Consider the following 60896-nt stretch of genomic DNA (forward strand, 5'->3'; position numbering starts at 1 on the left):
GAAGTGACTGCAAATCCTCGAAACAGCAGTATTTGATTCGCTGGATTGGATCCAGTGTACTCCTTTTTCACACGACGCTACTGTCATGCGGTGCAGGCAACCTAGCTTGCGAGTCTTTTTGGTGGCCGTAATCTGGATGACATTTTGCATTTTTCAAGTGTGCGTCAATAATACTTTTTTGTGTGTTAATAAAAATGTTGTGTTTACTATAATTGGAAACACATGCAGTTTTTTTTCTTGCACAATATTTGAGGGATTAAAGCAAGTCAGGCACATTTCTGCACATTTTGCCCCATTGGTTAAGAGTCCTTTGCAGAAAACAGTATATAAAGAAAAAATTCATTGAATATTAATCAGTGATAAAAAGGCAAGAGAGGCCTGCCCATGTGCCCTACAATATTATTTATCCTTGGCACTTTCCAGCATGCACAGCAAGTGCCACTAACGGCTGAGTGATGTTGGTACACAAAACGAAAATTTTCAGCCTTGCCAGTGTGGGCCTGGTATCTCTCAATCCATGTAAACTGCTACTTTGCAGAACTACATGCAGCCTGAACGCTGCTTCCTCTTCTGGTGATGGCGACACTGTGGAGGACATCCTCATGACCATGCAGAGCAGTAGATCGTTATCACCGATGACAGAGTTCCTTGGATGCCACATTGCATGCAGGCGCATCGACACCATTACTGCCAACATCACCTTTGCAACCACGAGCGTTCATCACAGCGGCACCAAGACATCTCGCTGAAGGAGACAAACCTGAAGCCAAGAAACAAAAAACAAAAGAAAAAAATCTGATGCATTTGAGGAAGACCTGCTGGGACAGCTGAAAAAAAAGATGACTGAGAATGAGGCGTTTGGCCTATCTGTCAGCCTCTGTTTAGACAGGATGACAAGAAAGATGGCCTCCAGGCGGAAAGCAAAGATTATGCAGCTTATTTCGGAATATGAAGAAGAGATAGATTGATTTTATTTTGATTCGATATTGGGCAGTTTTCAATCTTCCTTTTAATTGAATGCATGATCTGGAAGGAATGGAGCAGTAGGGAAATACATGGACTAAGGAAAGAAAACACACACACAAGTGCCAACCAGAGGTAAAATCTTGGAGCGCGAGCAAAAATCCAAGGCCATGTGCTTGACATTTAGCACTGGCAGCCAAGGAAACGAGCACAGATGGATCTAAACATTCAAGAGAAAAAGGGCCCGATGTACCAGTAACGTGGTTGAGCAGTACATCGAGCTCTTTCTCTTCAATGTTTAGATCCGTGTGTCCTCATTTCCTTGGCTGCCAATGTCAAGCATGTGCCCTTGGATGTTGCTTACGCTCCAAGATTTTACCTCCGGTTGGTGCTTGTGCGTGTTTTCTTTCTTTAGTCCATGTCTTTCCTGTCTAACCCATTGTTTTTGTCTTTGGATGTGGTATGTATTGTGATTTTTGATCTCATTTTATAACTGATTTTTTCTTTCCATGGTATGTATTGTGATTTTTGATCTCATTTTATAACTGATTTTTTCTTTCCATGTGATATGTATTGCTATATTTGATCTCATTTTTATACTAAGGTATGAGCTCAATTTGTAATCCTGTACACAGAATTTTGAGAGTCAGTACATGAAGTGAAATATTTAATTTTGTGCCATTCTTTAGAGCATCACTGTGATGAAAAACTGGGCATTGTTCAGTGCAATGCTATTGTTTCACTTATTCGCACACTGTTATACAGCACAATATTCTTAAGTTCAATTGTGATTGAGGTGCTTATTCTCAGTTTCTTTTTTTAACACGTACTAGAGTTGTGAACAATTTTTACCAACATTGCAAAAGAGTCCTCCATTGCAATAAAAGCTTTGTCATCTCAGAGAAAGCTACAGATTTACTAATGGGTGACTGACTGCAGGTACTGTTCTCGACTTTTGTATTATTTGTATTATGAAAGTATGTAGAGATGCCAAAGCAAGCAAACTGACCTCCATTGAGACTAGATATTGGAATAATTTTAATCAAAGGCAGACAAATTATATTACCTGTATCAAAAGGAAAAACACGATACAGCACAAGATACGCAACTTGCAATTAGAGTGTTAAGCAACCATGTTACTGAACAACCTGTACTGTGCAGTTTATATGAAAATGACGGTGAAACTTCAAAAAATAATTGTATTAATTTCTCCCCATTGAAACTTGCACTGCAGCATACTTTTGGCTCACATGTCTAAGAACGGTCGCAGTTGTTTCCTTGTGTAAAAGGAGTTTGACATAAGGTACCACTCTCTTGTAGAGGAATACATTTGGCGTGGTGAAAAAAGTGTCTCAGTGAAGGCTTAAGAGATCAAAATGGATGCAAGGTCATGAAAGAACTTAAAGCTTGGCAAATAAATGAAAGAAGGCAAATGCATGGTTGATTTTTTTAAATGCAGTCAGTTTAGCATCCTGACCAAACAAAACATTCAGAGAAGCTCAGGCTACTACGAAGACCATACAGCCTAATGAGGTCACGAAGAAAAGTTTGGCTCGTTTATTTATTCATTCAAACAACTAACCAACTACACATGGAGTATTAAGTAAACAGAACGTGCATGAAATCATCGAACATATGAGCAAAAAATGTTTTACAATAGAAAATGTTATACAGTGGATATTAAGAATTAACAAGCAAGATATGCTTGAATTCAAAGAAACTTTAAAATGTTGAAAATGTGGCTACATAGTAATGGTTCAAAAACCTGCATATTATTCAATGAAAACACAATTTCATACATTTCATGTACTACTGGGGACGGAAGTTTCCGGGACACAAATATTTGGGAAAAGGTTATTGTAGCTCCACCTTGCTACCAAGGCGTCTGATATTATATGAAGAGAGAGAGAAACAACTTTATTGCCATAGATTGGCGGGATTTAGGGCTGGTGGGCTTGGTGTGGCCCCCAGGTGGGGGCGACTTCCTGGGCCCACGAAATGAGTGCCAGTTGGATGCTCTTGTCTGGCCTTTTGAGGAGTTCGCTCCATCCATCTTCGGAGGGAGCTGGCAGTAAGGTTCGAGGGGGCGGATTTCCCGCGCAACCCCAGAGGATGTGAGCCTGGGTGGCGATTTCTCCCTGGTAACAATTTTGGCAGACGGGGTCGTATTCCCCGTCTGTGATGAGTGAAAGTCTAGAATGGCTAAGGATAGAGTGTGTCTGCAACCTGCGGAGCAAGGTGGCTTGCGCTCGGTTCAAGTCGGGGTGTGGAGGCGGGAACTGGCGTCTCATCTCTCTGTAGAGGTTGGTAATTTCGGCAAAGGTCTGGGGAGCCTCGGCAAGAGCGTCTGGGTCCGTGGGGCCGGCCGCCCGGTTGGTTAGTCCTCGGGCTAGTCGGTCGACCCCTTCGTTTCCAGAGTTTCCCGCGTGGGCGGGTACCCAGACCAGGTTGATCTTATGGTCGGGAGTGCAGCCGCGAAGGATGCGTGCAGCGGGGTGGCAGATAAAACCTGCCGAGTAATTTTGTATTGCTCTTTTGGAGTCGCTGAGGAAGGCACTAAAGGCCTAAATGCTCCTTGCTCTCTTAACAACATCAGGCGACTGGGTAGTGGGATGGAGCTGCAGTAAATGTTTTCCCTAGAACTCGCGTCCCGGAAATTTTTGTCCCCAGTAGTACATCTAAGATAGCAATGGAGACCTGGAAAGGATGAAAAAGAAATTTAATAATACACAAAGAAGAAACCGTGAGTGTTCTCCCTTAATTCGTTTTCAAATTTTTCTGTGTTGCAGTTTAGTGCTTTATTTTGTTTTCGACATGTGGTATTTACAGAACTGAACATGACCTTAACCTTATCGCTCATGGCTCCCTACTCAAAACATTGGTTATTGAATGCACGCAGTAAGTTCCTTACAGTCAGGCAATGAAATACAGCACGATTAAGACAGAAAAGCAATTTCATGTATGCATTAAAGCGGTACTAGCTCCGCTTGACAACACTCATCTGCCATGGTAATGAGCGTTCAGGAGACATGAAGTAGTCTGCAATTTCATCTCTCATTGCCATAGCAGCTGAGCTAGGTCGGTGGCTTGATGGTGATGCAGTGGCACCAATTTGGGCAACCGTGCGCCTCCATTCCCCATCCTGCACAGTTTCCTCACTTGGCCAGTCCCCGTAATTGTCAGGGCAGTATGCATTGTCAGTCATGAGGAAATTATGAAGGACCACGGCTGCTTCTATCATAGAGCTGAGGAGTTCTGGCTTGGCCTCCACGGTACCCAAAAACACTCGCCATCTAGAAACTAAAATGCCAAAAGCATTTTCAACACACCTGCAGGCTCTTGAGAGGCGATAGTTAAATACCTTTTTTCTTCCTTCTAGTTTCCTGCCTGGGTAGGGGCGCATCATATAGGTTTGCAGAGGGAATGCTGCATCCCCAACCGAACAAACTGGCCAGCTAGAAACTCCTGAAGGGAGTCGCAGGGTTCCCTCTTCGATGGTTTTCTTGAGATCGCTATCTCTGAAAAACGCACCATCTGAAAGCCGGGCTTGAGCTCCAATGTCAACCATAATAAAGCGGTAATTGGCATCTGCAACAGCAAGCATTAGCAGTTTGTGGTACCCCTTATAGTTGAAAAAGTCTGACTCACTGTTGTCTGGGCATTTGATAACGAAGTGTTTGCAAATCAATACTTCCTATCGCATTTGGGAAATTCCACTTATCTGCATATTGCTCTCTTATATTTTCCCACTCTCTCTCACTTGGACACCTGAGTACAACAGGCTTCAGGCAATCATAGATTGCTGGAAGTGTCTCCTTTATGATATTTGCCACTGTGGATGCATGAATCGTGTAGCTCATTGCGATGTCTTGTATCGATCCGCCAGTGGCCAGGAATCTACAAAAGTATGTTGACAGAAAAAGCGCTTCATATTAGTGTTAAAATACTTATCGCAATGAACTTCTGTTATAGGGTGAAAAATGCATGCAGCATATTTCACAATCAGGACTAAAAACAACAGTCACAGTGCCATAGGGAATAGCAAGGAACTAGAGTATTGATGGAGAACAACATATCAATAAATGAAATGAAATGAAATAAAATTCATCTCTTTAGGCAGCAAAAATTTTCGTGAAAATAAGCGAACCGTCCAGAACATGCACGTCAATATAAAAGTTTCATTTACTCTGATATAAAGAGAGGGGGAGTTTGCGGCTCAAGAAAACGAAAGAAACGTTGCGATCGTGACGTGCCACATATTGTTCAGACCTCCTATAGATAAGGGCCAAGAAACTAGGAGACTGCATTACGCAATGTGGAAAGGACATTGGCTGAAGCGCGGCACTTCGCGCGCAAGACAATGCATGTGGCATAACCACTTTTCCTCCCGGTGGCGGCCTCCCACACCGTCGTTGCTTCGTGTATCATCCGTCCCGCGCCCATCCGCAACTTCCGTTTCCTATCACCTGCAGCTCTCCCAACCTTTCCTTTTATGGCCCGTGCGCTTTCCCGCGACGGCCCATGATTGGCGAAAGACTGGCTTCTCACAGCTCATGAGCATTGCGGTTGATGTGGACACGTTTAAGACCAGAAGAAAAGGAAGAACACAAACGCGCACGCTACGTTGCTTCTGAAAATCACGCGAGTTACGTTTTGAGGATGTGATGAAAACACTGTTGTATTCGCGCAAACACGGTACGCATGCACGCAGGCTCACTTCCTGATTTCAGGACAAATGCGTGCAATACTTTACCTCAGTGTGACTGCAAGCCTTTCTCCTGGAGAGATGGGCCTCCTATGCGTTGATGGTGCAGGAATCTCTCGTAGATGAGGCCCAATAGCTTGTCGAATGAAGCCTTCGTCTTCCTGCACTCAATAAATGAACGGAAACTCTGCATGACAACACACTTTGGATACTCACAAAAAGCTGCTTACAAAACAACCGAGAAGGAGCACGCGTTATATGTATCTGCGTTTTATTTACCTGAAATACTTAAAATGGTATTCCGGATCACTGTGTCGTAGCTCCTGCACGAGGTGATGGTACTCCCCATACCACGGACGTTGGTCGAATATTTTTCTCATGTAGAGTGATCGCCTCCTCTTGCGGCGGAGGCGATGCAACAGCAACGCGACAACAATATTTCTTGGCGCTGGGTATGTCCACGCCATCTTCAAGAAGGGAGCCAGCAACTACCACGGCCGAGCTCTAGTAGCGGATGGATGGATGGATGGATGGATGGATACGGCTGAACCCTTTAAATCAGGCGGTGGCTCAAGCCACCTAGCCATGTCTTGTGAAATTTTACTCCTGTCTTGCTTTTAGCCACCAATCGTATAACCTTCGCTTGGCTACTTCTAACCTCTTAAAATCCACTTTCCCTTCACTATCCCTAAACCCCAATGCCATGGTTAAGGCAGCCCCGCTGCTTTCCACTGTAGGGTGAAGCCCTTTACAGAAAAGTACCAAGTGTTCAGCCGTTTCCTCCTCCTCTCCGCACGCAATGCACAAAGTGTCTATCTCATGGTACCTGACTCTATACGTCTTAGTCCGCAAAACTCCAGTCCTGGCCTCAGACAACAAAGAGCTTCCCATACTATTATCATAGATATTTTCTTTGACAATTTCCTGTTTAAAGGTCCGGTATGTTCCCAGTGTAGATTTCGTCAGCATCCCTGTTTTCCACAGAGCTCTCTCTGTTTCTTTAACCTTTTTCTTAACCGATAATTGCTGATTTGCCCCCTTACTGCTGTCCAGATATTTGCTTGTGAATTTTCTAGTTCGCTTTCTCCATTTCGTGTCAACGTTCTTTATATACAGGTATCTGAAAACTTTCCTAGCCCACTGCTTTTCCTCCATTTTTCTCAATCGTTCCTGAAAAGCTATCTTACTGCTAGCCTCTCTGCTCTCAAAAGACGCCCATCCCATATCACCCTGTACCCCCTGATTTGGTGTATTGCCATGTGCTCCCAAAGCTAACCTCCCTACTCCCCGTTGTTTAATTTCTAGCCTAGCTTGAACATCTGGCCTCATACAAAGGACAGTATTACCGAAGGTCAGGCTAGGGACCATCACACCTTTCCAGATCCCTCTTACCACTTCATACCTATTGTAAGTCCACAGTGCCCTATTTTTCATGACAGCTGCATTCCTACTAGCTTTATTCATTACATATCTTTCATGCTGTGTCATACTCAGCACTGTTATTTATCCAAACCCCAAGATACTTGTATTCATTCACTACTTTTAGCACGAACTCCTGTATTCTATGCTCGCCGCCCTCTTCATTAAATATCATGACTGCAGATTTTTCCTTACTATACTTGAAGCCTAATCTATCTCCCTCTGTAATGCATATGTTTTTTTTTTTGCATTTATTTCAGTCATGTACAATGGCTTAGGAGAAAGGAAAAAAAGCCGCGCACGCGGCTTGACAAAGCTCCCATCTCCCGTAGCGGCTTGGCACGGCGATGACAGGCAGCAGTAAAACAATAACAAGAGAATGCATGAAATAATAAATATGTACAATATCTTCATAACAGATCACCAGAATAGTCTCGGTACTGTTACACACACGCAAATGATAGTTTAATCACAGCACATGGATACTTAGTTTATTTTACAGTTGGATATGATTCATTGATTTGTAAGAACATATTTCTGACAGCGTTATATGAAACGGAAAGAATGGATTGATTAGTGAAAGCATTTCTATTAAGGAAAGATGGCAACACATACCTGAGTGTTTGAAAACCGTAATTTGTGCTTGGACAAGGTACATACCAATATTCGTAGTGTCTTGTGTTGTGAACAGCGGTATTTTCCCGTAGATTCGCAAGGTCAGAAAAAAATGTGGTGTCACTATGTACCTGAGATTTGTACTGCTGAATTACACGGTACTGATGAATAACCCTTGCATCCATAATGCGGTATTTTGCAAATAGAGCACTCGTATGTGCTAAGTATGTGGCACCCGCAATTGCTCTGACTGCATTTTTTTGTAATATCAAAACCTTTTGAATATTAGTTTGCGTCGTTGTACCCCAAAACCAAATGACAATATTTAACATGAGAGTCAAAGAGGGCATGGTAAATAACAAGTTTTGTCCTAGTAGGTATCATGCACTTTAACCTTCTGAGTATGCCGACAACGCGAGCTAGCTTACTCTCCATTTGCTCGATGTGGTAGTCCCATAACATAAATTCATTGAAGTGAACGCCAAGTGTTTTTACAACATTAGTTATTTCTATTATATTACCACCCAATACTAAATCTGTATGTACAACCCATTTGACATTTTTAGCTCTAAAAAATATCGCCTTCGTTTTCCGTGTGTTTATTAGTAGGGAATTTTTTTCAGACCATGAGTTAAGTTTTCCCAACACGCTATTAGCCTTTTCTACTATATCATTCGCGTTGGTGCCGGTCAGAAATAAAGTAGTGTCGTCAGCGTAAATTACGTATTCTGTTTCGGAGTCAATCTGCACTAAATCATTAATATAAACATTAAATAATAAGGGACCAAGGATACTACCTTGAGGTACACCATGCTTTATTTTATTGTAAGTATAGCGATGATTATCTATAGAAACGTACTGATATCGGTCAGTTAAATAGCTGGTGATAAAAGATAGTGCTTTGTTCCGGACACCGTATGCAGAAAGTTTAAGAAGAAGAGTTTCGTGATGAATCCTATCGAAGGCTTTGGAGAAATCAAGCACAAACAAAGAAACGCCTCCACCTCTTCTGCTTGTTCTGTTTAGGAAGTAAGACTGATAGTTGAGCAGCTCAGGACAATCAACTTTGTCTTTGACCCATGTCTCAGTAAGCATTACCACAGAGAACATGAATTTAAACTGTTCAAGGAATGCATGTAAAATGTCATGTTTATCGCGAACAGACTGAATATTCAAACATAGCACTGAAAAATGGTTAGACTGACCCTGAACCTCATTATTAATATCATTCGGAGAGAGGTAAGTATCACCCATCTAGAAGGAACTAATTACAATCAAGAGCAGTGACTCACTGCAACAGCCCCCTCAAATCGTCATCGCATCGAATCACGTGTGCCAGTTCCCCGTTCGCCTTTCGTACAAGCACTAACAACTTCTAACAACTTGTCTAACAACTTCTGCAGGTCTTCCTTGTTGTCAGCCATTATCACTATATCTTCCGCGTATATTAGTCCCGGTAATGTCTGTTTAATCCATTCCCCTTGCTTGAAAAAAAGAGAGGTTGATAGCGGCGGCGGCGGCGCGCTCCCTGGGGACCGGCCGTGGCACTACTGGGATTGTTTCGCGAGTTTCGCGGCAGGCGGCTTGTTGGATGCTCTGCGCATGCTCTGTGCAAGCCACGCGCCCGCACCCGTCCGAGTGTAGGAGGACCGGTTTTGCGCATGGCGCAGCGTCGCCGACTTGTATCCGACCTCAGCCAGCGCTCGCTCAGACCTCAGCCAGACATCAGCCAGCGTCGGAGTATAAGTCCACCTTAGGCGCGGTTATGCTCCGACGTAACGCGCGCGTGCGTGCGCGCGCGGCACGGCGACGTCACGTCGGCAAAACACGACCGTCTACACCCAAGTGGCGCCTGACCGCCGCCGTGTTCGGCGGCTTCCAGCGCGGTCCGACGCCTCCCGACGCCGAATGCAGCAGGCTGCATTTCGCTCGGGCCGCGCCGGCCGCCGCCGGCCGACCGGACCTGTTCCTCCTTTCGTCGGGGCACAGCCGGTCTCGAGGATGGGCAGCGGTGTTTGCGAATCCACGCCAGAGGGCGGGTAGGACGTTCTTCGCATGCACATCTCCAGAAGCAGGGCCTGCGTCGCTTCGGAGCAGTCGGACTGTTGTAGGCGGGCTAATTTGCGCCTGACGTGGCGTTGCCGAATTAACGTGGCCGACCGCCACCGGCGCTCGCCCGCGCGCCGAGGACATCGGAGTATATTGGCGCCTTAATGGTAACAATAATCAGAAGACCCGAAACTGCGACAATACGTCGAGTATTTCGAGCAAGTTAGGGTAATAGCGAGACGCAGTTGAGCTCCTGAATCAAGAAAAGTTCGCATCACGCGGGCTATTTGCGGCGGTAAAGCGCTCACAGCTGTCTCAGCCGAAGAAGATCTAGCGCCGCTCCGCGTGATCTGCCGTATCAAGGCAGTGGACTGCGCATTTCGAAAATGCCCGATCGCTGCAGGGAGCACCTCCATTAGTCAATATCATTAGCGCGACATTGACGGCGGCGGAATGCAAGGCAAGCTGAGCAATCAGAGTGTCGCGCCGCTTGGTGACGTGCACATGCGCCTGACAATTTTCAACTTTTGGCCGGCTCGGCTAGGCGGCACTGACACGCAGCTTTTTCTTGTGCGCCGCACTTCATTTACTTCTGTCCGCGCCCGTACCTATTAGGAGTGATCGACTGTATTAAAAGATTGTTCATACTGTTTCAGTGCTAGTAATCATGCTCAAGAACAGAGCTCAGTCAATTAACAATTTCTACTGGGCATGATTGCTTTAGGTTACTGAAATTAAACGTTTTAAGGCTGAATGAAGTCAACGAGCGCAGCCTCAGTGTGCTTTACATTTACAACGTCCTAAAATTGAAGCGTTTGTTAGGAATCTTAACTGAGTGCAAGAAGATGGACACTTGGAAGGGGGGGGGGGGTGCCTTCTCTGAAGAAATGCTGGGGGGCAACCGCCCCCCTCAGCTGTACAGTTCTTATATATATCTTCCAATAATTTGGCATAAGGCATGCTATGTCCCGTCGCGGCACCTCGGTGTTTGAAGCATTCTGCTATTGATCTGGAGCAGGTTAACTTTCAGCCATGGCGGTCACATTGCGATGGACAAACAGTGCGCGTGTGCTGCGCAATGTGTAGACACGTTCAAGAACCCCGTGGTGTATATCAATACGAAGCCCACTACAAAAGTGTCCCTACAAGCACGTGTCTCACATCGGGTCGTTAACGCACACAATTAAGTGAATGTGCTAAGGAGGAAAATTAATGAACATATGATATGGCCATATGATATAGAAGTGGCCTTATAGCTAATGGTTTGTTCTTAAATAGTGTTCTAGATGGGCACTTTGTGTCTATTTGGTGACTGATATGTTTAGGTAGTGAAAGGGTTTTTAAAACGAACCAGCATGTGAGCATGGTTCTTCGCTCTGTAAGTGATGGTTCGCAAGCCTAAATTGTGTACTGGGTCTAGCCGTTTAAGGTACGATTGCCTCGCTGATCCATAAACTATGCGTCCGTAATCTAATGTAGAACGTACTACAGAGCGGTGAATCTGTAAAAGACAAGTCCTATTGGAACCCCAATGTTTTCGTGAAAGTACTTTTAGTATATGCAGAGATTTAGAAGCTTTCTTTTTGAGTATGTTTATGTGTGGTAGGAATGTGAGCTTTTTGTCATACATCATTCCTAGAAATTTGTGCTCATCTTTACTTGGTAGTGCGACTTCATTTAAATACAGGGAGGGATCAGTGTGAACAGCTACTGACTTTTGCGTAGAAAACTTGAGACCGCTTTTTTCTGCCCATGTTGTTAGTTTATTTACTCTCATCTGTATTTGCCTCTCACATGATGTAACGCTGAAGATCGTCGACGTAGACAGAATACATGATAGACTTTGGGATTATTTTTGCTAGGGAATTCATTTTTACTATAAAAAGCGTGGTGCTTAAAATGCACCCCTGAGGCACGCCGTTCTCTTGAATGAAATTCTTAGGAAGAGTGGCACCCAGGCGTACTTGAAATGAACGGTTGGTCAAAAAGTCACTCAAGCATTTTAGCATTCTACCACGGATTCCGAGGTCTCCAAGGTCCCACAGTGTGCGAAACCTCCATGTGGTGCCATATAGCTTTCTCTAAATCGAAAAAGACCCCAAGGCAGTGTTGCTTGTGTATAAATGCTTCTCGGACTGTGTTCTCTAGGCGGACTAGATGGTCAGTTGTAGAGCATGCCTTTTGAAACTCACACTGATGGATGTTAAGAAGATCACAGGATTGTAATATAAACATTGCTCTGTTAAGGACGCTTTCGAAGGATTTGGCAAGTACACTTGTTAGGGCTATAGGTCTGTAATTGCCAGGAGAGGTAAGTACTTTTCCCGGCTTCAACAACGGTACAATAATGGCGTTTTTCCATGCCTCTGGAATCTCCTGGTAACCATATTTTGAATAAAAAATTTCAGAAGCCAGTCTACAGCATGTTCGGACAAGTGGGCAAGCATTTCGTAATGGACCCCATCTGGTCCTGGTGTAGTCTGTTTACCCGAAGAAAGTACACTGTTAATTTCTTGTAGTGTAAATGGGCTATTATATGCTTCGTGAGCACTGCCCTTTATCGGCAGTCGTTCTTTTTCGGCTGTGTTTTTATATTTTAAAAATGATTCTGTATAGTTATAGGAACTAGTTACAGTGGAAAAATGTTCGCCTAATATGTCTGCTTGTTCTTTTATATTTGTCTGTACACCAAGGGCGGTCAGAAGAGGAACTGTGAATGGAGAGTAGCGACCATCCATTTTGTGTACTGCCTCCCACATTTTTTTCGAAGAGGCTTGGCTGTTTATTGAGGAAATGAAATGTTGCCAGGATGATTTTTCGGCATTTCGACGTATGCACCGCGCTTTTGCTCTTGCTTTTTTAAAGTTTATAAGGTTCTCCTGTGTGGAGTATCGGCGAAATATACCCCAGGCTTTATTTTGTTGCTTTTTTGCTTCTTTGCAATCTCGTGTCCACCACATTTTATGGTTGCCTTGTACTATTACTGAAGATATGGGGGATAGCCAAGTGTGCGGCAGAAAGAATGCAATTTGTGAACTTTTCATTCATTTCATTTCCATTAAGATTTTCTAACGTGGCTGCTGTTCTAAAAAGCTGCCAGTCTGCTAAATTGATCTTCCAACACCGTGGTTTTGTCTGGGTAACTGATGATAGGGATGACAGGCAGATTTCAACAGGGCTTCCTATGGGTTGTCTAAGACATCCCATTTAAAATCGTTAAAAACTGATGGAGAGCTAAAAGACAAATCTAAAACACTCATTTTTCCTGAACTAGGGACGAAAGAAGAAATGCATGACTTTCCTGCACCTCCCAGAATAAAAAATTTACAAAGACTTCCAGCACTTTGCAGAAGGGAAAAAATAAATGCATAACGTCTGCACCTGCCAGGGAATTAAAAAAATATTCTGCACCTTGCAGAAGGAAAACAAATGCATAATATCTGCACCTGGCAGGGAATTAAAAATATTCTGCACCTTGCAGAAGGAAAAGAAATAAATGCATAATGTCTGCATCTGGCGGGAAATTAAAAAAATATTCTGCGCCACGCAGAAGAAAAAAAGGCAAAAAAAGGGGAAAATGAAAGAAAAAGACCCACCAGACAAGTTACTGCGGTGGTAGTACCTGGATCTGCAGGATAAGCATAATCAAAGCCACCGCAAGCACCACTTGTTCGGTGAGGCGCACCCAATCGGGCCCTTACTGCTCTGCTGCCCGCGCCATCGCTGCTCCAGTTTCTCTCTCGGCACCAGTGAGGTCCCTCACTGCCGCCGTGAGGCTGCGGACTTCTCCTACTGTCTCGCTGTGGTGCTGCACATAAAAGGAGGTTCATTTGCACACTTAACGGACATGGAGGGCTCGTTTTACAATAAAGATGACCTACCAAAATATGTACTAAGTCCCTCAACACGCTGTCATATAGAAAGAAGTCAGGCAGAGGTTTCGAACTGCGAATGTAGATTCATGCAGCTGCTTCTCCTTCACTAAATGTGGTGGGTCCTGTCTGCACATACCTCCAGGAGACGTGTGTGAAACACAACGTCCTCAACATTTCGAGCTTGCAGACGGTCATTGGTCCGCCCGGTCTCCACCAGCAGCTGGCGCACCTCAGCCCGCGTGCTCCTCTGCTGAGTGGGACTGCCCGGAATCACCGCTGGCTGCTTCTGTGTAGCGGTCAATAGGAGATAGTGAGTGAATGTACACTTGTCATATAGTGGAGCACAATGTGCAATAACCTGACTTTGGTGCAATATCTCAGATTGCTGTTGACATGCACATTGGGGAGCACTACATAAAAGCATTCATAATCCGCGCTATGACAAAAACAGCATTGCTTCAATGTGCACATTTGTGTAACTATCGCCGACACCACAGTTTCCGTTGTAAGAGAAAAAAAGCTTGCACAAGGTACCAGTGGTGCACATGAAAGACACTTCTGTGGGTATTGTAAAGTAATACTCATAGTCTGCTCCTACAAATGGTATTAACCTTAGGTAGCTTGCGAATGGATAATGTTGAGCCTGATATTGTAACATCAACTCACAGGCTGTGTCACAAGCCATGTCCTCCTCCTCCAGCTGCTCCTGCGTCTCCTCTCCATCCAGGGGGAGGGGGGGTTGCCATCTATGTGAATTCATTCCACAAGATATTACTACTTAGAGGACAGTTTACGCATAGCATGTATTAGCGCAAAACGCACGGTTACTATGTGCTGAGACCCAAGAAGAAAAACAGCAGTACCAAGAGGGCAAGATAGTACAAGGTACATAATTCGAGGTTGCATTTGTTACCGCAGCATTCGCATCCCTTCCTAACTAAAAGAAAAACCACAATGATGTCAACAATGTACACGATTTGTTAGGTGCACATATCAAATGACCAAAAATTCACTTAGCAGATGGAGAGCGCGCCTCTGCCTGCTGCAGGCCGCTCTTTCCTGGTACCTCCCCCAAGGACACACGGGGCTGGTTCCGCAAGAGGCACAGCGCCCCGCGTTCATGCACGAGTGTCTCGAAGTTCATTCTGTGCGTCCATTGCTCACAGTACATGGCCCCGAGGTTGACATTCATTATCCTTCATTAGCCTCCACTATCATTCCCCTTTAATTTTTAGTAACGCCTCCGCGGCTTACCACATACCTGGCTGTAGGAAGAAAACATTGGAGCTGCGACGCCTTGCACGAGGCCTGGCGACTGCAGCTTACACACACGGCCTGGCATCCCCGGCAACCTGCCGCTTCCAGTGCCCCTGCGACAGGATACGGAGAGGCATATTCAAGGGCCATTCGACAGACCGTTGTTGGCAGGCTCACCTTCCCACTGCCAAAAACTGCCTCCTCCCTCTTGCACCGGGTACACCATACCTGCCAAGTGTGGTGCCAGAGGGGCACACTTTTGACAACGGGGCCCACGGCGTTGAGCAGGTCGGCATGTTCCCGCCACAGCTCGCGCCTGCGAGCCACCGTGTAGCCCCGGAAAGGGGTGAGGCAGCGCGAGCGAGCACCGGGTGCTGCTCCATAAACTCTACCATCAGTTGGTACTGTGCCTTGGAGACATGCGTGCTTGACTGGATTCGGTTAACAAACTTGCAAATAACGAGAAATACCTACAGGCATATTTATACCTAGCTTCGACCTAGATGAAAATTCAAAGCGGTATTTAAAGTGCTACCACTTGCAACAAAGTGGTTCCAATTGGGAACCACTTTAATGGAAGTGGTACCAGTTGGCCTACCAAGTGGTTCCACTTAGGAACCACTTGAACACAAGTGGTCCCATCTGGTCTTCAAAGTGGTTTCACCTGAAAACCAGTTTGGAGACTTTGTGCCAGTTTGTGCACCAAGTGGTTCCACTTGCCCCTCAAGTGGTCAATTGGAAACCACTTCGGCCCAAGTGATTCCACTAGCCCCTTAAGTGGTCCTAGTCAGAAAACCACTTTGGGTCAAGTAGTCAAGATTTCTTGAGTAATATTGCACATCCAGGATCATGTTGAGTTCACGAGGCAACTTGACTGAGGCAGATCCACTGTCACTTAACAAAAAAACAAGGGCTTGGGGGATCGGTCGTTGAATGGGTAAGTGCTAGAAGCACCTGGAGCGAAAGAATCACTCTGCAGATCCAGACTTTAGAAGTAAAATCCCCACTCCTGCAGACTTCTATGTCAATCTGGACCAGCGTTGACACAGCTGTGCTGCGGTGTGTGTCGGCACAGCCGATAATGCATGTCACACTAGAAGTTAGTGGTGGCTCTGCATATCCGCATCATAGAGCCAGTATCAGTCTATTCCTGCAGACCAATAGTGTGTTGTTTATGTATTCTAAAAAAGTAATTCAGAGGTTAGTATTAAACTGCAGGCTAGGTGAAAATATCAAGTGGTCCCACTTGCTTTCAAGTGGTGCCACTTCAAAGCAAGTGGTTTTACAAGTGGTCCCACTTGCTTTCAAGCGGTGCCGCTTCAAAGCATGGGGTTTTACAATTGGTCCCACTTGCTTTCAATTGGCTTTATTTCAAGGGAAGTGGTTTTACAAGTGGTCTCACTTGCTTTCAAGAGGTGCCACTTCAAGGCAAGTGGTTCTACAAGTGGTCTCACTTGCTTTCAAGTGGTGCCACTTCAAAGCAAGTGGTTTCACAAATGGTCCCACTTGCTTTCAAGTGGTACCACCAGACTGCAAGTGGCCACAGCTGGGCCACAATCCATATGTACATTTGCATATTCGGCAAACAAGGCAAGACTAAAACGATTCTTAAATTGAGAACTATCAACAGCTTAACCTACTTTATGCATTCATCATTTGCTAAGTCACTGCGTCGAAATTATATGAAATAACTGCGTTCAATCGGCAAGCGCCGCTGGCCCTAGTACGAGAGTGTTAGAAGTGAAGTATATATATATATATATATATATATATATATATATATATATATATATATATATATATATATATATATATATATATATATATATATATATATATATATATATATATATATATATATATATGGGAGCCGTAGTGTGTTCTGTACGTGGTCAAGCGTCGGCAGCGACGGCTGCAAAACGGAACTTTAACTTACACATTCTACACAAAATGTATCCTATACAATTCAGGGACACATGCCCGTGGTGCGGGGCAACCCCCACGCTATACCTTATCACCTGGGAGTGCGAACGCAACTACGCATTCCACCAACACAAAACCCCGAGTGCTGAGCAATGGGACAGCCGGCTTACCAGCTGCAAGCTCACTGCCCAAAGGGCACTAGTGCAGCACGCAAGCGAAGCAGCTAGGCTCAGTGGAGCCCTGGAATAGGGGCCCAACCTTGCTGAAAGAGTTTAAGCATCGACAGCTATGGAGACGAAGACCGAACCGCCAATCTCTTAAGAGACCTCATTAAAGTTTTTCTCTCTCTCTCTCTCTGCACATGGATGTACACATGAGCTAATTCTTCTAGTGTATGTGTAAAGTATGTTATGTTTCTTGTGCGTGATGTATACTTGTATGTGTGTGTGTCGGTTTCCATGACTGCATACGCAGTTCATCTGTGAAAACATAAGGGTATCAAGGCTGAGCATTGCGCCCTGCAGTCCTCACATATGCTTTTATTTTGTCCCTTAAAAATGATTTAAAACCAATTGCAAAACCCAGTTGGAACCAACTGAAATATCCTGCTGCTTCTAACTGAAATTTCCAATGATTTTTTTGACCTGTTATTAATTACCAAATGGTACCTTTTGTAAAGTGGTCCCACTTGCTCAAATGGTCCATTTCAAACTGGTTTATGGAACAGGTACCACTTGCATGTGGAACCATTTGATCAAGTGGTACCAGTTCCATAAACCACTTTGAAGTGAGCCCACTTTGAATTTTCGGTGGTATCAAGCTTTAGGTTTCCCTTTGATACCTCACGGAAAGTTAAAATGTCTAGGTTTTGCTGAGGGAAATGGACATCAGTTTGTATGAAGTTCGATTGTAACCATCGCCGTGAAACACATCCTTCATCAAAAAGCTCTTCATTTTGTTTTGCTCTTACTGCAAAAATGTTAATACATGGCAGCCCATACTGTCTGTGAAATGTGTATGTGCATACTGTCATGCTGTTGGTAACTGTATAACATTCAGCATCTATATGGACCAAATGTTGGTCATTGAATATCGCACACTCTCCAGGTTCTTTATTGAACATTTCATACTGTTTGCACCTGTTCTGTTGCATATTCGGTGCATTGTGCTGACACCTGCATATGAAATTTGTTAGCCTTGCGAGCGTCAATGACAAATTAAGTTTCTTTAAATTGAGCCAGACTGACTAAAAAGGCATCGTGCTTTATGTAATTTATCAGACCTTTCTCTGCATCCACTAAATGCATTTCATGCCTCAGGAATTTCTTCAACCTCTGGTTATGGCTCTCCATTCTGTTGCTTGTATTATTTCCTAAACTTTACAAATTACACCGATAGGCGTGAACCCACATACTTTTACAGCTATGCCAGTTTCTATATTAATATGCACCAAGAGTTTTGTCATCTTTCAGTGCGATGTTCAGATTGAGCAGCTCTTTGTATATGTCAACATCTCGAGCAAAAACTAATTTGGTAATTGTGCGTTTCACACTGCTCTTATCAAAGGCGTTTGAACTGTGCTGGGCAATTTTATTATGCAGATACTTCAAAGCATCCCAACAACAGAACAATATTTTTCACTGAGGCAAGATCCCAGTGATTATGTTCATTTCGATGAAATCTTTATACATTACTGCAACCTTGTATTTTTGCTTAATAACTGGGTTTAGCTATAAAATAGTATCCAAGAACAATTTTAGAAATTCAGTTGTCTCTCGCTGAACAAATGCATAACATATGGGCCTGCCATGACTTCTTCCATCCTCACAAAGCACTGAGTGCAAGACATACCCTTCTCTATTTACTTTATAAGTACCATCAAATAATAATACCTCTGAGTAGTTTTCTGCTAACTGACTCATAAGCTTTGACAGGAGCAAAATGAACAAGTCACCATTAGTACTGTTTCAACATTTATCTTCCACCCCAATTCATTAGAAAGAAGCTTCTCTAATTCTTGCAACAAAAGCTGACCATGATGTGTAGTGTTTTCTATTTTACCAACTGCCCCATGCTTCAGGCTTCTGATGTCCTGAGAGGTTATCAGTTTTCCTGCATTCCTGAGGACAACTTCCTTGATGTATTTTGGGTTTGCATTGCAAGAAATCAGATCTGCGATATCATTCTTTTCAAAAGACGTTAAGCAATGGTTTTGTGAGTACCACATAAAAATCTCTGGATTTGTTTTGTGGTTGTGATCCTGTTTTCTACTTGTTATTTTATAGAATGAGTTTGGAGAATGTTGAAGAACAAGTTGTAGTTTTACCTGGCAGCCTGATCCATTATAATGTTGCTTCAACCGGATGCAGTTCACCTTCACAATGGGTTGACACGCATGAGAAAAAATGAAAGAAATGCGTATGTATGGAAATTTTCCTTCACTTTCATTTTATCAACATCAAATGGGTTTTTATCGGAACTTAAAATGCGCATTGGGTGAAATCTTCTATTTTTCCACTCCTCAAAGCTGACCTTGAATTCTCTGTATGTTTTAAATGTGGTGCATATAGACAGGTTTACACCTCCTCCTCCAATTTGGCCCACTGACGAAGTGTGTAGCTGTTCACTTTCTTTTTGTTACAACTCAATGGCAGGCTACTCTGCTCACGGTGGCGGCTAATGCTGCTGTCTCTGCCTCAGCCACATCTAGAACTCCTGAATTCAGGTTTAACCTAACTTGTGCCATATTTTCACATTCAATACAAACCTCCCTAGCACCTGAGTCCTTAAGTGTCCTAATGTGCTGGGCAACCTCAAGTGGCTGTGTGCAATTATGAGCGGCCCTTTTGTACTTCTGGCTGAACCACACACCGCCAAATAGTGCAGGGACACGTACACGGCGCTTTTTCTTTGATTGCTTGCTGCAAGCATATGCCCTGCTCCCACCATACCTGTTTTCTCCATTTCTCTGGACTGCACAGCGCCCTTCTGTGCTTGCATAATACTTCTCCTCCTTGAAGCTTTCAAGACTAACCCTGGGGGTACTACTGTGTCTCTGCAAAGTGTTGTTACTCCGTTTTAAGTTCTCAACATCTAAATGTAAGTTCGCTGTCTGGCATGCCATGCTGCACTGCCTTGATGGCTGCACTGTGCTGCCTCGTTCAGACTCCCTGTAGCCATCGTTCTGAACAAGACTGGGACGCTGCAATAAGCCAGTGGACACAATACGACAGCCCTTGTGGTACACGCGCACGTGTGGTACACGCAACAAGTGCTGTAGCACGAGCGCAACGTTTTTGAACCGATGGCCGCCGCTTACCACTACCAGTGCATGGTTTGGCACATGGCCCACCATTTGTCTCCAGTGGAAGAGACCCTGCTTTTTCCGCACTGCCGCCCACAGTCGCTGCCCACGTCTTGGTGGGACTTAGTGTAGTAGTAACCACATTATCTGCGTTGCTTAGTGGAATAAAATTCACCTCATCTACCCATCTACAAGCACAGTGCATTTTGCACTGATGATGGCTGCCTACCACCGACATTGCATGGCCTTACACATGGCTCGCCACTTGTCACCAGTAGAGGAGACAGCTTTATTCGCACTGTCACCTACGTCGCTGGTTCAGACTCCAAGCAGCCATCGTTCTGAACAAGACTGGGACGCTACAATAAGTCAGTGGACACGATACAACAGTCCTTCTGGTACACCCTCACATCGCCGACAAGTGCTGGAGCACGAGCGCAACGTATTTGCACCGATGGCCGCCGCTTACCACTACCAGTGCATGGTTTGGCACATGACCCACCATTTGCCTCCAGTGGAAGACACGCTGCTTTTTTCGCACTGCCACCCACCGTCGCTGCCCACGTCTTGGTGGAACTTAGTGTAGTAGTAACCACATTATCTGCGTTGCTGAGTGGAGGAAAATTCACATCTCTCCAATGCCCAGCCAGAGAATCAGCACGAGCACAGTGCATTTGCACTGATCGTAGCTGCCCGCGAAAAACCAGTGCATGGTTTGAGACATGGCCCACCACGTGTCGCCAATGCTGGAGACCCTGCTTTTTTAGCACTGCCACCCAACGTCTTGATGGAACTTTGTGTTCTAACAACGACATGTTCATTGCTAAGTGGAGGAAAATTCACCTTTGCCAACCAATGCGCAGGCAGAGCATCGGCCTCGACTCCGGGCTACCGTTGCAACGCTTCGTACTGCTGCTGTTCTTGGTGCTCCCTCAACACCAGGTTATCGTGGCTACTTGTCAAGTCGCTGACAAGATGTTGGATGGCCTCGCGCAGCATGCGCTCAAGCATCTGCATTTGTGATAAATATACCTCCCCTGTCACAAGAAATCATAAAGAACGATTTTCTGCAGAATTTTTATGCCTGTTTGTTGTGGTTGGCCAAGTAATACAGGACCGTGGGTATGTCTATTATTCCCTTCGAAACAGGTTGCTACGAATCATGCTGCAATTAAACCACCTGCTGTTCTTTTATTAGTTCACGTTTTTTAACTATTACTGCTCTGTTCCTGATTTATTGAGAGGGCCGTAGCCCATCGTATCAATTTTTGCAATTTCGAAAATGCGATTCTTGTCGTTGCTCCGGCACAAGAGGGGCCGCACACGAGGAAAACGGAAACTGAGCGGCTGGCTTCGGATGGATGGATGAGGCATCCTGTTTAATATAGGGTGCTGGCAGTAGCCAGCATGTTTGTTTGTGTTGGGTTTAATGGCGCATAAGCATCTAAGGCTATCATGCGCCAAGCTCAAGGTGTATGAAAGTTGTTTTCTGCAGAATTCTACAAACGCGAAAAGCTCAGTGGTGTACAGGTCTAAAAAATATTGTTCGTACTTGTTGTTAATGAGAGAAAAAACTTTAAAAATTGCTATTAGTGAAAGCTTTAAAGAGAGTCGGGTAACCCCGGCAATATCCTTGCTGCGGCAAGGAGCTCGAGGCAGCCAACCCATCAAAAATAAACAACCTCAGCCCTGTTCTCAGAATGAGAAGGTGGTTGAGGTGCGTCACCATACGTAGCTAGACGCAAGGTTGGAATTCAGAGTTTTTCTAGGAGGCCTGATTCCCTTAAAAAGCTAAAAACACTTGAGATATCAATGAGTGCGTGTTGACCTAAAATCAGTGTTGGGTGAAGAGGAATGTGTTCTTTGTAGCATGGAGTAAAATACTTTTTCCTGAGTGATTTAATTTCTGTGCATGAGAATAAGATGTGGTGGACTGTAATTTCATCTCCGCATTTTTCACAAATAGGTTTGTCTTCTGTTCTTAGTAGGAAATTGTGTGTAAGATGTGTATGTCCAATAAGGAGAGGGCCTAATATTACCTCTATAAAACGCTTCTGGTGACTACAGGTTTTCCATTCTCTAAGTACGGGCTTTATCAAGTGCAGTTTATTATTTACTTCATGGTCTAATATTACCTCTATAAAACGTTTCTGGTGACTACAGGTTTTCCATTCTCTCAGTACGGGCTTTATCAAGTGCAGTTTATTATTTACTTCATGGCCTCTGACGAGGAAGTGGCTGACATGGCGGAAATGGACAACGATGGCTTCAAAGTGGTGAGTCATCGGCAGCACCGGACAGTCGGCATCCCAGTGATAGTTCAGCCAAAAGAGAAAGGTGTCGACTTCAGAGAGTGGAACCCTATCAGGCTGTTCGATTATATTAAAGTACTACTGGGATCTGCTCCGATTCGCAGTCGCTTCACAACGCAAGGGGCTCTGCATCTAGATATCTCAACGGAAGAGCTAGTAGACATTCTTCTGCGGTGCTCTCAGATCGGTGGCATACGAGTTCAATCCCGGTTGCCACACTCCTACATGACTAACACATTTGTTATAAGGGGAGTACCAGTGTGGTATTCGGAAAGTGCCCTTCTTGACTACTTGAAACCGCAAGGAGTTCTGCACGTGCGACGGTTAATGCGCCGGGTGGAGCCTGGAGAACAACCACGGGCAGCGTAGCCTACAAACCCTATTGTGCTAACGTTTGCTCCCAACACCGAGCGCCCTGAAATAATTGACCTTGGTTTCACCAAACATGCAGTCCACGAGTTCGTTGAAACTCCTCCCCGGTGCTTCAGGTGCCAACGCTTTGGACATAGAGCGAGAGTTTGCACCAAAGATCAACGTTGCAAGCGATGTGGTGGTGGCCATGGTTACAAAGAGTGCAAGGCAGATCTTGCTTGCGCTAATTGTGGAGGTGACCATCCAGCGAGTTTCAGTGGCTGCACATTCCGTGTAAGCGCCTTACACCGTCGCAAGTCCTTCATTAGTGGCCCCAAACCACAACCTACTGAGAAGCCGATACATGGAAGTGAAGAGTTCCCTGCGCTCGAGTCGGAAGCTCGGGACGTGGTAGCAAGAGACGTCGCTGCACGACCTGATCCGAGCAAGTCGGCAACGGCCTCCGTGGGTGAGCTGGCTGTTCGATCTGCTTCTGCAAAAAGTGTCCATGTTCCTCAGCGACCAGATCACAGCAAGACTCGACAACATGGAGGACATCCCCTTGCCTTAAAAGAGATGCAGACACCAGCTACCGTGGCCAAGAGTGGGTCCCAGTCCCCGTCTTTTGTCGAAGTGGTGTGCCAGTGCGTGCAGCAAAATAAGGAGCTCAAGAGCCGGAATCTCTCCGACCTTCTACACGTTTTGTTTGATGTCCTGCGTTCATATAGCCAAGCGATGCAGCCTGGCACTTTGAAGAACTTTATACAGCTGGTGCTTTCCTTTGAGACCTTGATCACCGCCTTCGCAGAGAACTTCAACTCCTAGATGGCTAGTTTTCTTCAACCTTTTGCAACTAAAAACCCTAGAAAAGTGCCGTTTATCATGCAATGGAACTGCGCTGGGATTATAAGTCGATTAGCAGAACTAAAATTGTTCTTGAAAGAGACCTGTGTTCCAGTACTGGCCCTCTCGGAGGCTGGCTTGCCAAGCGGGAAGTCTTTGCCGGGATACGTCGCCCAAAAGAATTGCAGCATAAAGTCTTCCCGCAGGAAGTGCCGCCCTTTACATAAGAAGGGAGATTCCTCATGTGGCTTTGAACGTCACCGATCTTTGCACCGACAGTATTGAGGTAGTGGCTGTGAGGATTCGGCTCGCCTTCCGAACTCTGTCCATTGCATCAGTATACGTGTCCCCGCGGAAGAAGGTCGATATGGCTTTGTTCCTCCAGCAACTTTGTGACCGCTGCCCAGCACCCAGAATCATCTGCGGTGACTTCAACGCCCACCACCCTGCCTGGGGTGACAGGAACACAGATCCTCGCGGACGCCAACTTGTAGAAGTAATCGACAGTTTGGACCTGTGCGTGGCCAATGACGGAAGTCCCACTTTCTTTCGGCCTCCAACCTCACCCACATCTATAGACCTAACCTTGCATTCACTTGACGTCCGTGTGCAGTGGTCAACTAGAGCTGACCGAATGGGAAGTGATCACTACCCGATATTTGTGTTTACTGCCGACTTCCATCTGCGTGATCCTAAAATTTGCACGTTGTTAATTGGGACAAATACAGGGAGCCCTTAGCCTGTGTTTCCGGTGATGTGACAGACAAAATGATTTATGCTAAGATGGCTGCTACCACGGCGCTCAAGCTACCTGATCATTTTCCGACTCCGGATTTAAAACTCAGGAACCTCTGCGCAGCGCGCAGAAGGGCGGAGCGACAACTGTTGCGGAAGAAGGACGACAGAGAATTGAAGAACACTTTCAACAGGCTCAACTCTGCCATTAGACGTCATGCGAAGAAGCTCTTTAGGTCCCAGTGGGCATCCTTTTGCGCTAGTTTGACTGTTTTCTCACCGATAACGAGAATTTGGCGTGTCGTTGGCTGTCTTGCTGGTGGCTCTCGTCCGAGTAAACCTTTCGAGGCGCTTGCATTGCGCACGCAGAAACATCTCGTGTGCTTGGCAGAGGAATTTGCGGATGCATTTGTAAATTCCAGACCAGGCATTCATCCCTGCGCTCTGCCTGCTACGTCTCCGTCTGTTATGGACGCCCCGTTCACACTTCGAGAACTACAGACAGCGCTCCGCAGCCTGCGGCGTCGCTGTGCACCAGGTCCTGATGGCATCACCAATCAAATGGTGCAGAACCTGCCTCTGGAACACCGAAAGATGCTCCTGACCTATCTCAATCGAGTGTGGGAGTCTGGTGACGTTCCCCCTTCATGGAAGGTGGCTTGTGTAGTCCCACTGCTGAAGGCCACCAAAGAGATGACAGACGCGGCCTAGTATCGTCCTGTATCGCTGACGTCGTGTGTGGCTAAGCTCATAGAGAAGATCGCAAGTAAGCGTTTCTCTTGGTGGCTTGAGGATAGAAGGGCACTACCAACATGCATGACTGGATTCCGCACTGGTTTAAGCGCGCAAGATAGCGTCCTGGACTTGATAAGCCACATTGAACATCAGAGTGCTTTTCGACTTTCAACACTAGCTATTTTCCTAGACGTATCAAAGGCTTATGATAGTGTCCTTCAGAGCCCAATACTGAATAGTCTGCAGGTCATAGGCGTACAGGGCTATCTTCTGCAATTCATTCACTCATTTCTCAGTGATCGCAAATTTCGAGTGCGGTTAGGCAGTACAATGAGCTCCGAAAGGGCGGTATCGCGAGGGGTACCTCAGGGTAGTGTCCTGTCCCCAACGCTCTTTAATGTTGTCATGGCTGATCTTCCCGCAAAAGTGCAAAAACATTATAGGCATGTCCATATGTCGATATATGCAGACGACATTTGTCTTCGGTTAACCGGATATCAACACAAACGCTTAGCTCTATTAGCGCGACAGGCTGTGCTTTCTGTTAAAAGTTACCTTCAAGGTGTTGGGTTGACTCTCTCGGTGGAAAAATCTGGCTTCGTCCTGTTTCCAGGTAGGGGACGACGGTAGGCGCGGCTGAGCATAGACCTTGATCAGTCCTGCCTTCGTCAGGGTAACCACATACGTTTTTTGGGCGTCACTATTGACTGACGTCTACAGTGGCGACGAGCTGTGGACTCGATTGTGGCTTCACTATCTTCGCGTCTCAATGTGCTTCGTAGAGTTGCTAATGAGCAATGGGGAAACCATCCTGCTTCCATGATCAGGCTTCACGATGCCCTGGTGACAAGTCGCATAATGTACCAGCTCCCTTTAATTTCGCCCTAGGTATCGCAGCTGGAACGCCTTGAGGTTTTGCACAGAATGGGACTAAGGAGGGCTCTCGGCGTTCCGCAGGCTGCTCCAAACAATGCAGTACTGTATGAGTCTCAATCGGAACCTCTTCGGCTAGCCGCTTCACAAAGACTCTTGCTGCAAAGTGGCCGCCTCAGAGAGACTGTTGCCGGGAGAGCGCTTCTACAGCGCCTTCGAAAGAGATCTGAGTCCCGGGCGTACTTGGCTTTAAATACTCTTCGTTCTCTGGGTCTCGACCTTCGAGATCGACCTAAGATGTTGAAGCCACCTTGGTCCTTTCCGAGCCTCGATTGTTCCTTGACAATTCCCCACGTTCGCGCTAAGCGGAATTCTCCTTTAGCGGTAATGCATTCGCTCGTACTGGAACATCTTGAGACCGAATATGCCAGTCATCTTCACATTTTTACAGACGGCTCTGTGGACAAGGTCAGAGGATCTAGTGCAGCTGCTTTTCATATTCCGTCTTTGAAGTATGATTGGTCTGTTCGTTTTACTAAAGCCGTGTCCTCCACAATGGCCGAAAGCGTTCCCATTGAGGCCGCTCTAAAGAAGCTACGGTGTTGTACGCCTCAACCTACTGTCATAATTACGGATTCAAAATCTGCCCTTCAAAGGTTAGAGTACGGGTTCCCTACTGTTGCCTTGAGTCTTAGATCCCTACGTTTGGTGCAGAATCTACATAGCAAAGGCTTCTCTATACGTTTTCAATGGGTGCCCTCGCACATAGGTGTCTTAGGCAATGAGATAGCAGACAACTTCGCCCATACAGCTCTCTCCGGGATTCCAGTACATGGAGTCCCTCATGAAGTCAAGCAAATGTTCAGAGATGTGGTGTTGTGCCACTTCAGTTCTTTGTGGAGCTCTCCTCATCAGCCATGTGTGACCAAGGGTCTCAAAAGGTACCAAGCCACTTTGCTGCACCGCGTTCGCACGGATTCTGCTCGTACGCCGGCGTGGATGTATAAGACTAGCCTAGCGTTGCCACCATTGTGTTCAACGTGTGGTGTGTGTGGTGACATAGAACATTACCTCTTGTGCTGTACTTTGTACAACGCGGAACGGGCTGTGTTATTCGGATCCCTCAAGAAGGCAGGAGTTCCTCACAGTTCTCTTCAGGACATTGTTTTCCCGTGCGGGAGCCAGTCGAGTAGAAGGGATGCTTCTCGCCTTCTACTTTACCTGCAGGACACGGATTTGGCCTCCACATGGTGACCTCAGGAGTGTCTATTTGGGTTTTGCGGACAGTGTTTCTGTGATTTCTATTTAAGTCTTGAACAAACAGCGCGAACAAAGACGAGCACAAAAGACAAGAAAGCGAACGACACGGCGCTTTCTTGTCTTTTGTGCTCGTCTTTGTTCGCGCTGTTTGTTCAAGATGCTTAACCAACTAGCCCGCCAAAACGTGTTAACGCAATCTATTTAAGTGTCGCTACGGTGGCGCAATTGCCGGCAGCAACTGCAAGGCTAATCCCACCGGTAGTTTACAACCACTCAACTCAACTCCTGCCATTTAGCCTTGAGATTTCTTTGTATAGTGCATGCAATCTCTATGAGGTACGCTGACTTTGTTGATTTCTTGACTGCGAGCTTGAGCAGCACACTGGTCGGCTCTCTCATTACCATATATTCCAACATGGCTCGGCACCCAGCAGAATTTTATTATATTTCCCTGTGCTCTGATTTTTTCTATGTTGTGTAATATGTTTCCCAGTAAGGTTTCGCCTGCATTTCTGCAATGTAATGCCATGAGCACGCTGAGTGAATCTGTGTACATTATGCTGTTTTGAATGCTATTATTTATTACTCTACCTACAGCAATAGAGACTGCATAACATTCGGCAGTAAAAATGGATGCGCAGTTAGGGAGCCTTACTATTTTTGGCCAGTTTCCTTGTACAACCGCACTTCGGACATATTCTGCTGTTTTTGAGCCATCAGTGCAAAATTCTGTCCAGTTCGCATGTTTTTCATGTAGTGCCCGGTATTCCTGTAAAATGTGTTCGTGTGCTGGTTTTTTTTCGGAAGTGTGTTAACGTGAGGTCACACACATTGGGAAGGCTATGCCAGGGGGGCAGTGGGTCATGTCTTGAGGCGACATTAGGAAGGCTGTTCAGTATTTCCAGCTTTTGGCAACTTTCCTCGAAACGGAGAAGCAGAGGTCGTATTGATTGCGGTTTATTGGTGAACAGGGTTCTGGAGGTGCACTTTGTTACTTTTGGATAACAAATATGTTTCGGTAGAGATCTTATTTTCAGTACATATGCGCCTGTGAGCATTGTTATTCTGTCTGCTAGGGATGGTTCATTTGTTTCTACATAAAGACTATTTCTGGGAGATGTCCTGTATGCTCCAGTTGAAAGACGGAGACCAAAGTTGTGAATTGGGTCCAGTCGTTTCAAGTATGATGGCCTGGCTGAACCATAAACCACAGATCCATAATTTAAACGGGAGCGCACTAGAGAGCGGTAAATCTGCAAAAGACAAGTTCTATCAGAGCCCCAGCGTTTTCGTGAAAGTACCTTGAGTATGTTGAGGGTTCGAGATGCTATCTTCTTTAGGTTGTTTATGTGAGACATGAATGTGAGCTTTTTATCAAAAGTTATGCCCAAGAACTTGTTTTCCTGTTTTACGGGTAACACAACATCATTCTGGTAGAGGGTAGGGTCGCTCTGTAATCCTCGTTTGGGCGAGAAAAGCACAGTCAATGATTTTTGTGGTGAAAATTTGAATCCATTTTTCTCTGCCCAATTAGCCAGTTTATTTGTAGTCATTTGTAACTGCCTCTCACATGTTGGTACGCTGTAGGATGTACATGCAATTTTCAGGTCGTCTACGCATACTGAATACATAATCGACTTGGGGATTATTTTTGCTATTGAGTTCATTTTTACTATAAAAGTGCAGTACTCAGAACACACCCCCGATGTACACCGTTCTCCTGGATGAAATTCGCTGATAGGGTAGTACCTAGACGTACTTGGAATGCACGGTCTGCTAGAAAATCAATCAAACAGTTCAGCATCCTGCCCCGGATGCCTAGATCTGCTAGGTGAAGGAGTATACCGAACCTCCAAGTCGTGTCGTATGCTTTCTCCATGTCAAAGAGGACCGCAAGACAATGCTGTTTATGTATGAATGCCTCCCGCACTTTGTTTTCCAGACGGACAGTATGATCTATAGTGGAGCATGCTTTTATTAAACCGCACTGATGTATGTCAAGGAGGTGACGAGATTCAATAGCAAACGTTAGTCGGACGTTCACCACACTTTCAAATGATTTTGCTAGGCAGCTGGTGAGTGCCGTTGGCCTGTAACTACCAGGACTTGATGAAGGTTTGCCAGGCTTCAAGAAAGGTACTGTGATGGCTTCCTTCCATGCGTCAGGTATTTTCTTTGAAATCCAGATTTTCTTGAAGATTTTTAGAAGTGCCTCAACGGAGGCCTCAGAGAGATGTGCAAGCAGAGTGTAGTGTATATTTTCGTTTGTTTTGAGAGTTATTATTTCCTTTTCTACTTTCCATTTCGAGCATGATCGTGAGTAGGCTGGGTGATCCTCGCCACTGTTTGCACAGCGTGGAGGAGCAGTGCATTTGTCAGAGATGTGATCAGTTGAGGAGCATTTTGCACATTTTTTCTTGACCACGGCAGCTCTGCGAGCCATGGCCAAATCGTTGGCACCTGAAGCAGCGGCGGGGGATAGGAATGTATGTTCGGACTGATAACTTTGAGTAGCCTACGTCTATTGAATCGGGCAGTGTGCAGGAGGCAAAGGTGAGAACTAGGTGCTAAGTAGGAATTTCTTTTTCTTTTCGGATTTTTATGATGTGGACATCTGTTACATGCTGTTACTTTAGCCCTTCTAATATTTCTTCTTCTGTCAGGTAGATGAGGTCATTGTCTGATATTACGCCACGCACAGTATTAAGCGACCTGTGGGATGTTAGAGTGACTGGGGTTTCTCCAAAGGCGGTAATGTTTGAGAGTTTGGGCAGTTAGACTTCATCGCGTATCTCTAGTAATAGGTCACCACTGGCTAACTTCGCCGCCTTGTAGCCAGGGCCCAAAGTTTCTGTGAGTGTCTTTTCAACGAGAAAACGAGATATCATTCGAGCTGTTTTTTCTTTTGATTCACTGTGCACTATATGGAATTTGGCAAGAGGTTCTTTCTTTGTATTCAGAAACTGATATGTCACATCTTCGGTCCGCCTTTTTTTTCATGATGGCGATCATGTTTTGATGGGGAAGGAGCCATAAAAAGTGGTTGTTGTTCAGCCGCGGGGCCAGCCACCCACCATGGAGTCCAACAAGGGGACGGGACAGGAACTTGGAAGCAAGTCCTGCCCAGGCCAGCTGTACACCGCCGCTATAACCCAATCTGAAGACACTCAGGGTAGTCACTCACACAGGTTAGAAAGAAGATAGGAAATTGAAAGATAGAGGGGAGGGCAGGAAAAGGCGACTGCCGATTTCCCCCGCTCGGGCCAGGCCGGAGGTGCCGTCTACAGGAAGCTGGGGCCAAAGTGGTGTGATGCCTCCACCGAGGGGCCTTAAGGGTCCAAACGCTCGGCATTGACTCAACCACCAGGATCCTTTTTTCCCCGGACACGGCGATGCCACGCACGACTAGGCGCGGGTGCTCGGGTCCGTGGTGATGCACGGTTCACCATCATCCTCCTGCGGGGAGGTCCCTGCGGATGCTCGGGAACCCGCGGTGTCGCCACTCGCTGACGCCTGCAAGCTGCAGACGCCCCCCTGCGGGGAGTTGCAAGCATGGTTGACTTTATAAATATTTTTTTCAATCCCACACTTCTAATCTTATGTCATCTCTAAGTCCTTAGGCAGTGACTGTGCCTGATTGACAGCCGGGTGGATACCATCTAATTCAAGCATAAGATGTTCAGTTCTACAGATTTACCACAGCACGTTATATTTGGTTATGTTCCTTTTTGTAGCTTCTTGTTCTGGGACGCCCCCAATCTAGCTTCAAAGAGTAGGGCAGTGTCTCGTGAGTTCCCTCCTGACCTGCCTTTTCCAGTATCGATATAGTTCTAAACAATACGCTTCTTTTCCACTGAATTAATCCAGTTTTAATCTGCAATGCGCTGCTTCGCCGAGAAGAGCATCCACCACAGGTTGATCGCATTACCTAATGCGCTGGAGACTAACGCTTTGGTCGAGCGTGAAAATGCGAAAATATTACCGCTTAGTTAGAACCTGTTGTAGAATATTTAAAAGAAACAACGTACCTGGTAAATAACCATCCGCACTTCGAATTTTCACCCACTTTACCATTTGAACTACTGTATAAATGCGTGCATCGCCGATACATCAGTACCTACCTATCAGCACTCGTAAGCTCAAGCGGAAGCTGAACGTAAAGTCTGCACTACGCTGGCCGAGTTCATGGATGATATCAAGCACATGTATTACCCCGAATACGGTCTACCATCTTTCAACGCAGGAGGAGTTTGGTATCACAAAGGTTCAAGTCCAACAGTTAGTACCAATGTGCGAAGGATACTATACAATCAAAAATGTGGAGAAAGAAATGTACGGATCAGTCCCACTTGGAACACGGCTCTGCGTGGCCGCATACCTGCGGAGAGCCGTTGCATCTAACCCGTCTATGAATCATTCCAGAGTGGTGCACGAGAAGAGGGGCCTTGACGTGGTGCTTCCCATCATATTCCCCTCTCCACGGGTTTGTCACCGGCTTGGTAGCAGTAGTGCTCGGCATATGTGCGCAGACACGCGGAGCGGTGTTTCCTCTAAGTGTGGTTGGGCCTGTACGTCATCATGAAGAGATAAGGCTCGCTACTGCCAGACAACTAAAACACCTACACAAACAACCAGACTTGAGTGAGAAGCACCGCCAGGCAGCAGTGGAAGTTACGAGCCATAGCAACCCCCCAGCGCAAAGGAATACGTGCACTGAAATACTGCCAAGCGAAGAAAACTTGAAGCCGTTCCAACCAGCGGACAATCACCGATGTAAGGTTACACCGCCACGCTGGCTAGAAGGCTATTACGAGTAGGCAATAAATTCAAACCCGGCCGTGTGGATGAAAGTAATGATGGAGGGAAGGAGAGTCCCCTTTGAAATTGGGTGGTGGCAGTAGCCACCATACTCTGCTTTTTTTGATAATGTTGTTTAACTTTTGTAAGTTAAAATTTGCCATTTACTTTAAATGTTTTCATACACTTGTAACCATTTGAGCCACCAGTCTTCCCATCGCTTTCTGCTAATTTGCACCTCATTGGCGTTGCATAACCCTCCTGGAAGCACCCCGCCACCTGTATTCTCCCACATATTTTTCATTATGTGACAGTTTTCCTGCCTTTTTCTTCTCTTCCACAGGCGCTGACGGCGCAATGACTGTGCACGTATTTACACGCGCGAAACACGAACTAATCGCGCTCCATCACGTCCTGTGCTTTATTATGCACGTGAATTGCGGTTTATCCGAGCAAAGACGCGATTGTGCACGTATTTCCTGTGCGCACGCAAAACCACCAACCTATCGTGGTCCTTCGCGTACTGTGCTAAAGGGCAAAGAGGCGATTGCGCGCGTATTTTTTGAGCCCGCGCGTAACCACCAACTAATCGTGGTCCTTCGCGCACTGTGCTTTTTGAGCAGACGCGATTGGGCTCCTATTTTTTGAGCCCGCGCTAAGACCATTTACTAATTGTGGGCCATCGCGTCTTGCATTGTTTATGCACGCGCATTGCGGGTTTTTTTTTAAAGCGATGTTTATTGCCTCAGGGCATAAAAACTATGAACTGAGAAATGAGTAAGAGAGTAAGATGGTTAAATAAATGAAAAAAGGTGGGCTGATTTGCTGAAATCAAGAAGTGAACGATGATATGGACCCTGTGTCCAGGCAGTATAGGAATCCGGATCGTCCGGTGAGAGTCCCACTGCCGCCAGGTGCCGAATGCTCGTCGGCTTCAGCGGTTTATTCGAGGAAAGACGCGATTGTGCGCGTATTTCAATTTCAATTTATTTCCCACGTATACATGGTGAGGGTCGAGGGAAAAAAGCCAGAATTTGTGGCTTGACATGCCCCGCGGCCCCTACATTGCAGGGCAGCAGGCAACATACATACACAAAAATCATCAGAAAAGACAATAAGGAAATGAAGCGTGCACAAAAAAATGATAACAAAAAAGCAACAGAAAAATATACTGCACAGAAAACATGTCATTGATTATTCAAATCAGGTCAACACTTTATGCAACGAAAGAGATAAGGAAGTAGTGAAAGCATGATGAAATCTAAAAAGTAGCACATACATCCTGTATATTTTTGCGGCCATCGACCCCACTATATGTGCCATGTGGTGTACAGGACTCGCACACGTTATTGCGCGATATAGCCGCGAACCCCGTGGCACATATAGTGGGCTTGATGGCCAGAAATACGCGCGCAATCGCGTTTCTGCGCGTAAAAACAGCGATGCCCGTGCATAATACAGCACAGGACGCGACGGAGCACGATAGTTCGTGGTTGTGCGCGCGGACAAAAAATAGGCGCGCAATTGCGTTGTTGCTAAAATAAACCGCAAGCCGCGTGCGTTTCGCGCGTGTTAATACGTGCGCAATCACTTTCCTGCACCAAACAAGCGCAAGGCCATTGACACCGCGCCGCCGCGCATGGAGACATCTGCGAAAGGGGAAGAAGAGGGCGGGAAAACTTTGAGGGTCCGGAGACCGCGCCGGGGAGCTCCGCTGGGAGGAATAGAGCGAAGAGTTGTGAAAGAAAACCGAGAAAATAGAAGAGGGGAATGGCGGAGGAGGAGCGGCGCAGCAAGGAGGGTTATGCAACGCCGACGAGGTAAAAACAGGTTAAGCATGACCGTTGTTATCTCTAATCCCTAGGGCCTCAGGAAGAGTGACTGTGCCTGCATCGACATCAAGATGGATGCCATCACATTGGAGTATGAGGTGTTCAACTGTTTCTACAGATTTAGCTCAGGGACTATATAGCGCCTTCTACCGGCAAGCGAAGTGATTGATTTAGGGGGGTTTGACGTCCCAAAGCGACTCAGGCTATGAGAGACGCCGTAGTGAAGGGCTCAGGGAATTTCGACCACCTGGGGTTCTTTAACGTGCACTGACATCCCACAGTACACGGGCCTCTAGAATTTCGCCTCCAACGAAATTCGACCTCCGCGGCCGGGTTCGAACCCGCGTGTTTTCTTTGGGCCAGCAGCCGATAGCCATAACCACTCAGCCACCGCGGCGGCCGCAAGCGAAGTGAGCGCGAGACAAAGGAAGGGGAGCGTTCGTGACGAAAGAACGCAACGACTGAACCCCCGTCATGTAGTTCAGTTTAGTCTTTATTAGATTTCGTTTCTTATGGAACATCGACCGTGTCATTTGCTGCAACGGCTGACATATGGCGCATGGCGTCGGCCATTATAAGCAGCCACGGTACATCAGTCAAGTTATGGTGACCGAGGGAGCATGGTCAGGTCTCAGCTGTTATGAGGGAAACCGTAGTAGAGAGCTTCGGGATAATTTTCACCGTGACCTGGGGTCTCTTAGCGCGCACCGACATTGCACACTACACGGGTCTCTAGCGTTTTGCCTCCATCAAAATGCGACCGCCGCGACCTGGATTGAACCCGCGTCATTTGGGCCAGAAGCCGAGCACTATAACCACAGAGCCACTGCGGCGGCGTTTGATAATAGCAATAGTGACGTGGTACAGCGTGCTTCTAGTCTAGTCTAGTAAAAATGCAAAGGAAAACCAAAAAGCGCAATGAAGATAATTCTGTTTGTTTTGTTTTTACCTGCGGGAACTGGAGCATTCATAGAAACATCAATGTATTGTCCTGTGCAGCCGATTTCCCTATTAAATTGAAATAAACGTCCCAGCTCCCGCTTTTTTTCGTTGTTGTTGTAACTCCTCCGAAAAGAGGAGGAACGAGCCAACGCTTGTAGTTCCTTTCAGAGAGCTGTGTGGCGGCTTGCCTGTGCCATCGGAAGAGTGATATGTAGCGATCGGCGAAAGCAGTATCCACGCGTATTTTTGTTTTCGTTGGCCATATCTGCATCTGTGTAGTGTGCAACAAAACTTTATTCACGAAAAAAATGAAACCGAGAACGAAGCCGTCACTAGACTGGCTGAAAGAAACTTCGTTGGCCGACTTTTCTTGGGAGGCGAATTCAAAAAAAAAATTTGAAAAGGGGTTTCATTCCATTTAATAGAGAAATCGGCCGCGCAGGACAGTAAAGTTTCTAGGAACTCTTGGGGAGTGTTTCCGCGTTCAAAAAACTATTTAAGATTTCTCTTTAGTGCAGCTTTAAGCCAGCGTTTGCTTAGAAAAAATCCAAGGTGCCGACCCCAATGTTTGGCATGTTGAGAGTTTTAAAAGAGGATACCACTCTCCAGGACACCACACTTGTTCGGGTGCACTCCGCTGCCGTTAAACATGCTCGCATATGACTGTCTGGTGCCATCCAGGTGCACGTGACCCTCTATTCGGCACAGCTCTTGCAGCATTGAATTGGTCTCGCCATTATCAGCATTGCACTTCTCCAGTTCGTCGGTTGTCAGTGCCCACTTTCCTTGCTTGCTAAGGCCCTTCTGTCTCGGCAGAATTGCCGATATCACGAGACGTATGCTATGGTTGGCTTTGGAAATCCTCGATATTAGAGTTCGAAACCTAGAAATTCGCGTCATGGCTGTCTCTCCGAGATTATTGGTGCCAACATGTAGAACTAAAGCACGCACACCTGGCACAGCCTCAGAAATCATGTGAAATATTCTTTCAATGCGCACGCCGCTGTCTACACTGTGGCCTAATGTGGAAGACCCTGCCTGTTCTTTCAACATTGAGCCACCGGCAACAAGCACACGCAAGCGGGTCATGGTTAGGCGCACGCCTTTACAGTGGGTAGACACAGGAATGCAAATTTAACGTGAAAAAGTATCGAATTAAAAAGCAGGAAACACCGAGGTATACGAACGGTTACGCACTTAGAAATATAGGGCTTCAATGCAATGAAAAACAAACGCTAGAGTACGGTAGCCACACGAGCCGAAAAAAATTTAAGAGGCAGGAAACACGCGGGTATAACAACGATTACGCACTTTCAAAAATAGGTTTAAATGCAATAAAAACAAACCCTAGAATATGGCTACCACACGAGCTCGAAATGTTTTGCGAAAAATGATAGCGAGTAAAAAAGGAAACGTCCAACGCTTGCAAGAAGCACGGAACGGCCGGACCACCGTGACAGCGACTGCCACGGCCCGAATTTTTCTTAGCACTGACAAATTCTGCCGAACTCATGGTGCTTTTATGGCGCGCAGCGACGTTGGACTGCGCATGCTCAGTGGCCCAGCACGGATGGGGGCGCGCGCATCTAGGCACCCTAGCACTGGACAGCGCCTCCTCTATATTTTTTTTTTTTTGCCATAAAAATGGAGGAGGCGCTGCACTGGAGAATGGTGGCGGCGATGAGAGAAAGAGCCTCCGCCCGCTCAGACATGCGAGAAAGGGGCCGGCGCCGCGCAACCGATGCGCAAGATGGCCCCCCAGAACTCGGCTTCCTTGCTTGACGGGCCATCTTGGAAGCCATCGTGCGCTGCGCCACACGCGACGTACCGCTCGCTCGCGAGTCCCAGTTTTGCTTTTGCGCTCGCCGTTTTGAAAAATCGAACAAGTGTTTCACATTTCAACAGTGAAGGCAGCCATTCATCCCGCCGCATTTATTTCGGCGGCCAGCGTATTTCCGACATGGTGGATGGGCCGTCGTTTCGCTGCCGCAAGCGGCCGGCGGCGGCCGCCAGCTTGCCAGTGTTTACGGAGCAAGACTATATACAAGGTGAAACTCCCGTCAGCGCGAGCGAGCGCAGGCGACCAGATAAAGTCACAGTTGTATGCGCCGACGGGGTCGTATGCAGTGGCGGCGCCATGCGGCGCGTCGTAGAAGCAGCAGCAGCAGCAGCAACAGCAAAAAAAAAAAAATGCAGCGCCCGGGCACGCGGCTCCTACGCGCGCTCAAAGCAAACGACAAGCAGACGACACGGGTGTTTGCTTCAGCGGGCACGCCGTGACGTTGTATTTCAGTAGTTTCTTTCCAGGCCGCCAGGTACCGCCAGCTGGATAGTGGAGCCGCAGCGTTGTGACCTTTTCTGGTCGCCGCAGACGGGGAGGGAGTTTCCACCCCTATATAATCTTTCTCCGTGCCCGTGTTCTAGCGGTAGCCCTGCTTCTCTCCGACTAGAACGCGATGCGGCGGTCCCTGCAGGCATATCTGCCTGCTACGGGCAGGCACACTTTGCGCTCCGGCTGTCTCGCAGAGTGCAGTAATGCCCTATTGCGGGCACAATTTTCGCCGGCGGCTGGGTAGGGCCGTTTGTCTGGTCGCAGACAGCTTGCCATCTTGTTCTGTCCGGTTGGTATTCGCGTTCGCTTTGCGACTGACCATTGGGAAGCGCCGAGACTGCGTGTGAGCTGTTGCCGCGGCTGAAGCAAAACTGTTTATTCTACTCAGAACATGCGAAATATTTACCTTCCACGCTCGTCGTAACATTATCAACACATTGCGTGGAGCGCTTTTGTCGCGTTTAATCCTGGATTGCCCACGCAAACATCAGGCAACCGTACCTGTCCCTCCGAACGAATTCGCTGCGACTGGACCGAAAATATTCGGTGTAGTCGGAGAGGCCCCAGTGCGATTTTCGGTCACTGCTTTCACATGCAACACCGACGCAGCGAATTAGGGCGGTGGGACAGGTAGGGTTGCTCCTTATTTGCGCGGGAAATCCATGATTACAGCTGACAAAAATGCTACACGCAATGTGTTGATGTTACGACGAGCATGGAAGGTAATATTCCGCATGCTCTGATTACAATAAACAGTTTTGCTTCATCCGCGGCAGCAGCTCACGCGCAGTCTCGGCGCTTTCGATTGGTCAGTCGCAAAGCGAACGCGAATACCAACCGGACAGAACAAGCTGGCAAGCCGTCTGCGACTAGATCGACGGCCCTCCCCAGCCGCAAGCGAAAATTGGGCGTGCGATCAGCGAGGACTAAAATTATAGTCTGACTGTAAAAAATTGTGTGCCCGCCCGTAGCAGGCTGAAATTTCTGCAGGGACCGCCGCACCGTCTTCAAGTCAGGGAGAAGCACGGCTACCGCTAGGACACGGGCAAGCTGGCGACCGCCGCTACGTCCCGCTTGCGGCAGGGAGGCGACGGCCGACCCACCACGTCGGAAATACGCCGGCCGCCGAAATAGGTTCCGGCGGGTTGAATGGCTCCCTTCACTGTTGAACTGAAACTCTTGTTTGATCTTTCAAAACGGCGAGCGCAAGAGCAAGACCTTCTCCACCCGCAGCTTGTGGCACGAGGGGGAGCGAGCAGGCGTTTTCATTTTTGAGAATCGTCTGTTGCGAGAATTTATCGAATTTTCTTCATGGGAAGATGTGTTGTTTCGTTTTTGTCGCTGCTTAATGCACGCACACTCCAGCAAAACAAAAATGTCTCCAGATCACAGGCTGGTGTATTCAGGCATTCATGCCTTTTCATCAACGTCTGAACAGAATGAGTGCAGTACCTTTTATTTTGTTCTGCTCAACAAATGACCTGATCCCAAACCTCGCAAGAATAATTCGCAACATATTGTTTTTTTTTATTTATACTGCAATTCGGGCATTTAAATTCTTCTACAGAGACTATTGGTACTTACTGTGCTGCCTGCATCATTTATGCAGTAAGCACAGGCTCATCTGACAATATATTCTTCCATGCTTCACCTTTATCATGATACTATACATCCTGTAGAGTATAATAAGCAGAAAATATGCTGTGCAAGCATAATATATCCTTACACAATTTTTAATATGTGGCGTAGGGCCGCTGTAGCGAGCGCGAGTCGATGCCAGCGCGCGCGCCGCAAAAAGGAAAAGATTGGAGACGATTACGTTACTTCCTAATGCGAAATTTCAGCGCAGGTCATCAGCTGTTTCAGCTTCTCGATAGATTGAGGCAAAGAATTCGAGCAAGACATGTGTGCACAATTACAGGCAACTTTTTATTTTTCACACATATTCCTTCTTCAAGAAACACCCCACTAACAATTCTTGATTGTCATGAAGGAAGCTTTATCGCAGGGAAAAATGGACGGATGTATGCTCGACTTGCTACGCCAATGTCTGGTTCTCAAAAGACGAGGTCTATGCAAGTATTTCGCGAGGTTGTCACAGCCATAGGAGCGACAGGAACGGGATTTTTTCCCGGATAAGTGGTAAAAAATTCCTGTTTGAAGATAGAACTACATTAAAGGCCCCCACTAATAAGATTGGTGTGGATCGGTGGACGGTTAATGCTAGTCGCAGTAAGTGCTCGACGCCTTTGGTGAGCGCGATAGAGAAGTAGCCCGGAGAACACCGCGCGCGGTCGCCGCCACGGAGGAAGAAAGCGTGGGGGGGGGGGGGGGGGGGGGGGTGCTCGCAGTGGCGAATGGCGGCGGCTATGCGTTTCTGCTTGGGCGTGCAGGAGAAATGGCGCCACGAGCGCGCGCAGCTAGAGCAGCCAAAGCACCAAAGCGCGGCAGCAAGCGCATCACAGCACAGGGTCCGGGACCTTCCTCCCGCCCCACCCCCCCCCCCCCCCCCCCCTCCCCGCGACTTAGGCGAGGCGGGGCCCGCGCGGACATGTATTCTAGATGTTTAGCGCTCTAAAGACGATGGAAGGATTAGCGAGCAGTGAGCGCGCGAGTGCACGAGTTTTGCGCGCGTTGAGGCGGCGGTGCCCGGCTGGACGGAGCGTGTTGAGGTGATGGTCCCCGGCTGGACGGCGCCGGTTCAGGTGTCGAGCACAATCATCGAGGTTAGATTCGGTCATTCGGCGGCTGTACGACATGGCGGACGAGGCGCTGATGGAGCCGATGCAATGGTGTACCGCCTAGTGCGCTGCAGTTTCCGCCGTACATGTGGCGCCATCTGGAAGGCGCAGCGGAAAAAAAGCGGCTCTTCCGATCACACGTCGCCGCTGCAGCCGACGCTGTGCTCCTCTGACCTCGTCGTGACGCTTCGCAAGAATAAGCTGAAAATGCCTCGTAAAGCTCCCACCTCGTTTACTGTTGCGTTTAATGGCCATCCCACACCTGAATTCGGGTAGACTGCTTTTTATTTGGGCTGCGCATTTGTCATGTTTTTTTTTTCCCGGGACTGCGCAGTCACAGCACGACCGATAGAATGAATCGAGCGCAGGGGAAGCAAAAAGAACCACTGAGCTGTAAATTCAGATGGAGCTTTTAGAGTCAGACGGTTTTGAACACATGCCTGACTCGATGCCTCAGGGCAAGTTTTCAGACATAACCCGCGTTAATGAGCGACCTCGACCCTGTCCGGCCTGCAGAAACACTTTCCTCTGACCTGCTGAATGTTTATATCACCGCTTCTTGTTGTTCACAGCGTTTGCTTCTGGGCAGTTTATCCTGCCGTAGACGCACGCCACTAGTAGAAAAGCTCATAGCAACAGTGCTTTCTTGCTTGCTAGGCGTTCGATCTGGATTCCCACAAGAACTAAGAGAAAACGCCCTTTAAACAAGCAAGTCGATTTACTGTTGCCTCGATGGGTGTCGTAATAGCTGAAAAAATGCCGGCGTGAATCAGTTAAAGATAATGTTTTATCGTTTTTGCTGGAAATCATACGATGCAAAACGAAACAGCGCTGCCGAGAGCAGTACGGCGTGCCGGATAAATAGGCCAGCGTACAGAAGCGATAGAGAAAATTGTCAAGTGAGAGCTGTGTACACAAAAAGTAAACACTGCGCGAGCGAATACCATTGGCCTAATTTACAAAACATAAAGAAGCACAGTATATACAGAGTAGCGTGTACGTAGCACCTTGTCGCTAATAATCCCGCATGCGGCACACTGCAAGCAGCCTGGGTGATGCACTCGGCCGCACATCGCCGGAAGTAATTCACGCGCTGAGCGTTCACGTCACTGCGCGCAATTCGTGGCGATGAGCAAGAGGGATTTCAAGCTCGTTGTTTGTGCCCAGTGCTCGAAACCAACAAACGGTGAAGAAACGAGCAGCAAAAGAATTAAACTCGCCTCAAAACTGAGCCTGCACATATCTTGAAGGTGTTCGCGGGCATTGCTGCACAGAAAGGTTCACCGCACGCATCAAACACAGGCTTAGGGCAGATTCACACTTGAGAGTCGCAGAGGTCGCGCGGCCGTTTTGGTCGAAAAGCGACCGTCGCAAACGGTCGCGTTGCTCGAAAAGCGACAGTCGCGGGCCAGTCGCTCGCTGCTCGATTTTGCAGCCTCGAGACTGCGAGTCGCAAAGGGCTAAACGAATCAGCGGCGCTTCGGAAGTTCACGGAAGCGCTACCTACATCCGGTTGTTCATTCCTGGCGGCAAGATCGAAATTTGCGTCAATCAACAACATGGAGTACTCCTCAGAGCTGCTCAACAACGCTGTGCGAGAGCATAAATTTTTATATGACAAATATCATCAAGACTTCAAAAACTGAAGTGAAAAGAACTATGCATGGGAGAGAATCGGTCAGCTATTCAGCTTAACCCGAAAGTATCCCACGTTTTTGAGATGTTCTGATTATTTCTTGTAGCATGCATGATGAGGACAGCTTGTTTTTCCTCAAGAGCGCGTGCGAATGTTTACATACCACGAGCATTTTTTTCTTCGATCGCTTGGCATTCGTCCTGTTCAGCTTGAAATGCGGGAAGACGAGACGTGTTTTCACGCTCGCGAGAGACACGTGCGTTGGCTACCACGAGGACAGTTTTCGCTCGAGAGACACGTGCGTTGGCTACCACTAGGACTGTTTACGCTCGAGAGACACGCGCGTTGCCTACCACGAGGATAGTTTCCGCTCGAGAAATAAGCGCGTTGGCTACCACGAGGACAGTTTCCGCTCGAGAGACACGTGCGTTGGCTACCACGAGGACAGTTTACGCTCGAGAAACACGTGCGTTGGCTACCACGAGGACAGTTTCCGCTCGAGAGACACGTGCGTTGGCTACCACGAGGACAGTTTACGCTCGTGAGACACGTGCGTTGGCTACCACGAGGACAGTTTACGCTCGAGGGACACGTGCGTTGGCTACCACGAGGACAGTTTACGTTCGAGAGACACGTGCGTTGGCTACCACGAGGAGAGTTTACGCTCGAGAGACACGTGCGTTGGCTACCACGAGGACAGTTTACGCTCGAGAGACACGCGCGTTGGCTACCACGAGGACAGTTTCTGCTCGAGAGACAGGCGCGTTGGCTACCACGAGGACAGTTTCCGCTCGAGAGACACGTGCGTTGGCTACCACGAGGACAGTTTACGCTCGAGAGACACGTGCGTTGGCTACCACGAGGACAGTTTACGCTCGAGAGACACGTGCGTTGGCTACCACGAGGACAGTTTACGCTCGAGAGACACGCGCGTTGGTTACCACGAGGACAGTTTCCGCTCGAGAGAAGCGCGTTGGCTACCACGAGGACAGTTTCCGCTCGAGAGACACGTGCGTTGGCTACCACGAGGACAGTTTACGCTCGAGAGACACGTGCGTTGGCTACCACGAGGACAGTTTACGCTCGAGAGACACGCGCGTCGACTACCACGAGGACAGTTTCCGCTCGAGAAACACGTGCGTTGGCTACCACGAGGACAGTTTCCGCTCGAGAGACACGTGCGTTGGCTACCACAAGGACAGTTTCCGCTCGAGAGACACGTGCGTTGGCTACCACGAGGACAGTTTCCGCTCGAGATACACGTGCGTTGGCTACCACGAGGTCAGTTTCCGCTCGAGAGACACGTGCGTTGGCTACCACGAGGACCGTTTCCGCTCGAGATACACGTGCGTTGGTTACCACGAGGACAGTTCCCGCTCGAAATACACGTGCGTTGGCTACCACGAGGACAGTTTCCGCTCGAGAAACACGTGCGTTGGCTACCACGAGGACAGTTTCTGCTCGAGAAACACGTGCGTTGGCTACCACGAGGACAGTTTCCGCTCGAGAAACGCGCGTTTGCTACCACGAGGACAGTTTACGCTCGAGAGACACGCGCGTTGGCTACCACGAGGACAGTTTCCGCTCGAGAAACACGAGCGTTGGCTACCACGAGGACAGTTTCCGCTCGAGAGACACGTGCGTTCGCTACCACGAGGACAGTCTCCGCTCGAGAGACACGTGCGTTGGCTACCACGAGGACAGTTTCCGCTCGAGAGACACGTGCGTTGGCTACCACGAGGACAGTTTCCGCTCGAGAAACACGTGCGTTGGCTACCACGAGGACAGTTTCCGCTCGAGAAACACGCGCGTTGGCTACCACCAGGACAGCTTACGTTCTAGAGACACGTGCGTTGGCTACCACGAGGACAGTTTACGCTCGTGAGACACGTGCGTTGGAAAAATGGTGGTTTGAGCTAGTTGGTACATATTCACAATTTCACCAGCGCTGCGACTAGGAACAAGAACAGAGAACGAAGACAAGGACAAGCGCTACTAACAACTGAAAGTTTATTTGAAAAAAACACAAATTATATGCACACAACTGACAACCCAAAGCGCCTGCGCTTCCCCCACCAGGCACGCAAAAGAGAGTTAAAAATCTAGATACAAAATTTCACACTCATGTAAGTTTACAGATGGTGTGCTAACGCACGTGTCGATGTTCTTGTGAATGTGATAGGCTTCACACAACTCCCTAGTTAACTGATCTGGATGTCTGAATTTAATCTTAGCCCTGTTAAGCAGAGGAAAGCATGCTTTTTTGTTAGACACACCGGGTTTGTTTAGAAGACAATCTCTGTAATGAAGGGACAGATTTGATGAAGGAGCACCATTCAAAGAGGTTCTATGCTGACGTAAGCGTGTATTTATGCATTTACCGGTTTGCCCAATGTAACTCTTGCCGCATTTAAAAGGTATGTCATAAACCACTCCATCTGCACATGGCACAAAGGTTGACTCATGATCCACCTGGCATGCATTTTTTCTTTTGCCTCTTATTTGCTTCTGTTCCCGGGCTCTTTTGTCAACAATAGCACAAACCTTGCCTAGTTTATTAGGGACCGAAAAGAGCACTTTTACCCCATATCTAGTGCCAACCTGCTTAAGCCTATGGGATAACTGATGAATGTAGGGTATTACCGCATACTTCGTTCTGTCATTGCCGGAATTTTTCTGTGCTTAATGTCTACCAAACGACTTCATCTTCTTCAGGATCTTGTTGCTAGCAAGCGCTATCACATCTTTGGGGAAGCCCGCTGACCTTAGCCTTTGAACTTGCTTATCGAAACTGCTGCCTAAAGTATGAATACATGACTTAGTAAGTGCAGATCCTAAACAAGACACTGCTATGCCACATTTAACTATTTTCGAGTGCCCAGACTGATAATTTAGCAAGGGCTTTTCCGACCGCTGTAGGAAGGACCAACAAACATGATTCACCTTTTTCTCCAATCTAATATCCAAGAATTGCAGCTGATTATCTTCCGGTAATTCAAAGGTAAATTTCAGACCAAACCCGCAGTTTTCAAAAGTCTTTAAAATGTCATCCACATGTGCCTTGAAGTCATGGGATTCAACAAAAACAAGATAATCGTCTACATACCGGAAGATTTGTTTTACACGGTTGTCTAAGTTAACTTTAATGCTCCTATCTGCATAGGAAAGAAAGATATTACTAAGTACCGGAGCCACTTTTGAGCCAATGCACACTCCTGTTTTTTGAACATATAGCCTGCCTTCCCAATCAACAAATGTGGATTTGAGATAAAATGACACAAGCTCCAAAAACGAGCCCACAGAAACGCCACACTTTGAAATGAATGCTTCTTCATCATTATCCTCTACTATACATTTCTTAACACACTGGAGGAGCCTATCATGTGGCAATGAATAGAATAAATCCTGCACATCAATACTAAACATATCACACCCACCAGGATTATTTAGTTTCAGATATTGCACAACCGCCTCGGAATTAGATACAAGAAACGGGTCTTCTACTGTCAGTGAACACAATTTACTTTGCAAAAAACTTGAAACGGCATGTTGCCAAGTTCCCCGTTCAGTAACAATGCAACGGAAGGGGATGTCAGTTTTATGAGTTTTGGCAGCAAAAAACACTTCTAAAAAGTTGCCTTTCGCCTTCTTAATGGATGCTTGCAGGCCAACTAAATTCATATCACCTACCAGCCTTAACGCCTCGCTTTTTTGTTTAAGGGCACTGGAACGCACAGGCTTAAAGTTTTTGGCAACTGAATTCCTAGCTTTCTCACGGAAAAGTTTCTCTGGCAGCGTAAGGAAATAACCTTCTTTATCCGAGACAACCACGCGAAGTTTTTCGGACGTCAAGAAATCGGTCAGGTGCGCAAAGTCCCACCTTTTGGCCGGCCCTCCGCCAATCTTCTTGAGGGCCTCAACACATTCCACAACGCACCTAGGCGGCTCCTCTTTCCGTGCTTGGCGCGCGATTGACCTTCCAAGAGCCAACTTTTCTTCTTTTCCCAAAGAAGGCTGGACACCGAATTTTGGACCCAACTTTAGAATCTTCTGGAACTTCTCTGGCACCGGCTGATCACCCAGGACCAAGAGCTTTCCTTCGGAGCACGGAGACGCTGTACTGGAGGGAAACCACGGGCGGGCGGTGTACCAAAGGAACTCGGTATGTTTTTTCGCTTGTTCGCACCACTCATGGAAGTGCCGCACACGATTTTTGTCCTTCCCACACACCACCCAAAGGCAATCCTTGTAGTATCGATGTTGACGCCACCACTCTGAAGATGCAATCCGGCAAATCCTGCGGCTGTGCCCTTTAGATGGGAGGAGGCCACCGCACATAACTTGGACCTCAACTGGGCAAAGAGCACGTCTGGCATGCCACGAAGCTACCCTTGCTTTGAAGGCACAAACTGCAATTAGGGAAGCCAGGGCTGCATGGTTGTCAAAAGGAGCGGGATTAGGACATAGAAAAGAGCTCAATGTACTAGAAATGAACTGTAGCAAAATGGTGGTTTGAGCTAGTTGGTACATATTCACAATTTCACCAGCGCTGCGACTAGGAACAAGAACAGAGAAGGAAGACAAGGACAAGCGCTACTAACAACTGAAAGTTTATTTGAAAAAAACACAGATTATATGCACACAACTGACAACCCAAAGCGCCTGCGCTTCCCCCACCAGGCACGCAAAAGAGAGTTAAAAATCTAGATACAAAATTTCACACTCATGTAAGTTTACAGATGGTGTGCTAACGCACGTGTCGATGTTCTTGTGAATGTGATAGGCTTCACACAACTCCCTAGTTAACTGATCTGGATGTCTGAATTTAATCTTAGCCCTGTTAAGCAGAGGAAAGCATGCTTTTTTGTTAGACACACCGGGTTTGTTTAGAAGACATTCTCTGTAATGAAGGGACAGATTTGATGAAGGAGCACCATTCAAAGAGGTTCTATACTGACGTAAGCGTGTATTTATGCATTTACCGGTTTGCCCAATGTAACTCTTGCCGCATTTAAAAGGTATGTCATAAACCACTCCCTCTGCACATGGCACAAAGGTTGACTCATGATCCACCTGGCATGCATTTTTTCTTTTGCCTCTTATTTGCTTCTGTTCCCGGGCTCTTTTGTCAACAATAGCACAAACCTTGCCTAGTTTATTAGGGACCGAAAAGAGCACTTTTACCCCATATCTAGTGCCAACCTGCTTAAGCCTATGGGATAACTGATGAATGTAGGGTATTACCGCATACTTCGTTCTGTCATTGCCGGAATTTTTCTGTGCTTCATGTCTACCAAACGACTTCATCTTCTTCAGGATCTTGTTGCTAGCAAGCGCTATCACATCTTTGGGGAAGCCCGCTGACCTTAGCCTTTGAACTTGCTTATCGAAACTGCTGCCTAAAGTATGAATACATGACTTAGTAAGTGCAGATCCTAAACAAGACACTGCTATGCCACATTTAACTATTTTCGAGTGCCCAGACTGATAATTTAGCAAGGGCTTTTCCGACCGCTGTAGGAAGGACCAACAAACATGATTCACCTTTTTCTCCAATCTAATATCCAAGAATTGCAGCTGATTATCTTCCGGTAATTCAAAGGTAAATTTCAGACCAAACCCGCAGTTTTCAAAAGTCTTTAAAATGTCATCCACATGTGCCTTGAAGTCATGGGATTCAACAAAAACAAGATAATCGTCTACATACCGGAAGATTTGTTTTACACGGTTGTCTAAGTTAACTTTAATGCTCCTATCTGCATAGGAAAGAAAGATATTACTAAGTACCGGAGCCACTTTTGAGCCAATGCACACTCCTGTTTTTTGAACATATAGCCTGCCTTCCCAATCAACAAATGTGGATTTGAGATAAAATGACACAGGCTCCAAAAACGAGCCCACAGAAACGCCACACTTTGAAATGAATGCTTCTTCATCATTATCCTCTACTATACATTTCTTAACACACTGGAGGAGCCTATCATGTGGCAATGAATAGAATAAATCCTGCACATCAATACTAAACATATCACACCCACCAGGATTATTTAGTTTCAGATATTGCACAACCGCCTCGGAATTAGATACAAGAAACGGGTCTTCTACTGTCAGTGAACACAATTTACTTTGCAAAAAACTTGAAACGGCATGTTGCCAAGTTCCCCGTTCAGTAACAATGCAACGGAAGGGGATGTCAGTTTTATGAGTTTTGGCAGCAAAAAACACTTCTAAAAAGTTGCCTTTCGCCTTCTTAATGGATGCTTGCAGGCCAACTAAATTCATATCACCTACCAGCCTTAACGCCTCGCTTTTTTGTTTAAGGGCACTGGAACGCACAGGCTTAAAGTTTTTGGCAACTGAATTCCTAGCTTTCTCACAGAAAAGTTTCTCTGGCAGCGTAAGGAAATAACCTTCTTTATCCGAGACAACCACGCGAAGTTTTTCGGACGTCAAGAAATCGGTCAGGTGCGCAAAGTCCCACCTTTTGGCCGGCCCTCCGCCAATCTTCTTGAGGGCCTCAACACATTCCACAACGCACCTAGGCTGCTCCTCTTTCCGTGCTTGGCACGCGATTGACCTTCCAAGAGCCAACTTTTCTTCTTTTCCCAAAGAAGGCTGGACACCGAATTTTGGACCCAACTTTAGAATCTTCTGGAACTTCTCTGGCACCGGCTGATCACCCAGGACCAAGAGCTTTCCTTCGGAGCACGGAGACGCTGTACTGGAGGGAAACCACGGGCGGGCGGTGTACCAAAGGAACTCGGTATGTTTTTTCGCTTGTTCGCACCACTCATGGAAGTGCCGCACACGATTTTTGTCCTTCCCACACACCACCCAAAGGCAATCCTTGTAGTATCGATGTTGACGCCACCACTCTGAAGATGCAATCCGGCAAATCCTGCGGCTGTGCCCTTTAGATGGGAGGAGGCCACCGCACATAACTTGGACCTCAACTGGGCAAAGAGCACGTCTGGCATGCCACGAAGCTACCCTTGCTTTGAAGGCACAAACTGCAATTAGGGAAGCCAGGGCTGCCTGGTTGTCAAAAGGAGCGGGATTAGGACATAGAAAAGAGCTCAATGTACTAGAAATGGACATCGACACGTGCGTTAGCACACCATCTGTAAACTTACATGAGTGTGAAATTTTGTATCTAGATTTTTAACTCCCTTTTGCGTGCCTGGTGGGGGAAGCGCAGGCGCTTTGGGTTGTCAGTTGTGTGCATATAATCTGTGTTTTTTTTCAAATAAACTTTCAGTTGTTAGTAGCGCTTGTCCTTGTCTTCCTTCTCTGTTCTTGTTCCTAGTCGCAGCGCTGGTGAAATTGTGAATATGTACCAACTAGCTCAAACCACCATTTTGCTACAGTTCATTTCTAGTACATTGAGCTCTTTTCTATGTCCTAATCCCGCTCCTTTTGACAACCAGGCAGCCCTGGCTTCCCTAATTGCAGTTTGTGCCTTCAAAGCAAGGGTAGCTTCGTGGCATGCCAGACGTGCTCTTTGCCCAGTTGAGGTCCAAGTTATGTGCGGTGGCCTCCTCCCATCTAAAGGGCACAGCCGCAGGATTTGCCGGATTGCATCTTCAGAGTGGTGGCGTCAACATCGATACTACAAGGATTGCCTTTGGGTGGTGTGTGGGAAGGACAAAAATCGTGTGCGGCACTTCCATGAGTGGTGCGAACAAGCGAAAAAACATACCGAGTTCCTTTGGTACACCGCCCGCCCGTGGTTTCCCTCCAGTACAGCGTCTCCGTGCTCCGAAGGAAAGCTCTTGGTCCTGGGTGATCAGCCGGTGCCAGAGAAGTTCCAGAAGATTCTAAAGTTGGGTCCAAAATTCGGTGTCCAGCCTTCTTTGGGAAAAGAAGAAAAGTTGGCTCTTGGAAGGTCAATCGCGCGCCAAGCACGGAAAGAGGAGCCGCCTAGGTGCGTTGTGGAATGTGTTGAGGCCCTCAAGAAGATTGGCGGAGGGCCGGCCAAAAGGTGGGACTTTGCGCACCTGACCGATTTCTTGACGTCCGAAAAACTTCGCGTGGTTGTCTCGGATAAAGAAGGTTATTTCGTTACGCTGCCAGAGAAACTTTTCCGTGAGAAAGCTAGGAATTCAGTTGCCAAAAACTTTAAGCCTGTGCGTTCCAGTGCCCTTAAACAAAAAAGCGAGGCGTTAAGGCTGGTAGGTGATATGAATTTAGTTGGCCTGCAAGCATCCATTAAGAAGGCGAAAGGCAACTTTTTAGAAGTGTTTTTTGCTGCCAAAACTCATAAAACTGACATCCCCTTCCGTTGCATTGTTACTGAACGGGGAACTTGGCAACATGCCGTTTCAAGTTTTTTGCAAAGTAAATTGTGTTCACTGACAGTAGAAGACCCGTTTCTTGTATCTAATTCCGAGGCGGTTGTGCAATATCTGAAACTAAATAATCCTGGTGGGTGTGATATGTTTAGTATTGATGTGCAGGATTTATTCTATTCATTGCCACATGATAGGCTCCTCCAGTGTGTTAAGAAATGTATAGTAGAGGATAATGATGAAGAAGCATTCATTTCAAAGTGTGGCGTTTCTGTGGGCTCGTTTTTGGAGCTTGTGTCATTTTATCTCAAATCCACATTTGTTGATTGGGAAGGCAGGCTATATGTTCAAAAAACAGGAGTGTGCATTGGCTCAAAAGTGGCTCCGGTACTTAGTAATATCTTTCTTTCCTATGCAGATAGGAGCATTAAAGTTAACTTAGACAACCGTGTAAAACAAATCTTCCGGTATGTAGACGATTATCTTGTTTTTGTTGAATCCCATGACTTCAAGGCACATGTGGATGACATTTTAAAGACTTTTGAAAACTGCGGGTTTGGTCTGAAATTTACCTTTGAATTACCGGAAGATAATCAGCTGCAATTCTTGGATATTAGATTGGAGAAAAAGGTGAATCATGTTTGTTGGTCCTTCCTACAGCGGTCGGAAAAGCCCTTGCTAAATTATCAGTCTGGGCACTCGAAAATAGTTAAATGTGGCATAGCAGTGTCTTGTTTAGGATCTGCACTTACTAAGTCATGTATTCATACTTTAGGCAGCAGTTTCGATAAGCAAGTTCAAAGGCTAAGGTCAGCGGGCTTCCCCAAAGATGTGATAGCGCTTGCTAGCAACAAGATCCTGAAGAAGATGAAGTCGTTTGGTAGACATGAAGCACAGAAAAATTCCGGCAATGACAGAACGAAGTATGCGGTAATACCCTACATTCATCAGTTATCCCATAGGCTTAAGCAGGTTGGCACTAGATATGGGGTAAAAGTGCTCTTTTCGGTCCCTAATAAACTAGGCAAGGTTTGTGCTATTGTTGACAAAAGAGCCCGGGAACAGAAGCAAATAAGAGGCAAAAGAAAAAATGCATGCCAGGTGGATCATGAGTCAACCTTTGTGCCATGTGCAGAGGGAGTGGTTTATGACATACCTTTTAAATGCGGCAAGAGTTACATTGGGCAAACCGGTAAATGCATAAATACACGCTTACGTCAGCATAGAACCTCTTTGAATGGTGCTCCTTCATCAAATCTGTCCCTTCATTACAGAGATTGTCTTCTAAACAAACCCGGTGTGTCTAACAAAAAAGCATGCTTTCCTCGGCTTAACAGGGCTAAGATTAAATTCAGACATCCAGATCAGTTAACTAGGGAGTTGTGTGAAGCCTATCACATTCACAAGAACATCGACACGTGCGTTAGCACACCATCTGTAAACTTACATGAGTGTGAAATTTTGTATCTAGATTTTTAACTCTCTTTTGCGTGCCTGGTGGGGGAAGCGCAGGCGCTTTGGGTTGTCAGTTGTGTGCATATAATCTGTGTTTTTTTCAAATAAACTTTCAGTTGTTAGTAGCGCTTGTCCTTGTCTTCCTTCTCTGTTCTTGTTCCTAGTCGCAGCGCTGGTGAAAACGTGCGTTGGCTACCACGAGGACAGTTTACGCTCGAGGGACACGTGCGTTGGCTACCACGAGGACAGTTTACGTTCGAGAGACACGTGCGTTGGCTACCACGAGGACAGTTTACGCTCGAGAGACACGTGCGTTGGCTACCACGAGGACAGTTTACGCTCGTGAGACACGTGCGTTGGCTACCACGAGGACAGTTTACGCTCGAGGGGCACGTGCGTTGCTACCCCGAGGACAGTTTACGTTCGAGAGACACGTGCGTTGGCTACCACGAGGACAGTTTACGCTCGTGAGATACGTGCGTTGGCTACCACGAGGACAGTTTACACTGGCCCCCTCCCCTTTTTTTTCTCTCTCCCCGTGCACTGACCTTAACGCTTGCTCAAGTGCAAGGTCACTACTTTGAAGTAGGAACACTGAGCACAGTCAGACAAAACAAGCTGAATGCACAGCCTTTCATGAATGATGGCTATTTTATTTGCCGGATATTTTCATGACATTTTTATCTTCCAGGCACCCAGGCGGAGCACAAGTTTAAGAACTTAAAGGACATTTACATGCGGAAAAAACAAGAAATGAGAAGGAACAAAAGAGTAGAGCTGGGGCGGCAGATATTCCTCTTAAAAAATGGCCGCACTTTGTGTCCATGATGGCACTCATGGACGCTTCACCGCAGCCTGCACTGTGAGTTGAATTTCTAGGATTTTTTCCTGTTATGGGAGTCAATGTCAAGTAACATTTTTGGATTGTCAGGTCACCCTATTCTACTCTCTGCCTAGGTGTGATGACCAGTGGCCAGTTGTCCTCAAATCTGTACACATAATCTAGCAGCTCTATTTGTTCTCATGGCAGTGGACCATAAAAAGCTGAACTACATAATTTGTTTTTCCGGTGTCCTTTGCAGTACAGAGGATGATGACACAAGGTGAGAAACAATATGCAGCTAAAACAGTTTTCTGCAAATTTCACAAGCAACTACACTTGGTCATTCAGAAAGTCCATTCTGGTTATTCTGTGTCAAATATGTATGTTATTTTATTTTCAGCTTCAAATATGCTCTTCACAAGGCTGGTGAAAGGTTAGTGACCAAAAGGAGGCTTGTTAGGCATAACTTCAGACGCATGTCGCACGGTATGGGCCTGCCAAGACAGCACTGAAATAAACATGATAAAAGGAATGATGATTGAGCGGTTGAAGGAAATGCTGGTTAGCTCAGACCCAAAAGATCAGCAGGAGCTGAACTTTGAAAGCGGTCATTTGGAATTGGTCTTGTATAAGCTGCTGCCATTAGTGAAAGCAAGAACAGAGGTTTTTAGGGAACAATGATTGAAATAAGCAAATCCTATTGCAAGTACTCATGAAGCATAAACCTCCACAATCAGGAATGCAGCTAGGATTTAGGGAAAAAATCTATGGTGCCCTTGCGTAAACTGTTATGCTCCTGCATATTAATCCTCGATCTCTGGCATTGCAGCTCCACGCAGGCAATCCAAGGGCTTGTGGAACCACTGCCTCAGGCGTCTGGCAGCAACATTGAGGGGGATACCTGGGAACAAGAGTAAGGAAAAATTGAAATACTGTGGTAGATTTTCACATCCTTGTAAGCCACCTATTTTCAAGTATGTAGGAAGAGTGCCCTAATGATACTCGTTTTTCAGATACATTCTCGACGTGCAGGGGCAAGATTTTGCTCAGCCGCCACCTGCAAAACGGTATGTGTGCATTTTCTTTCAGAACAGTTAGTTAAACAGGCGTACCAAGACAAGTTCTTTCACATAATGGAGAAAACTGTTTTGCATTGTAGGCCACGGATGTCGCAGAAAAAAGAAACGGAAAACCCTGGGTGAGTTTATAACCTGTTCATTACTAAGATTGTGCATGTTTCTGTTCCTCAAGTTTAATGCGTTTGCTGCAAGGCTCATTGTGAGACTGCTTTGCCTGTTGTTCTCCCTTGTCCAGTCTTATTTGCTCAAGATTTCCTTCAGTGCTGTTCCGTGAACTGACTCACCAGTTTCCACTACTCTAAAATGTTTGGTCTACAGGAACGCAGGTGGCGAAAACGTCATGCAGGCCTGTGTTAGCCACCTGACAAAAATTAGGGAGCAGCGAGAAAAACAACAAAAGGATGACATTGGACTCTTCTGCATGCTTTTAGACTCCCGCCTGCGACGCCTGCCTCGCCACGATGCCGAAGACCATAAAACATTGAAATGATGACATATGACGTGCAGCTCCAGACTAGAACTCAATTGTAAATAGTGGTGGTGTGCTTTTATTTTTCATGGTACTGCCTCGATGGAAAGAAATGCGAACAACCTGGCACCGCTGTTGGAATTCCTTTTCATCGCGCTTTTACCTGAGCGGTACGAAAAAGACGGTACAGTCGTCCTAGAATATCTCATGGATCAGTGTAGGGTCTTTTCCCTATCACCAAAGTAAAAGCACGGTGAAAAGGAATTGAAACAGCGGAGCGTGTTGGCGCCGGGTTGTTCGCGTTTCTTTGCATCGAGGTAGTACAAATGTTTTCTACAAATGAACGTGCAATATCTACTAAATCATTTTCTATGTTCCTTTTTTAAGCGTTCCATTATACTCTAATTTATAATACTCAAGTCAACACATCCTAATTTAGGTTTTATTGTATTCAATCGCTGAAGTTCTCGTTTTTAGCGCTGTCTTACATGATATGACTGAAGTGTGATATTTTTTGAACCCCGTCCCTCAAAGCCCTAGTCACTTTGGGAAATGAAGCCTCATACACCCTCAAGGCAGTCATGCTTTGTGTAAGGTTGGCTCTAGAATTGTTGAGGTATCACAGTCGAGGTGTCAGGCGCGTGACGTCCCAAAGAAATTCGGGCTAGGAGACACGTCATAGTGGCCCAAATGGATCAAACATGCATCTTTTGGGTCAACAGTCTGGCACCATAACCACTGAGCGACTGTGGCGACGTGACTGCCCTGTAAAGTACAAATGGTTGATCCGCTTAAATGGCCCACATAGCAATACTGAAGTGCCTAGTATTTATTTATTTATTACTCACAGCGCTTTTGTCAAGGCATTACACTGAGGGGGGAACAGTAACACATTTCACTGTTCCTGTTGAAGCTCCAGTTCATTTTTATGATAAGTGAGGTTAGGAGACATTTTGCAAAATATACAACTGATAAATATTACAAATGGCTTTTAACTTACATTAATACATGTTCAATACCAATCACTTCACATGCTACTTGTGCATCCCCTTTTCCCCGGACACGGCGATGCCACGCTCGGCTAGGCGCGGGTGCTCGGCTCCGTGGTGATGCACTGTTCACCATCATCCCTCTGCGGGGATCCGCAGATGTTCACCATCATCCCTTTGCCAATCACCAACGCCTTCAAGCTGCATACGCCCCCCTGCGGGGACAATCAAAACAGTTTTCAATGACAAAATGCGTCTTATCACTCCATTGCATGTAAAGCGTTCTCGTGTTTATTCCCGCCATGTTCTCTTCTTTACGGGGCTAGATATCTCTCGGCACTCTTCACAGGTGGCGCCACAATGGTTCTCCTCCGAAGGAGACACTAGGTCTATGTGATACATAAACCGAGTTTCTCGTCAGGATCTGAGAACCAATGTCCCTGTAGAGGGGCAAGGGGTCTGAAGAGGTTATAGAAAGCTTTTCTTTAGTTGCACCAAAAGTCCGACGCCAACCGCTCGAAATATTTCTTCTCAGCTTCTCTCATTTTTTTATTTAAAAAGTGCCCTTATGTTCTTTAGTTTATGAAAAACATGTGATTTTGTGATTTACTTCTGGAGCGTTGTGAATAAGTCCTCTGTCGCTTACGAATAAGCCTCATAAGATGCCAATTCATTCAAGGCTTCAGCATTTTTCAAGTTGATTTCATTCGATGCTCAGAATGTAGGCATCAGTGAGACTTTGAATTCTTTAAATGTCAATATCGCTTGCTTCTTCTGCCATGCACTCAAAAGACAAAAGTGATCTTGTAATTTCTTTAATATTTACGTATAGTCTCTTCTGTCGAAACAGTAAACCTTCCTCGGCTCACGTTTTTTTTATAGGTGTAGTCAAACTTGCGGTAAATGCATGATGATCACTAATGTCAGATATAACACGTACATCAGATAGTACGTCAGGAGTGTTGCAAAACATCAGATCAATAATATTGCTATCACGAGTAGGATGAGATACGCATTGCATCGAACCAAGCGCATCGAACAAGTTCACAGTATGCACCAGCCCTAGAGTTCGGAACGCAGATTTCATGAGAACACGTTACATCGGACAAATTGAAATAACCTTCAAGAAGCACGAAGTCTGCAGAAAAACCAGATGCAGTTTTCCGCAGTTAATGAATGACGCCTGATTCCGAAGCAGGGAAGCGGTAAAATGCACCAACAGTAAAGCTTGAACAACAATTCTGAGTAACACGACATCATCATCATCATCGGCCTGACTACGGCCCCTGCAGGGAAAAGACAACCCTCATGTCTCCAATTAACCCTGTTCTTTGCCGGCTGCGCCCCCGTATGCCCGCAAACTTCTTAATCTCATCCGCCCACCTAACTCAATTGTGTTTTGCTAAATTTTAATTCACAAGTCACAATAGCAACCGAGATGAGAATAAACAGGCTCCCGCCGTGCTTTGCTTTTTATTTCCGCTATATATGAGTATGAAAAGGATAAGAGATAGGAAATACTTCACTATCGGCTAGCGTATCGTCAAGGCGGGATTCTGTACCGATAACAATATCAGCGTTAACGGTATTGATTAAGGCGGTCAGTTCCTCGAACTTATTTTTCACACCTTTTAGTTTGCGACAATTAAAACAAGGTTGCGCGGCTCTCCTCATTTACATACCTGTCATTACCGCTTTACCCTGACAACCTCCCGCATCTGGGTGTCCCGCGCGAGTTTTTTTTTTTGTCAATGAATCATTTATCGTCAGTGAGCTTCACAGTGTATATTTTTTTACCTTTTATGAAATTTTACTCTTTTTTGTCTTTCACGAACCTCTCGTGGGTGGTCCCCACTCAGTGACAAATCAATTCCCTTCAATTTATGAGCTTTTCTGACGTTATGTTTTTCCTTTCAGTTATACAATCGCAAAATAACCGGTCTGATAGCGTCAGGTTTGGCCTTTCTAAAACGGTGAATTCTTTCAAGACTCGATATCTTGACATCCATCATTGCAGAAAGCACGTCATCAGTGACGTATTCCCGCAGAGATGCGGGGGTTGCATCTTTCTTTCCCTTCATTCCATATATGACAATATTATTGCGCCTACTCAGTTTTTCAAACTCTTCAAGCTCCACCTTTAACGTCACCATTGCTGACGATAGCTCTTCAACTACTTTGTCACTTCTATCAAGCTGATGCAAGACGCTTCAGTTAAGTTTCAATCGTATTTAATCGCATGTCTGCCTGCCTAATGCATTCATCAAGTTCTTCACCTGCCCCTTTCTTCCCAAGTGTTTCTCTTTGGCCATCAAGCAGTGATTATAATCATTGTCATTGCCATGAGCAGTTTGGTTGGGGTGAGAGATTAGGGCTTCGCCGCTTGCCTCCGAGTTCCGACCGTCCACTGCTCGGCCGGCTCTTATCTCGAGCTTGTGCGTGGGCGGCCTTGTTTCGTGGGTTTCTGGCTGGTGCCGGCAACCATACCCGACCCACTTCTCGGTCGGTGTATGTTTCGTGAGCATTTTCCATGATACTTCTGGCCGCGAGAGATAAGCGGTCTTTTTCAAAGTTGCCGATGGAGTATTTGGAATCGCTAATGATGGTCGTAGCACCTGTAAAGGCATTGGCAGCTGCAATAAATGCTTCTTCCGCGGTTTTTGTACTTTTGGTGAATACTGTAGCGGCCTGAGTAGGGTGTCCGGGTGAGTCTAGAAGATGGGACACCCCGCAAATGGCGAATCTATGGAGCTGTCTCGGTCGTTGCTGCATCGACGTATATGACACCATGGAGTCTCTGCAAGCATCGATGCATACATCTGGCTCAAGCTTACCGCGTACCCTGTTCGGATTTGCGGGTTCAGGTTCTTGGGAAGAGGTTTTCTTCGAATTTTTTGGATATGGCTAGAAACAGGGCGCGGATGGTCCACCTTGCGCTTAGATGGGCTTTTTTAAGCTCAGAAAGGACAATGTGTACAGCCAGGGCAAAAATTTCTCGTTGGATGTAAATTTAGGTAGGCCCAACGCCGTTTTATATGCATTCCGGATTATAGGGAATCAATCTTTTATTCTGCTGCCTTCTTGAGATGAAGGTACGGGAAGGTTTATGTAATTTTGCTGATGACCAAGGCTTGAAGCAGTATTTTAGATTGCGCTCCTTCATGCCTCGTCTCTTATTGGCAATGCGCCTAATCGTGCGCGCCGCCTAATGTACTGAGCTTTCGTGTCTCTCCAAGGCTACTACGTCTTTGGGGGTGCTGGAGATTTGAAGTCCTAAGACCCACATGTTCTCCACTTAGTCTGTGTTTTTGCCTTGAATCTAAATCTAGATTGAGATCCTGACTTCAAGGTATTTGCTACGCGAACGTCGAGGAGTTCTGATTTGGGTAGGGAACACTCGAGCCCGTCTCGTCTTGCCTCCTCCTCTAACGTGTCAGCCACTGCTTGGAAATCTTCTATTTGCCCTTCCGAGGCGCAGCTCGTCTGTATGGTAACGCCACCTGCGCAGAGTATTATTGCTGTTTTCAATGACCTTGAGCCTGTCTGGAAGCTTGATTAAAGTTAGGTTGAAAAGGAAGGGCGACGTGACGGGCCATTGTGGTGTTCCTCTGTTACCGAGATGGTTGGGTAGGATTTCTGTGGTCTAATGGTGATATCTAGCGTTATATTTCCTAGGAAGGCTTTAACATAATTTTGCGCCCGTTCGCTTGAGTTGTGGTCAGCTAGATGTTTCAGGATGGTATTGTGATACATTTTCGAAGGCCTTTTCGCGATCGGGTCATAACGTTGCTCTTGTGGTCTTAATGAAGATGTCCAGTATGTAATGTGATAGATCATGCATGCCACAGAAGCCTTCGAGTTGTGTGTAGTGGTTAATTTCTGGTTCAGTCTGGTTCAGGTTGTCAAAGCTATGCTGGTTACAACTTGTTTTTGGAAAGAAGCAGCTGCGTAACAGTAATCATTTACAGAAAAAAGTAATTGAATTGCCCAGAAAGGTCCAGTTTGAAAAAGTAAACAATTACAAAAGTATTAAAATACGGAATTGATCACTAGCCATCAATTGCTTGTAACGCGTGACGTACAACTCTGCTCACCAGCATACGCGACACCACGTCGGCCTTGCAGCCTTCCTTGCCACTCGGCAGATCAGCCACTCCTTTCCTCCGTTCTCCTCAACTCTTTGTCAGCATAGCTCGTTCTCTGTAAGTCGTCTTCTACTTTCATAATTCTTCCTTCAATTGCGTAACATTGTGTACTCTTATGCACCATTTTAAGCCATTACACCGGCATTAACCTAGTGTGAAACCTTTGTAAAACATCAACTTGCAAAGTACTGCAAAAGCAACAGCCTATATTTATTAACGCGGGAGCGTTAAGAAGCTCGTGTCGCAGAAAATCCGGTGGCGTCGGCGTCGGCCGTGCGCGAAAAATTTCTTCTCCTCCTCCTCGCAATATACGCCACTGCCCCAACTTATAGCGCGCGACGGCAGCGCAAGGAGAGGAAGCGAAGGTCCGTCTGTCGGCTGTGTGGAGCTGACACAGCGCTGCGCAGAGGCCAGTTTAAACTTGGACGAGCCAAACTTGGGGCAGTATAGGTTCGCCTGTCAGCTGTGTAGAGCTGACACTGTGCTGCGAAGGCGACGAGGCTAGTTTAGACTTTGAGAGTGGTTTCCGAGGAGCTATAGAAGATATAGAAGCTAGTTGTGGGGAGACGCACGCGGAACAGCCTAGGCGGAAAAAAAGGAAAAGGGCAAGAACCAAGATAAAACGTTTCAAACGTGAAGCCCTAAATTTAGTTGCGCGGGCTACTGCTAACCATAGCCCAGTTAGAAATGCGGCAGAAGGGAAAGCAAAAGCTTCCCGCATTAAACCTTACACATTAGCGGCTAAGGTTCCTCGTCAGGCGAAATGCGCGGATGATTCTATGCCTGACCGCTATAACAGAAAAGGAAGACCGCATATTGGAAACAAGACAGGAGCGAGGTTTTCAAAAAGCATTGGCCTGCGGGAAGACCCACACCAACCCGACCTGACAGAAAGGCGGTAAGAAAGAAAGCGAAGCGGCCCGAAAGATTACAGGACACTAGGTTGCGAGACACCCAGCAGACGCGAGCGCAGGGATCGAGCAACAGTAACAAAGACTACACATGAAGCCGTGTTAAGCCTATTCCGTGCGTGCACTTGAGAAGAATAGGTCCTTCAATTTCCTCACGGGATTCCGGGAAGCGAGCAGGGCGAAAGCGTAGCCGAGCTTACATGGGACGAGAACAAATGGTAACTTCTCGAGCTAGACGCGGTTCATCGCCAGGAGTCGGTTCTCGACTTTGCATGCTTTCCCAAGGCCTTCTGAGCGCGTCGAGGGGCGGTCAAGAATGGCGGTTTTCAGCTGCCTTTTGTCACGAGTTTACAGGAGTACAAGCAGTCAGAGCGCGACCTCGACGGGCGGGTCTTAAAGACATCCTTTCAAACGGGGGAGGACGTGAGTCAGCCTTCACTCCAGAGTAGCCATTCGAAGTCGCCGTTTCTTTTTTTTTTTATTCCTCTCTTTTTGATGTGCGTGAAATCTGGGAGGGAAATCTACGTCGTTTGGGGCTAAAGGTTGTTAAGTGATCAGAAAAGGTTGTACTTTCGTACAATTTAGACAGAGGCTATTTTCCCATTGAGTTAGAATGGAATGTCAAAATTGCCGTGCTACCAAATGATAAGGACACTCACAAGAATACAGCGAAGACAGTTCCCGAGTAGACGATGAGCTGTTTGCTTAGGTGGAATCGCTGAGAGCTAGGAAGTTTTTTTTGTGTTTGAAATTTTGGAACAGAGTTTTGTTTATATTTTTCTTAGATTCCGACGTGTCAAACTTGGTCGCGATAGCAGGGGTTTGTTATTACATTAACAGAAATGTAGCTGGTGCATTGCGGAGGCAATGAAAGTACGTGTATTTGTGGACATTTGAGTACTTTGGTTTAGCGGCGCTTGCTTGGCTCGCCGTTTGTGTTATTCGGAGATTAACCTAATGAAGTGCAGCTGCAGAGTTTTGTGCAGAATGGCCGTAGCAGCGAGTTTAGATGATGGTGACGAGGTGTCAGATGTAAACAATGAGTTTAAGGCAAACATCTCGCTAGTACACGAGTGAGTAAGGTTTGTAATGCGCTGTCGCATCATTAAGAGTTCAACCGGAGCCTTTGATTCTCAGTCTCGAGCGATCAAGCTTCTTTGAGAAAAGCTCTTTGATTTATCTGAGTTTGGGCCAAAATTTTAAGCAGACTTTCGATATTCGGGTCGCGTAGGGGAATC

At 46.5% G+C, this 60896-nt stretch overlaps 1 protein-coding gene and 1 pseudogene across 1 annotated transcript; both read right to left on the minus strand.

Annotated features, from left to right (window-relative positions):
* Positions 1–13448: 13448 nt before the first annotated feature.
* Positions 13449–20447, minus strand: LOC144102765 (uncharacterized; annotated as a pseudogene).
* A 551-nt stretch (positions 20448–20998) lies between these two features.
* LOC144102767 (uncharacterized) lies at positions 20999–35879 on the minus strand. Its single transcript, XM_077635939.1, has 2 exons — positions 35390–35879; positions 20999–21147 (listed from the first exon to the last, which is right to left on the minus strand). Exons 1-2 carry the CDS (start codon positions 35877–35879, stop codon positions 20999–21001), a joined length of 639 nt encoding a protein of 212 aa, XP_077492065.1.
* Positions 35880–60896: the final 25017 nt, after the last annotated feature.

Source organism: Amblyomma americanum, chromosome 8 (assembly GCF_052857255.1).
Source record: "Amblyomma americanum isolate KBUSLIRL-KWMA chromosome 8, ASM5285725v1, whole genome shotgun sequence".
NCBI lineage: Eukaryota > Metazoa > Arthropoda > Arachnida > Ixodida > Ixodidae > Amblyomma > Amblyomma americanum.

What these genes read in the sequence shown, in the direction of transcription:
- LOC144102767 (XM_077635939.1), bottom strand. Translation starts at nt 35,879, where the DNA reads ATGACCCGCTTGCGTGTGCTTGTTGCCGGTGGCTCAATGTTGAAAGAA. An exon ending in GTGTGGTGTCCTGGAGAGTG is followed by an intron (nt 21,148 to 35,389) that starts GTATCCTCTTTT and finishes TTCTTGTGACAG; the next exon opens with GGGAGGTATATTTATCACAA.